A 72,089-nucleotide genomic window follows, 5' to 3' on the forward strand; every position below is an offset into this window, starting at 1 on the left:
TGTATTACTATTTACTCCTAAAAAACATACATATCCAACTTATTTCTCATCAGAACTAATAGCCTCACTAGAACAAAAAAAAAAATACTTCATAAAAAATTCAAAAAAACTCTGAAGAAAATCGACTATACAAATTTCAGTGAAAGTAGGAAAAAATGCAAAGATCTCCAAAATCTGTTATAAAACATACAATAAATTCTATCGAGAACGCAGCCTTAAACTCGAACAATCTCTGGAAATTTATTGAAAAAATAAACAACGACAGCACAGACTTTTTTTTTTTTTTTTACAGTATTACCGCACAAGAGTCCCAACTGCTCCCGTCTGGAGCCAGTGAGACTATGGCATCCCCAATTGGGGTATGTTGTGAGGCTGAGGGTATTGGGGAGGGGAGGGAGATGGGGAAGAGGAAGGTGGGGAAGTACCTGGCTATTCAGATCTGGTCACCAAACACGGCTAAAGCCATTTCAAGCAACGTTTCAATTCTGAATGGTGGTCTTACACCAGGGCGATACTGAGAGTATCTTCTATATAGACTATCCTCCAGAAATGCACATGGACGACAAATACGCCAACAATACGCAAGACATTGTAAATCTTTTTTCTGATTTCTTTAAAAATGTTTATGATGATGAAACACTAGCAGAAAATATTCATTCATACACATTCAAAAAAAAACACACATTTAACGGACTGCTACATCACCGAAGAATCTTGCAAAAAAAATTAAGTTCCTTAGACATAAACAAGTCTGCAGGCCCGGACACCATCCCGCCAATTTTCCTAAAACAGTGCTCCTCCGTATTGTCTAAACCACTAACCATTTTATTTAACCACCTACTATCCTCTGGATATTTTCCCGTCTACTGGAAATCCAGCTATATAACTAACTAACTAACTAACCATCACGCCGTTTCCCCGCAGGGGTAGGCAGAGAGGACGGACCGCCAAACAACTCGGTCTTGGCACACACTCCTTGCCTCATTCACATTCATACATCGTCTCATACATACTCTTCTATTATTCTGACTCTTGACATGGCCCGACTCGAGTATCTGATTCACTTGATCGTGCCATGTCTTCCTCGGGCGTCCCCGACTTCTGCTACCATTCACATTTGCATCATATATCCTCCTTACACTCCTATCTTCGCTCATTCGCTCTACATGCCCAAACCATCTAAGCGTCCCTTTCTTAATCTTACTCATTACGCTTACATCAGCCTTGTACTCTTTGCGGATTTCCACATTCCTCACACGATCAAACATGGTTTTACCACACATACGCCTCAGGGATCTCATTTCAACAGCATTTAATCTACTTTCATCCTTTCTTTGCCAGTTCCATGCCTCACTTCTATACATCAAGGTAGGTACCAGCACTCCGTTGTGGACTGCTAACTTCGCTTCTTTGGACAATTTTTTGTTAGCGCCTACGGCGTTTGGTCCTCCACTAACGGAATTACCTGCATTTACCCTTCTTTCAATATCTCTGTCAGCCTTCCCATCTCTCGTAAACATACTTCCTAAATACACAAACTCATCCACCTGCTCCAAGTATTCCCCATTCACAATTATACTGCACACTGTTTTCGTACTCTCTCTTTCAAACACCATTACTTTAGACTTACTTACATTCATCATTAACTCATTCTTCATGCATACTTCGTTCATCCTAGACACGAGAGACTGTAGATCATCTATACTATTAGCAATCAGCACCGCATCATCAGCATACAACAGGCAACATACTTTCAAATTATTCAAATTCGCGCCCAATCCCACCTCTTTCAATTCTTGCATAAAATTATCCATGTATAGATTGAATAACCACGGTGACATTACTCAGCCTTGTTTAACACCTTTTGTGATATCAAACCACCCCGTAAAACCACCGTTTACCCTAAAACATGCAACGCTTCCCTCATACAGAGACGCAATTGCCTGAGTCAGATTCGTATTCACTCCATACTTGGACAACACCTTCCATAGCTTTTTCCTGTCGACTCGGTCGTATGCTTTTTGTAAATCTACAAAGGCACAGAAAAGTTTCTGTTTTTTTGCCAGAAACTTCTCAGTGAGCATACGCAATGAGAAGATCTGGTCCATGCACCCCCTTCCACTCATAAAAGCACCTTGCACATCCCATATTTTATCCTTTGTTTCCTTTGTTACTCTTTCAATCAAAATTCTACCATACAGCTTGCCAACTGAACTAAGCAGGCTAATAGCCCTATGATTCCCACATTCTATACGTGACCCTTTACCTTTGTACAATGGCATGATCACAGCCCTTCTCCAATCTAAAGGCGTGTAACCTTCCTTTAAACATTGGTTAAAAAGATTGCACAACCATGTGAGAATTACACCGCTACCTCCCTTAAAATATTCAGCAGCAATATTGTCAAACCCAGCAGCCTTACCATTCTTCATACATTTAATCGAGCTTTCTATCTCATCCATGCTAATTTCGGTAACATTCAATCCATCGTCATTCATATCTGATTCGCCGCTGGAATCACTGTCACTCACTTCGCTTTCGAAGACTTCCTCGAAATAATTCATCCATCTCTCTTTTATTTTTTCCTCATTCGTCAACATTTTTCCATCTTTTGATTTTATCACTTTCATGCTTCCGTTTTCTGGGCCACTCCGGGACCTTTTGACTTCTTTCCAAAACAACTTAATGTTTTCTTGAAAATGGTTTGTCATTTTCATTCCTTCTTCCTCTTCCAGGCGTTTCTTTCGTTCTTTCACTCCAACTCTTACTTTTTTCTTACATTCCTTATATACTTCTTTCGCTCGATACTTCTCTTCGCTGGAAGCACTGCCAGCCGCAATCAGACACAACCATGCTTTCTTCTTCTCTGAGACCAGTGCTTTAATCTCATCATCCCACCATGCATCACCTTTCTTCCTACCTTGCGTACTTATTCCACAAACCTCCCTAGTAGATTCACAAAGAGACACTTTTATGTGGTTCCATGTTTCGTCTATGCTTAGACCATCCATTTCCTTCGCATTCAATCTTATCTCTGCACAATTCACATACTTACTTCTCACATTATCGTTTTGCAGTTTTTCTATTTTGACTCTTGTCGGAGTTGGTACCGTTTTCACTTTAGAGCGCCAACCGCGAAAGAGTTTTACTCTCGACACTACAAGAAAGTGGTCAGTTTCGACCTCAGCCCCTCTGACAACTCTTGTGTCCTCGGTAACAGCTCTCAACCTAGAGTCAATTACTACAAAATCAATAATTGACCTCTCATTTCCTCTTTCCCACGTATATTGGTATCCACCAATATTTATGATCGAAGAAAGTATTCGACACAAACAGGTTCCACTCTTAACATACTTCAAGCATTCTGTTCCCGTTGTCATTCATTCTTTTATCCCAAACATACCTAAGACCGAATCAAATCCGTCACGTCTAATTCCCACCCACCCATTCAAATCGCCTGCCATTATAATCCTTTCGTTCATATTTTTTAGTCTCATTACAACATTCACACCAGTCCAAAAATCATCTTTCACTTCATCGCTTTCAGAATTAACAGGGGCGTAGCAAATAACAAGAAACACCCTTGTCAAACCGATTTTAAATCTGATCCACATTATTCTCGGACTTACACATTCATACTGCAACATACATTCAATCATTCTGGGAGACAGTAGCGCTGCAACACCTTGACAAGCCCTCTCCGTATCTGGTCAATTCATAAATCGGGAACTAAATGTGAAGCAGATAATTATAGACCCATTTTGGAAAAGCTTGGAGCTTTGCATTTTTTCAAAGGTGTTCGAAAACATAGTCCATGACCAGTTGTTCCCTGTGGTAAAGAATTCGATCAACGAATTTCAGCATTGATTCTTTGCAGGTCGCTCTGTTGCTACTAATCTTATAACTTTTACAAACTTCTCGTCTGCCGCCATGGATAAACGTGTGCAAGTTGATACAATCTATACCGACCATAGCAAGGATTTTGACAAGATCAACCACAACATTCTGCTTAGAAAACTTGCTCATCATGGTATTCATGGAGATCTCCTTCGTTGGTTATCCTCATACATAACAAACAGGTCCCAGGCTGTGACAGTGGGTGGTTTTTCCTCCGTCTGGAAAATCATTACTTCCGGTGTGCCTCAGGGATCCATTTTGGGTCCTTTGCTTTTCTCTATCTATATTAATGATATTACGACATGTTTTCACAACGCTCAAATTTTACTATTTGCTGACGATATGAAGATATACCTTCCTATAAGCTCCCCGGACTGTACTGCGCGTTTACAAGCAGATCTTGATCGACTGACGGATAACTGTCTCAGAAATAAGCTTTTTATCAATATTTATAAATGTTGCAAAGTCACATTCACACGTAACCGTGTGAAAATACTGCATGATTACACCATTTCTGGATCGATTTTAACAAATAAAGACTATGTGCGTGATCTCGGGGTTTTCTTGAACTCTAAACTTACCTTTGATAAACACGTTGATAACATTGTCGCCAAAGCATCAAAAAGTCTAGGTTTTGTACTGAGAACATGCAAATTTTTCAAAAATACTAAGACATATCTGACTCTCTACAAATCACATGTTCGTCCTCACCTGGAGTACTGTTCACCGGTTTGGAACCCGCGCTATATTGTTTATGTTAACAGGTTAGAAAGAGTTCAGGAACAATTTCTCAAATTCCTCAATTTTAAATCAACGTATACAACTCTTACGACGAAATCGAGAAACATTTTCGAATAACGAAACTACTCAACAGGAGGATTGTCGCTGATCAGATGCTCTTGTATACAATTATTAACTCTAAAGTTGACTGCCCGGAGTTGCTGAACAAAATAAATTTCCATGCGCCAATTCGATACAGCAGACAAAATACCCTTTTCTACATTGATAGATGCAATACCAATTCCAATCAAAATGAATTTATGCAAAGGACATGTAACTACTATAATAATAAATTTGCAAATATAGACACTCGTGCTGACATATTCACTGCTAGTTACTATCACTACAGAATTTCATTGTATCACATTCTAACTCATATTCACGACTGTTAAATTGATTGTACCTAATATTTTAATATTACTTGCGTGGCAACTTTTCCTTATCCCTCTCCTCCCTTTTCCCGTTCCAACCTAAGTCTATTTAAGTATAGTTATAATCACATTTATTTTATTGCTGTTTATTGTAGGCATATTATAGGTTTATCGTTGAATTAACATTAGTATTATTATTTTTCTTATTTGCTGCTTTATTCTGTTTTTTTTTCTATTTTTATTAAATATTCTAGTTTACAGGTTAGTTATATGTTTCTGAATATCTATCTTTGACCATTAATAATTGGTCTGTTTTTTTGTTATCCTCTTATGTATATTGTATTACTAAGACTGTTTATGTTCCTCAAATAAATAAATAAATAAATATTGACGGCAACATCAGCTGGGTATAGACTCAAGACAAAAGGAGGTGAGCAGCGAGTAAGCAAGTCGCAGCACACTATTATTATATATCAAATCTCTTCAAGGAACACCACAATTTGCAAGAGTGCATGTAGATGAAAGTGAGTTTCTCCCGAGAGGGATTTGTTTGGCAGTCTATCCTCTCTTCCCACCCCTGCGGGAAAATGGCGTGTTGGATGTTTCGGTAGTTTTCCAAGACAATACGTAAACCAAAATAATTGCAACCTTTTTATTGGCAAACATTTACAGCACCCATGAAACAAGTTACATCTTTACAAGTAATTATAACATGAAATGAAATTGCAAGAAATTGTTTATTTATTTATTAATTTACGCCTGTCGGGCTTTTTATATGAACAAGTATAAATTAATTGCATTACACAGTGCATTCAAATTAACATAATAATAATAATAATGTTCAGCTTTCAATGAATGGAAGGTTCATTTACAATGGATGTTGGGATCATTCTATCTTGGTATTCTAGTTTAATTTCCCTTTAGTTCTGAAAAGCATTTCTGTAGTAATAATGGTTTACTGTATGTCTACACTAAAGTATCTTTAGCTCATTATTTTACATCCGTGGTTCACACGTAACTAAATCTAATTATTATAGCTTTATACATTACCACATCACGTAATGTATTGTAAATAGTTTTGTTGTTGTTACAGCTGTTTCAGCTTTCAAGGCCATTTTCAAACTGTGATTTTAGCCACGTTATGCCCTTTTGCGCTAACTCCTTCTTTAGCAAACGTTTAGGACAGCATTGCAGTGTCCATCATCAGGGCAGATGTGTTATTTGAGGTTGTGTTAAAATGTGCGCAACATGGCATAACACCCCAAAAACAAATCACAAAAATACTTTAGGCCGTGAAAATCTTAAATCATATTTGAATTATTTATATGATTCTATTTTAACACATTTAAATAAATTAATAACTGCTACATCATTATTAAGCAATTAAGATAACATTAATGTGGGGAAAACAGACTTCAATATAGCCCCACAGAATATGAAATCTATTGTCACAATTATTTTATCAGTAATAAGGTTTAACCGGTAATAAATCATTTTAATTTGGGAGTGGGTAAAATAGAAAAATATAAATAAGTCGTCTAAAGGTGGTTAAAACCACAGTTTGAAAATGGCCTTGAAAGCCGAAACAGCTGTAACAATAACAAAAACCAAAAGATACTTGCAGAACTTAATAATTATATTATAAAATTTTATTTTAGTAAAAAAAATGTAAAAAATAAAATGGAGTTCTACGAAATAAACACAAAAACAATAGATATATTGTAAATAGATTACTACAGAGAAATAAATAACATAGGTAAATACAATAACGAAGACTTGTTTTGCTCTTCTTGTAGTAGACGTGGAACAACGAAAGTGTTCGGCAACTTTTACATTGATATATTGACTTACATTTAGAACATAATATGTAAAATGTATAATTAAGAACCTACTTATAGATTTTTGTCGTTATGTTCCTGTTAAAGAAATGATTTTACTTTGCTTTATCATTGACATAGAAATGAGGATATAGGTACTTGACACAGAAATGTCAACTATATCCTCAAAAAAATTGATATTTATAAATGATGGAGAAATAAATCAACATAATATGATATAATTATTGAATTTTTTTCGTGGTTTGAGAGCTTATGCGTAAAATTGTATAACATTTTTAATTCAAGTATTTTGTTTTCGTGTAACTTATTTCATATATCTTGTATCTTATTTTGACGGCCGGCATAGTCCAGTGGTAACGCATTGGACTGCCATTCCGAAGGTCGCGGGTTCGAACCCGGCGTGCGCAAATAAATTTTATTTGATTAATTTGTGTTATTTCACAATTAATTAATTAAAATAATATATAGTATATTTGCGGCACGTTCCAGAGTGGAAGATACTACCAGTATCGCCCTGGTGTAAGACCACCATTCAGAATTGAAACGTTGCTCCAAATGGCTTTAGCCGTGTTTAGTGACTAGATCTGAATAGCCAGGTACTTCCCCACCTTCCTCTTTCCCTTCCCCACTTACCTTCAGCCTCACAACATCCCCCAATTGGGGATGCCATAGTCTCACTGGCTCCAGACGGGAGCAGTTGGGACTCTTGTGAGGTATTCACTATAAAAAAAATAAAAAAAAATTCGTACAAAACTAGTGTTATAATCATTCAATTTGCTCTAACAGTAGGGCAGCAATTAAAAAAGCTTGACATGTGGCCAAGTTGGCGCGAGGTGGCGGCATGCAAGCATCAAATTGGGCGTTCCGAATAATATTTTAAAATCCAATGACTGAATATTTTTATATTTCGGGCTTAATGCGCAAATTCAAAGTTTATTTCTTAAAATAAATTAATTAAAGCCTAAAAATTCTATTTCAACACCATATGCACATGGGTAAAAACATAACTCTGTTCTAGAGTAAATAACGTTTGGAACTGTTAACTTAAATATTTAAAAATATTTTTTTCTTGAACTATTTTATAAGAAGCTTAGGCTACATTTGAACGCCGTCGGTAAAATACACATTACAATCTCTACTGTGAGTCAGCATGTGATTCTTCAACTGTCCCTTCCGAGAACATGAATATGTTCAGTCGGAATAAGCAAAAGCTATTCTCTACAATGAGTCAGTATGTGTTTCGTCAAATGTTCCTTTCGAAAAAATATTTTTTTGTAGTTAGAACATGAAAACAGTTTTTCTCTACTTTAAATCAACTTGTGGTTCGTTAAATGTTCATTTCGAGAAAATGATTTCTTGCAGTCGGAACATGAAAAAGGCCTCTCTCCACGATGAATCAGCATGTGTTTCATCAAATATCCCTTTTGAAAAAATGATATTTTGCATTCGCAACGTAGAAAAGGCTTTTCTCCACTGTGGTTCAGCATGTGTCTATACAACTGTCCCTTCCCAGAACATGAATATTTACAGTCGTAACAAGAAAAAGGTTTTTCTTAAATATGAGTCAGCATGTGCTTCGATAAAATGTTCTTTCGAGAAAATAATTTTTCGCAGTAGGGACATAAAAACGGTTTCTCTCCACTATGAGTCAGCATGTGGATCGTCAATCGGGCCTTTTGTGAAAATAATTTTTTGCAGTCGGTACATGAAAACGGTTTTACTCCACTATGAGTCAGCATGTGGTTCGTCAAATATCTCTTTAGAGAAAATGATTTTTTGCAGTCGGAACATGAAAAAGGCTTTTCTCCACTGTGAGTCACCATGTGCCTCTTCAAGTGTGCTTTTCTAGAACATGAATATGTACAGTCAACACAAGAAAAAGCTTTTCCTCCACTGTGAGTCAGCATGTGACTCTTCAAGCCAGCCTTTTGAGAACATGTATATGTACACTAGACACAAGCAAAAGCTTTTTCACCACTGTGAGTCAGCATGTGGCTCGTCAAATGGGCCTTTTGTGAAAATTATTTTTTGCAGTAGGAACATGAAAAAGGCTTTTCTCCACTGTGAGTTAGAATGTGCCTCTTCAAACCTCCCTTTCGGTAACATGAATATGTACAGTCAACACAAGAAAAAGCTCTTTCTCCACTGTGAGTCAGAATGTGCATCTTCAAAACTTGCTTTCTATAGCATGAATATGTACAGTCAACACAAGAAAAAGCTTTTTCTCCACTGTGAGTCAGCATGTGACTCTTCAAGTATGCCTTTCGAGAACATGTATATGTACAGTCGACACAAGCAAAAGCTTTTTCTCCACTATGAGTCAGCAAGTGGTACGTCAAATTTCCCTTCGAAGAAAATGATTTTTTGCAGTTTGAACATGAAAAAGGCTTTTCTCCACTGTGAGTCACCATGTGACTCCTTAAGTCTGCCTTTCGAGAACATGAATATGTACAGTGAACACAAGCAAAAGCTTTTTCTCCACTGTGAGTCAGCATGTGACTCCTTAAGTCTCCCTTTCGAGAACATGAATATGTACAGTGAACACAAGCAAAAGCTTTTTCTCCACTGTGAGTCAGCATGTGACTCTTCAAACTTGCCTTTCGAGAACATGAATATGTACAGTCGACACAAGCAAAAGCTTTTTCTCCACTGTGGGTCACCATGTGTCTCTTCAAGTAAGCCTTTCGAGAACATGTATATGTACAATCGACACAAGAAAAAGCTTTTTCTCCACTGTGAGTCAGCATGTGCATCTTCAGATTTGCTGTACTCGAATAGTTACAGTAAGTACATTTAAAAGTTTTAACTCCAGCGTGGTCGCGGAAGTGAAGTTCTAACTTTGACTCAGAAGTGCAGGAATTTCCCAGACTCGTCTTCAGATTTGTTGTTAAGTCTGCAGAAGAAAATTTTATAGAAGTTAAGTAAATCAATTCATAACAGACGAAATTATTTATAAAATTAAACTTGTGAATTTACAAAGAATACTTGATTTTACCTGGTATCGGGGTAATTCTTTCAGACTGCGCTAAGCATTGTTTTTTAACATCTAGCAGGTCTATGTCTATTTCTGTAAAGGTAATTCCCCCTCCATCTTGTTCTCGGGGCCCTGGTTCTGCCTTGATGGGAACAGTTTCCACATTAATTCCACCTGTTATATAATATATGATAATTAACATAAGGTAACTTGAAGTAATAAGAAGGACCCTAGATGCCCGCTTCTGGGATCGATGCTTTCACCGGAGACACCTTTAAACGGGAGCGTTTGATTTTCAATTATTGTTTCATGCACCATTAACACATTTTCATTAGTTATTTGTGATTCACAAATCACATAGAAAGAGAGCACATTGACAGTAAAGTAAATGAAGTTTTTTAGCCTTAAAAACCTTTAGGAATCATGAAGTTTTAGCGGGGAATTATTTGGGGCATAAAAGTTTGTTACATTTAGCAATTTACTATAAGGTTAATTTAACGTGTTCTATTACACGGAAATGAACTGTAAATCAAATCCACAAGAAATACGAAAATGTAAAGCTCATTCAATTGGGTTTGAAAAATCACGGGAAATGTGGAATGATAGAAACAGTCTACCTTGAATTCCCATGAATCCCGGCAGTAGGGCTGTCGACTAACTTGCACTGTTCACATGGTGAAATTTCCTCCAAAACGAGATAAACTGATTTTGATATTTGCAAACAGAGCACAAAGCGTGTGATTATATGACGAGGACACAACGATTACACCTTCTTGCCACACGACACGAATACGATTGTCGACTTGCGACAATTTACAATGCAAGAAATAATCTACTTTCAATGTAAGTAAGGCTGTTTTTAAGGAAGGAAATGGATAGTAGGTGTTCGGGCATAATGCGAAGAAATTATGATTATTTATTACCTACATCCTATTTGTTCCCACCTTGCCATCGGGATATAGGGATTTGGTCCCCGGCGCTCGCTAGTACAATTTCTACCACCTACCGATACGCGTCTCGGGTCACATTTCAATGGACATTTCTTTCGTGGTCGATACCTAGTGACGGAAATAGATTAATACTGTGTGAGATTGGTGCCATCACGGAAGCTGTAAGGAGATACCAGTACAAGGTAGGACTTTCCTTTAATTCTGGTGGCATCCTCAAATTCCCATTCCCGTTATTTTTCCCATATCGATCAATTTGCACCCGACACAGACGCTTAAGTTTTTTCAAGAGCTATCGAAACATTGGTCCTTCGAGCCGGATAAGATTAGTTTAATGCGTAGTAATTGTATTCAAATAGTAAATGGTTCAATAATCGTACGATTAAAAGATTATTTCAAGTAGTTATTATTTCTTACCGCGCGCCGCGGTTGCATTTCATAGGTGGGTAGTAATTTCAGTACATATTTCAAAATGGACAAGAATGAATCCAAGATTGGTTCTTTAAAGTTAAAAAGGCAAAGATTATTTGGGCGTATACAAGCCGCATATGATCTTATTAAAGATTTAAGTATAAGTTCAAAGTTATGTCAATTTAAGGCTAGAATGGAAAAAATAGAGTCGACATATGAGGAATTTCAAAACATACAATGCGAACTGTCGGACCTGGTTTCACTTCCCGAATTTGAGTCAAAAAATGATATTTTGGAAGTTTCCCGTGTGTTTGATGAACTGTACTTCGAGGTCACGTCGGCGCGTGACACTCTCGAGGCGAATAAGAATGGTCATAATGACTCATCAGGCGAGGAATTACAGCGCCCGGGACGAAGTTTTCTGGCCCCAGAAATAAAAATACCATCTTTCAGTGGCCACATTAGAGATTGGCCTCCGTTTTTTAATTTATTTAGGAGTCTCGTTCACGAAAATACAGTTCTCACTAATATTGAAAAATTTCACTACCTACTAAGTTCTTTGAAGGGCACAGCATTATCCCTGGTTAAAACAATTCCAATAATACGAGAAAACTATGAATTAGCCTGGGAAACATTATTAAATCAATTTTCGGAGTCGAGAGCATTATTTATACACTATGCAAACTCTATTTTAAATTGCGATTTCACTAGCAATGTGGAGATATTAAATGGTTTACGTGAAAATCTTTCCGGTCTATACGAACTAAAACGACACAAATTATTCGAGGAATTTATTTGCCATTTTGTTTTACAAAAAATAGATTTGAATACGCGGCGATCCTTTGAATCTAGGATTGATAAGGATGAAATTCCGAATGTCGAAAAATTAATTGATTTCTTGGCAACGCAAAACCGCGTAAATATGCTTTCAGATTTAAAAGAAAATCGTAAGTCTAAACGGGTTTTATTTGTTAAAAACGATTACACGAAGAAAATTATTTGCAATCATTGCAAAGCCGATCACCACATTACAAAATGTAAAATATTTCTTGGATTACAAGTAGACAGTAGGAGGGACTTCGTCAAAAGAGAAAGATTATGTTTCAATTGTTTAAATCCACATCTAATTAAAAATTGCCGATCTAAATTTCGATGTAGAAGTTGTAACAAGTCACACAATACCCTTTTACATAGTGACGAAAGGTCACCTTCACCGAACCGCGATTCTGAAAACGAAAACTCAGCAAACTGTAATGCTGCGTACACAGTGACAAAACGCTCTATTTTACCTACCGCGCTGGCAGAATTCCTTGACATTTCAGGACGCAGAAAACGCGCCAGGATATTAATTGACTCGGGCAGTGAGATTTCGTTCATGTCTGAAAAATTATATAATGCTTTGGGATTAAAATCGAAGAAATGGTTAGGTACTGTCACTGGGGTCAATAATGCAATAGTCAACAATGTGCAAGGTTTAGTTACTTGTAAAATATATCCCATTCAGAATCACTCTTTTGTGTCAGGACAAGCGATAGTTATTTCAAATATTACGTCCAAGCTTCCGCCCGTTAATATGCATGAACCGTTTGAAGAATTCAAACAGTTGAAGCTGGCGGATCCAGATTTTCAATTTCCAGGCGATATCGACTTCTTAGTGGGAACTGACTTGATATCAAAAATATGGAGACCAGGATGTATTTCAAGCCGTAAATGTAATTTGCTGGCCGTGAATACAATATTCGGATACGTAGTCATGGGTTCATGTGTAGCACAAATGAAAGATGACACACAGGCTTTTGTGACGTCAGCTTTAACTGCAGTCGAAAACAACGACTTAAATTACGCGGTAAGACGTTTCTGGGAAGTCGAAGAGATTTCTAACGAAATTATTCATAATAAAGATGATAGTGAATGCGAAAAGATATTTAAGGCAACGGTTAAACGGGATATTTGTGGCAGATATGTTGTAGCGTGTTCTATAACACTTTGAGTGAACTGTAAAAAAACGATAACTAAAGCTCATTCAATTGGTTTGTAAATAGCACGGGAATAATTGGAAGAAGGAAAACAGCTTACCTGAACTCCCATGAATCCGGGCAAAAATACGGGTTTTCGATGCACTTTGCACTGGTGAATTTTCCTCCACAAACGAGACGAACAACAAACGAATTTATTTCGGTATTTACACATATGATACGACGACGAAGTTTTAGGTGGCACCTTCTTGATGTACGACACGAGCTCGACTGGTATTTGCGACAATTAGTGCAACATAAATGTTCATAATGTCCAATGTGGGTAGGACTGTTTATAGGGAAGGAAATGGATAGTAGGAAAAATGGTAGGTAATTCAAAAAGCTGTTTCAATACTAAACATTCCGCCCGCCTTGAGGAAATGTACAAATTTTCTCAACAATCGACATAAAAAAAAGAAGATGAACAAAATATATATATATATAAACTTAAGTTAATGTAACGAAAACTAAAATTAGAAACTAAATAGAACAAAATTTATTCGATAGGTAATCGATATAGTTTCACTACGGGGCGTTTAAAAACACCCTGTGGCGTACGAACTGAAACGACACGAACAATTTTATCAGCGCCAGGAAATAATTCAATAACTCGCCCAACAGGCCAACGCATGGGCGCAGAATGTGAGTCGTCAATCATTACTAGGTCGTCGACTTTCAGATTGGGTGATGATGATGACCACTTGTTCCGTTGTTGAAGAGTGTGTAAATATTCTTTTCGCCAACGATTCCAAAAATGTTGAGACATTTGTTTCAATAATTGCCAGCGCGATAGACGGTTCATTGGTACGTCCACAAAATCTTCTTCAACAACAGAAACTAGAGGAGCTCCAATCAAAAAATGCGCTGGAGTCAGGGCGTCCATTTCAGACGGATCCGTTGACATCGCGCCAATAGGACGAGAATTTAAGATTGCTTCGATACGAGTCAAAACAGTAGCTAGCTCTTCAAAAGTGAGTACTTGATTTCCCACCACCCTTTTCAAATGATGTTTAGTTGATTTAATTCCAGCCTCCGATACTCCGTTAAAGTGTGGTGCGGAGGGAGGATTAAAGTGCCAGATAATTGAACGAATGGCAGTAGCGTCTATAAGTGTGTTATTGTTTTCAGGTAATCTTAAAAATTTAGAAAGACCTATATGATATCTATTGGCACCGACAAAGTTGGTACCACAATCGCTATAAATGTTTTGGCAAAGTCCACGACGAGAAATGAATCGATCTAATGCTGCTATAAATGCTTCAGTGGATAGATCTGACACTAATTCCAAATGAACGGCTTTAGTCGATAAACAAACGAATAGACATAAATAGGCTTTATAGGTTTTAGCGCCGCGACGCCTACTTTCGCGGACTACAAACGGACCTCCATAATCAGTTCCTACATTTAAAAATGGACGACCTTCTCGAAAACGGGAAGCGGGCAAGTTACCCATCAAGGGTAAACTACCACGCGGGTTGTTTTTAAAACAAGAGATACATTTGCTCAAACGATGTCGAATTACGTTACGAGCCGAAATTATCCAATATTTTAATGATAGTATAGATTGCAATGCACGCGGACCAGGATGAAGGTACAAACGATGGTAATAATCTATTATTAGAGTTGTTAAATGACATTGCTTTGGTAAAATAATAGGATGTCTAGAGGTTTCCGACACTACTTGTGCAAAGCGAAGACGTCCGCCCACCCTTAATATTCCAAATTCATCGATAAAGGGAGCAAGTCTTTGCAGTTGCGGTGAACACACATTATGCGAGATTATATTATCTATATCTTGTTTAAAATAAATATTTTGAACGAATTTAATGCAACAGGTCAAAGATAAATTAATTTCTTTCAACGAGAGTGTGTTGCAACTTATCTTTGATTTCAAACTTAATCTATTAATAAATCGACGACACCAAGCTATAACTCGTAATAATTTCGATAGTGATGAAAATTTCAATACAAACTCTTGGTCACGAGTCGACACATTAGTTGATAATGAAATTAGATTCTTCGATTTATACTCTGGTATTTGTTCTACCGGAATATCTTGAGGTTTAACAAAGGACCACTCCTCTACGGGTGACGATATAAAACGTGGACCATACCACCATAAGGAAGATTCGGCAATTTCACTTGGAAAAACTCCTCGTGACCCCAAATCTGCAGGATTTTCTTGCGACGAAATGTGAAACCAATGTTCATAAGGTAGACTTTGAATGATGGTTTCAATACGATTTGCAACGAAAGTTTGCAAACGAAACGTAGGTGTTTTTAACCACGCCAAAACAATAGTGGAATCGGTGAAAGCTATAATGTTTTCTATTTGAAGTCGATCTTTATATACTTCTTTACAATAGGTTAACAGCTTTGCCAACAAAACTGCTCCAAGCAGTTCAAGCCGTGGAATAGATATCACCTTAATGGGTGCAACTTTTGATTTAGATAGTAAAATGTGGCTTGAAATTTCTCGATTATTGATTGCAATCAAATAAACAACTCCACAATATCCTCGTTCAGAGGCGTCAGAAAAACCAACCAGTATACAACGACTTTTTTGAGACGTAGTAACAAAGCGATCAATTCTTAACTTTGATAGGGAAGGAAGTTCCGTTATATATTTCTTCCACTTCAAACTCATTTCCATGGGGATTACCTCATCCCAACCAAGTTGCAACTTCCACAATTCTTGCATGAAATATTTAGCGACAAAAACGACAGGGTTAATGAATCCCAATGGATCATATAATCGTGCTATGGTAGATAGCATTGTACGTTTTGTGCAGTGGTCACTAAAAGCATTATTAATTTTATATGTAAATTTATCGAGCGACGGGATCCATTGAATACCTAATATATTAATATTTTTCTTATCACCGTCAAATTCAAAACTTAATGGTACTTCCCGATAATTGAGAGGAATGTCTTCTAAAACTTCAGGATAATTGCTAGTCCATTTTCGTAATTCAAAACCACCCTTTTGAAGTAATGCATTCAACTCCATGATGTAAAATCGAGCGCTTTCCAAAGTTTGCGCACCACTGACAATGTCATCTACATATGTGTCATTAATTAATATGCTTGCAGCCTTTGAATAGTTAGTACTTTCATCAGCTGCTAATTGATGCAATGTTCGAATAGCTAAGAAAGGGGCACTTGCTGTCCCATATGTGACCGTTTGTAATTCAAATTCTTTTACGGGATGATTGCGCGACTCCCGCCATAATATATGTTGATAATTACATGAGTTTGAATCCATGAGGATTTGTCGATACATTTGACGTATGTCAGCTGTAAAAACGACTTTGTGTATACGAAAGTTACACATCAATTCGACTATGTCCTTTTGTAATTTTGAGCCCACGAAAAGTATATCATTCAATGCAATACCCGATGATGTTTTGGTACTTGCATCAAAAACGACTCTCAAACGAGTTGTAGAACTTGTCTCCTTGATTACGCCGTGATGTGGTATGAAATAGTTTCCAACTGGTGACCGAGATGGTATTTCAAACATATGTTCCAAAGTTAAATACTCTCTCATAAAAGAAATATATTGCGATTTGAGATCAGGATTTGAATCCAGCCTCTTTTCTAAATGCATAAAGCGCGACAATGCGGTGTCATATGACTTTCCCAATTTTTCTGGGCTTTCCTTAAATGGTAAAGTTACGACATACCTCCCGTCTTTGTTACGGTAGGTATTTTCAATATACAACTTTTCACACCGAATTTCATCAGGGGATCGAATTTCTTTCAAAGAGGGGACATTTTCGATTTCCCAAAAACATTTAAGTTTATCCTCAATTGAGTCATCCATTGAAGTAAAAAATGAATTTATCGAATCATTTGACGATCCGACATTTCCCATTAAAACCCATCCTAATGTTGTTTCGATGGCAATAGGTTCATTTGCTTTGCCGACCAATTTACCTGGGCCTAATAATGAGGCAAAAATATTACTTCCGAGTAGAATGTCAATTGCTGATGGCAAGTAGAAGGTTGGGTCTCCTAATTTGAGTCCTCTAATATGTTGCCAGTCATGTTCAACGATATGAGACGACGGCAAGTACGATGAAATGTTATTGATAATAAGGAAATCTGTTGTAATACCAGACTCCTTCGAGGCGACAGGACGAAAATTTGTTTTTACTAATCCGTTTGATCCAATTGTGCGAGTGCCACCAATACCGACGATAGAAAATGAATGTTTACTTGAACGAGAAAAGCCGAGGCGTTTTGCACACTCCTCCGAAATGAAATTAGCCTGACTCGCCGAGTCCAAAAGAATTCTTGCTTTTTGAAAAACGCCATTTTTTCCTAATATTTCCACGTAGGCTGTGGACAACAGTACCGATTTACTATTTTTATTGTAGAACGTTGTTAACGCAAGTGGTTCAGAATTTTCTTGATTTTCAGAATTTTCCTGATTTTCAGTATTTTCAAACATTTTCTTTGGAAAATGCAACAGACTGTGATGTCTAGCTTGACACTCATTACAAGAGAAACGAGACTGACAATTTTTTGCATTATGTTTATTTTGTAAACAGTTGAGACAGAGCTTGTGCTCCTTGGCGAATGAAAATCTGTCCTTTGGTGACAGACGTAAGAATTTTTCACATTTATTCAGATAATGTGACGATTTACACACAAGACATTTATTTACGACATTCGACACAAAAGAACTAACATTATTATTATTATTATTCGAACGATTTTTAATGTTATATGCTTTCGAGGGGCTTTTATTAAAGATTTCCCTTTGTGACAGACTTTCCGGAAAAACGCCCAACGCGGTCTCTTTAGCTAGACATTGTTGCTCCAAAAAATGTAATAATTGGTCAAATGTAGGCACTTTTTCCAATTTATTTTGAATTTCAAATTCAATACGTAATTCTTTTGGTAATTTACGTAAAACAATATGTAATAATAGGAAACTCCATTCATGTACTGGAAAATGTAATGCCATTAAAGCCGCTACGTTTTCCTTCAATATTGAAATAAATTTCCTCAAGTTATCATTGGCTTTGACAATTTGACATGACAATATTAACTCTATATGGGTATCTGCTATTAACCGAATGTTTTCGAATCTTGCCTTTAACAAATTGTAGGCAACAATATAATTTTCTTCCGAAATAGGAAGATGTTTAACACAAATAAATGCTTCTCCAGATAAACTACTAATTAAATAATGCATTTTTTGTACAGGATTTAACGTATTATTTGAATGTATTAACGAATCAAAAGTATTTATGTAATTTACCCATTCTGTTGAAATTCCAGAAAAATTTATCAATTTAATTTTCGGAAGTGAAATATTTGAATTCTTAGTAACATTTTTACTTTCAAAATCATTTTCGAAGTTTTCCGGAAACAATTCACTGTGATGTGACTGTATTTCGTAATAAATATCTTGAAATTCCGAATATTTAGTTTCCAAAGTTGCAATTTCAGATTCCTCCTTTTTCGAAGTTTCCAAAAACATATGACACTGTACGAAATTATCTCTAACTGTTGTTATATCCGAAAAACGTGCTTTAAAAATCATCTTATCTGATAAATCCGATGTTTTTAAAGCCTTAACCGCCGACGCGCGAATACTTTCTAGATCTAAAATCGCCAATTTATATTTAATCGCGTTCGATGCCATATTTGCAGATTTAAGAAAAGTATTTTAGTAAACAAAATTCCGAAAAACAACAACAAACTATTTTGACAGCTAGATAATTTGTAAACAATGTATTCCAATATGGCCGTCCAATTGACAGCTGACTACTCAGTAGTACCAACTTAAAAACCAGCCACTTTCTGATTATTGAAACAATCTGTTTTACCGACACGAGAATATTCAAAAATAATTGCACCTACCTACTTCAAATTTGAAGGTAACAAATTTAAGATTACCCACCGAATTTGCAAACAATATTGACAATATTCTAGGTACTAAATTTATGCTTCTATTATTGAATAATGATTCTAAATTGTTGAAACAGCTTTTAGACAGGGGAATGGATGACAAGGTTGTGATATTCAAAAAAACAATTGAATGGCTAATTGAACCGATGTTCAATATCCAACCAGATCGATATCCGGCTCGAAGGACCAAACAATGTAGCGTGTTCTATAACACTTTGAGTGAACTGTAAAAAAACGATAACTAAAGCTCATTCAATTGGTTTGTAAATAGCACGGGAATAATTGGAAGAAGGAAAACAGCTTACCTGAACTCCCATGAATCCGGGCAAAAATACGGGTTTTCGATGCACTTTGCACTGGTGAATTTTCCTCCACAAACGAGACGAACAACAAACGAATTTATTTCGGTATTTACACATATGATACGACGACGAAGTTTTAGGTGGCACCTTCTTGATGTACGACACGAGCTCGACTGGTATTTGCGACAATTAGTGCAACATAAATGTTCATAATGTCCAATGTGGGTAGGACTGTTTATAGGGAAGGAAATGGATAGTAGGAAAAATGGTAGGTAATTCAAAAAGCTGTTTCAATACTAAACATATGTAGTAGCGCTACCTTTTAAAAATAAATCGGAAGTAAATTTAGGAAGTACATATGATATCGCTCTTAAGAGATTATATAATTTGGAAAAACGTTTGTCGTTAAATCCAACCTTAGCGGAACATTATCGTAAATATATGAAGGATTTTATAGATCAAGGCTTCATGTCAAGAGTTACCCAATCGACTGAGATACGGAATACCAATTACATTCCCCATCATCCGGTCGTGCAAAAAATTAGTAATGATATTAAAATTCGAGTGGTTTTCGACGCTTCCTGTAAATCAGACCGACAAATTTCTTTAAACGATTGTTTATATTCAGGTCCCAAATTACAAAATGAGATAGGACAAATTTTATTAAAGTTTCGGATATACCCGGTAGTATTTACTACGGATATTCAAAAAATGTTTTTGCAAATTCGAATAAGAGAAGAAGACACTAGCTATCAAAGGATTCTTTGGCGTTTTTCTCCTTTGCAGCCGGTAGGGCAATACACACTTAGCACAGTCACGTTTGGTGTGACTTCTTCGCCCTATTTGGCAATCAGAACTTTACATCAGCTAGTGCAGGATGAGGGTGCACAATTCCCAAAAGCTTCCAAGGCACTGTTGTCGGATACATACGTAGACGATATTGTTACTGGTGATTGGGAGCCAGACAGCGCCTTTCAGCTTCAGAGGGAGCTGAAAGAACTACTTGAGAAAGGAGGCTTTCAATTAAGAAAATGGATGAGTAATTCGCTGCCGGTATTAAAGGACATCCCGAGTGAACATCGGATCCACTCAAGTGGTCAGGTCGTATTTAATGATGAAACATCTGGTTCGTTAAAAATTTTAGGCTTAATTTGGGATCCAGAAAAGGATACCTTTTCATACTCCGTGGAAGAAAAGTTAACGGTATTTTCAAAGCGTGCAATACTAAGCTGTGTTGCTCGCATATTCGATCCTATTGGATTAATAACCCCTGTGGTTTTCAAAGTAAAATGCCTTTTGCAAGAAATATGGAAAATCAAGATAGGTTGGGATGACTCGCTCCCTGAAAATATTGTCATTTTGTGGCAAAATTTCTTAAATGGATTACCATCGTTACGTTTTTTACAAATACCTAGACATTGCAATACAATTAAACAGTCAAACTGTATTTTAGTAGGATTTTCAGATGCTAGTGAGTTGGGTTATGCTGCTTGTGTATATTTGGTTACGAAGGAAGCACACCCTAAAGTGACATTACTTACTAGTAAATCTAAAGTTGCGCCACTGAAGACATTGTCAATACCGCGCCTTGAGCTCCTGGGAGCTCATCTGCTTTCGAAACTGATAAAAATGACGAAATCGTCGATTGAAACTCTTATACCAATTACAGATATAATATTATTTTCGGATTCTACAATTGTTTTATCATGGATTAAGGCACCGCCTCATACCTTAAAAACATTTGTCGCGAACCGCGTAATTAAAATACTCGATCAAGTCGAGGACGCAAGGTGGTATCACGTTGTTTCAAAGGAGAATCCAGCAGATTTAGCTTCTCGCGGTTTATATCCGCCTCAAATAATAGATAATGAATTATGGTTTCAAGGCCCTCCGTGGCTAGTTCAGTCGTTACAGAAGTGGCCGTTAGCTTTACCGGAAACATTAAGGGTTGAACAATTGCCAGAGGTAAAGTCTCACGTCTCAACGGTTTATGAGCCGCATGACTATTTTAAGGGCCTAGGATTTTCCGTTTTTCATCGTGGACACGTCTCGTGAACGTGGTTGCGTGGTCCCTCAGATTCATAAACAATGCTAGGCAACAGAGCAAGAGCGGTTGTAAGCGTGGAATTCTAACCTGCTCAGAAATAAACCACGCGACTATGGTCTTGTTAAAATGCGATCAACAGTTTCATTTTCCTGCTGAATTCCGAAAGCTCAAAGGAGATGGGGTGACCACAGTGTCTTTTCAAAAATTAAATGTTTTCATTGACAACGAGAATTTACTTCGCGTTGGCGGGCGGCTCTGCAATTCTCGTTTAAATTACAATACTAAGTTTCCAATAATCCTTGCGAAGAATAGTAAAATAGCTGAGCTTCTTATATTATATTACCATAATATATATTTGCATGCCGGATCACGAACCTTGCAGTTCCTGATTCAGCAAAATTACTGGATTATATTTGCCCGCAATAAAATAAAGAATTTAGTCTCAAAATGTGTGAGATGCGCACGATTGCGAGCCTTACCAACAACTCCTCTCATGGCCAGTCTGCCAGAAGCTCGTGTCACACCGAGTCGCGTATTCAGTTGTGTAGGGGTGGATTTAGCGGGCCCATATACCATAAAGGAAGGAAAACGCAGAGGGGCTAAAACATACAAGGCTTACTTTGCGATTTTTGTTTGCATGTCAACGAAGGCGATACATCTCGAGGTACTCTCGGATCTTTCGTCTGAGGCCTTTATCGCTACACTTAATAGATTCGTTTCAAGACGGGGTATCTGTCAAGCCATTTATTCTGATTGTGGTACAAATTTCGTTGGGGCTAAACGCCATTTGATTGGAGCACAAAAATTCTTAAATAAATGTCGTGATGATGAACTTATAATGCGCACATGTTCGGAAAGGGGAATAGTATGGAATTTTAATCCTCCTTCCAGTCCCCACTTCGGGGGACTATGGGAAGGTAACATAAGAGTGGTAAAGAATCATCTAAAGAGGGTATTAGGAGATAGTTCGTTAACGTACGAGGAGTTTACTACTATTTTAACCAAGATTGAGGCCATACTAAACTCGCGACCGCTGTGTTCCTTATCATCAGACCCTGAAGACATTCAAGCTCTCACTCCAGGTCATTTCTTAATAGGTGAACCGCTAATTTCAATTCCCGAATATAATTATTCCGAGGTTAAGACCAACCGACTCAATCGCTGGGAACACCTGCAGAAAATCACGCAACATTTTTGGCAGCGCTGGAATACCGAGTACTTACAAGAGTTACAAAATCGCGTTAAATGGTACAAGGCTACACGTAACCTCCAAGTAAATGACCTGGTAGTCATTAAGGATACCAGGAGTCCTCCTTTAAAATGGCCGCTCGGCAGGATAAGAGAGGTGAAACCGGGTTCGGACGGGGTCGTTAGAGTAGCCTCAGTTCAAACCAACGACGGGGTATATCTACGGCCTGTGACAAAGCTTTGCCTATTACCCATAGACTAAATAGTAACGTTCGTATATATATATTTTTTTGTATTTTTGCACGTGTAATTTTAGTTTCGCGTGCATCTAGTTTGTAAGTAATAGACTAACTGTTAGGATTAAGTTTCTTTTCACATACCTACTGTTTTTTTGTAGCTTATTTGTTTTTATTTTTATTTTTTTCGGGTTCGACCAGTTTCGATGGGTATTGAAAAATTGTTAATTTTGGCGGGCGGTATATGTTCGGGCATAATGCGAAGAAATTATGATTATTTATTACCTACATCCTATTTGTTCCCACCTTGCCATCGGGATATAGGGATTTGGTCCCCGGCGCTCGCTAGTACAATTTCTACCACCTACCGATACGCGTCTCGGGTCACATTTCAATGGACATTTCTTTCGTGGTCGATACCTAGTGACGGAAATAGATTAATACTGTGTGAGATTGGTGCCATCACGGAAGCTGTAAGGAGATACCAGTACAAGGTAGGACTTTCCTTTAATTCTGGTGGCATCCTCAAATTCCCATTCCCGTTATTTTTCCCATATCGATCAATTTGCACCCGACACAGACGCTTAAGTTTTTTCAAGAGCTATCGAAACAGTAGGTATGATAGTATATGATGGGAAAATGGTAAATATTATCCAAAACTGTTTCAATACTAAACATTTAACGGAAATATAAAAGCAACTTATGTTTGGGTGTGCAGGTAGAGATCATTTCGTTTATATGCATTAGTCTTTGTAACGTTCTATTCCACAATAAACAGGAATTTAGATATCTACAGTTTTACATAATATGTTCCATAAACTTACTAGCCGTCGGAGTACTTTCGACATACTGCAAACATTTCTACTTTACCTGCGTCTTCTTTCTGGGACCCTGTCTCCGTCTTGATGCAAACACTCTCTGGGTTGGGAAGATCCATGGCACTGTTATGTGAGGGTTACTTGTCGAAGCTCACAAAATGGACCTGAAACAGAACTGACTTGTGTGAATTATTTGTTAGTACATCTTTATCCTCGCCTAAAGTTGAAAACATTATAAATTTGGGTTTTATTATTGAAACAAATCTAAATTGGATATCGCAAATAAACAAACTATATCTAAATAAAGATATTTTACGAACATGTTTTACGGAATACTAATTGCAATCAAGTATCGTGATCATTGTTCAACAAACTCCCGGAGTTGCTCAGGGACTAATAAATGGTTATATTATAGGATATCGCCAGCGTTAGCAATGCAAGTTCATTTGACTTATGCTGCTATTTGATATATCGTCTATGCGTACCGAACATTAAAACCGATAAAATATATATGTAGCACGTCAGATCTATGAAGTTCTGAGTAAATGATTGTAGTTTAGACGACACATTAAGTACCTACAGCGCCGCTACCTACGTGCTCTGGTAAGCACGTACAGAAATTTAAGACAATATTTTAAGTGCAGTACCAACAAAATTTTCTAAAGTAAAAGGATAAAGAGGTATATCCTTCCCATAAAATTTACAATTTAAAAATAAGTGAGACATTCGATTTTTTTTCCTATGTTTTCTTAACTTGGCCGCACGGAGAATCGATAAACGTTAGATTTAATTGCAACCACTGGTTTGGTGCCAACTTTATTTCAACTTTAAGGGCGGCTCTATAGTGCGACAGCGGAATAGCACCCTGATTATCGAGGGTTGAGTTTTCCGCAAACATTTTTTCTAATAAGTTGAAGGATTCCTTATTCTTATTAAAGTAACGCTTTTTTACTCTAACCACCCGTATTATCGTACATGTGATCCGTCAATCTACGGTTTAAAATTTTATTTAGCATTATTTCAATGAATATCTACTAAGGCTGAAGTGAGCAAATGGACTCCCTAACTTAGTGTACTTATTGGGTTAGTTGAGCTAGAACCACGAAAGGGTGTAAAAAGTTTGCGGAAGTCCAAATTATAGCTCATCGGTCACTTAGTTTGCTTTGGATCAACATGAAGTGATTAAACTATACGAACTGCGTGATTTACTAGCGTGGTGAAGCAGTTAGAGCTATATTATGAAGATTAAAAAAAAACGGGACGACATGTGTGAAAGAGACAAAAGCATGCTTCATTTAAAGTTAGATGATAAAAAGACAATATGGAGATGTGACTAATAAAGAGTGAAAAATTTTGATTTATAGAAAGTACTTACTGACCGCAATGTTATACGGCATGTTTTTATTTCAGGAACACGTGTGAACGTACATATAAGATATAACCTTGATTAAATTTCCAACAAGTTCTTTATCCAAATTTCTGACAGCTAGGCCATAGATTTTCGTAAAAACAGATGGTTAGTTTATGACTTTCTTCTTACGGTAGGTACTGGATCTACAAATAACATTATATTTTCAACGATGCTAAGGACCTTTACCGATTAAAACGTCAGTCTATCTGACTACAACTTCACTTTGATATTAGGGCTATTAAAAGAGGTATTAGTAAAAGTTCTTATATTCTATTACATTGCTCCCGAACATATACATAGAATTCAATTACTGTGAACATACTGAATTATAACTCATGTATTCTTGCAACCTACATAATATACTTATCTCTTAATACTTCACCCGGTAAACATCAATAATTAATAACAACTAATTTTAAACTATAATTTATATGAAATTCATTTTTATTTAAACTTTATTCATTTATTCTATTATCTAATACATTTTAACTTATTTGCTGTTTATTCTATTATCTTATTTACTTTTACTCATTTGCTGTTTGCCATCTACATACTCAAAATATACAAAACAATGTTAAAACATAATATTTCACACAATAAAGTATAACTCACTCCATGGATTAGTAACGGCATTGTTAAATCTATACATAAAAGGAACCATCTTCATAAAATATCGAAAAGTGACCCATTGAACGAAACTAAAAAGCAAAACTATCACTGATACCGAAATATTTGCAAAAACGTTATTCGTAAATGTAAAGAGCGTTTTTATAAATACTTACTTGATAAGGATAATTCCAGCAAAAATATGTGGAATGTTATCAGAGACATAACAAAAACTTAACGTAATACATCTATGAATGAATTAAATATTGGAAATTTGACTATAACGGACCCTTAAACTATTGCGTGTCATACAAATCAATATTTTGCATCCGTTGGCTCTAAACTAGCAAAAAATATTTTAAAAGAGAAACAGAAAACTGAAGAATCTTTGGCGTCGGAAATAAAAACAAACAATCCAACCTTTTCATTTGAGATTAAACCAACCACTGTAGAAGAGATCATAAAAATAATCAACAGTCTTAAAACTACACATGCAAATGGCCCAGATAGTCTAAAGACACAAATAATAAAAAATATATTTTCTAATTGCCGCTCCGCTGTCATATATTTATAATTTGAGCTTTGCTGCGGGAATTTTTCCCAATCACTTCAAAAAATCAATAATTTGATTTAAGATTTTCACGGCCAAAAGTATTTTTGTTATCAATTTTTGGGGTGTTATGCCGTGTTGCGCTAACTCCTTCTTTAGCCTAAAGCAGGAGGTTTCATTAGAAAATAATATTGGTGTGCCACAAGGAAGTACGCTAGGTCCTCTTCTCTTCATTAAATATCTTAACGAACTGTGTAATCAACATATACGTGGGAAAATTATAACGTTCGCAGATGATACCGTTATATTGTTTGAAGGAGACGATTGGAAGAAAACACACAATGGTTGGACAGTAATTTGTTACATTAAACGTATCAAAAACCAAATACCTAACATTCAGAACTACTATTTCAGGGCAACCCCAAACACCTCACCACCTTACAATACATAAAATTAACTGTAACTTTGGAAATAATAACCCTCCACGTAAGTGTGAAGCCCTCGAGTGTGTTAAATTTATTCAATATTTAGGCGTTATAATTGACAATAACCTCAAATGAATAACCTGATTCACAAATTTATTCCATTTTGGGAAATTTATAAAAAAACAAGACTTAAAAAACATATACTACGGGCTGTGTAACTCAATCATAACCTACGGTTGCATTGGGTGGGGAGGTACAGGAAGAACAACATTAAACCCGTTATTGAAGGCACAGAAAACTATTTTACGTGTTATTATGAAGAAACCTTTCAGATATTCGAGTGACGCTCTCTTCAAGGAATTTAAAGTTCTAGATGTCCGACAGTACTTACTAAAAACATACAAAAACAAATGTAATCCGTGTTCATAAAAATAAAAACAAAATGAAAACATCCGAACACAAACATCAAACCAGAAGTAAGGGAAGAAATGACCTTTCCGTTCCAACAAGCAACAGAGCGGCTTATCAAAAAATATTCTCATATCTCGGTCCTAAAATATATAATAAAATAACCTCTCATCTGAAACTGTGTGAATTGTCATCCTTCGGTCCAAGATTGACAAAATGGTTGTTGGATCTAGGCAGGACTGATTCCGAAATGTTACTAAAAATGTGATTTGATAATTATTTATCACGCCTCTATGTATCTTTTTTTATGTATCTTCGTTTAAACATACTTATTTTATCTAGTCTTAAATCCTGTAATCGTCTAGGATAACTTGAAACCTGTAAATTTGACCGTTCTAAAACGGGAATCCTTCCTAGTTGGACAGTCAAAAGCATAAAATGTTATCAATATTATTTATTTATTTATTTTTATTTATTGATTTATTAACGCCGATTATAGCGGCTTTTACAAAAGAATAACAATTGTTTTACTTATTATAAATACAGAATATACATAGATAAATAAATAAAAATTCAAAATACATAAAAGAGAACAATAGAAATGGTTATTATAAATACAATGCAACAATGTGTATATATAAATATATAAACAATTAATTTACAATAAATCCCGGATAAACTAATACTTGTATTTGTATTATATTGTACTGTATTTGGTTATATTCAATCAGAGAAGCGCTGACATACAGTTTTAATTAAGTGGTGTTTGTATGAGGATAAACTAGCAATGTTTATAGATTCATCCAAAACATATTTATTACCAAGTACATGTAGGCGATTAATTATGGAATTGAGTTCAGCGTTAGATCCTGTATTGTTGCAATGATAAGGTAATTTTAAACGAACTGATCGACTAGGTACACGGAAACATATTAGCGAAAGAAGTTCAGGGGAGTTCAACAGGTTGGTAACGATTTTAAATAAATAAAATAGGTCAAAACAAATTCTTCTTTCTTTTAATGTATCGAGTCTCAATAAATGTAACAGAGAGGGGTAATTAATGTTTTCGATGAGTTATTCCCAATTTAAAATGAATATAACGTAAAAATTTATATTATAATAATAAATAAAATAAAAATAAATATATATATACATTGCTCTTTCTCTTATTCATCAATGACATTGGCAACACTATAAACCACTCAAAATATCTCCTTTTTGCTGACGATATAAAACTTTTCAAAGCAATCAAAAGTTACATCGATTCCATTCTTCTGCAGAACGATCTTGATTCTCTTGTCAAATGGTCGGAACTGAACAACTTACCCTTCAGTATTCAGAAATGCAGTGTCGTTACATTTACAAGGTCCAAAGATACATTCCTGTTCCCCTACCACATTAATAAACATGAATTAACACGTAAAAATGAGATTCGAGACCTTGGCGTAATTTTTGAAGCAAATCTCTCTTTCAAATCCCATATATCTGATATTGTCTCCCGTGCCAACAAAATGCTTGGATTTGTTCTTCGTAATTCAAGATCATTTACCAACGGAATCGCAATCCGAAGAACGTATGAAGCACTTGTTCGCAGTATCTTGGAATATAGCTCCATTATTTGGGCCCCTTCTGAGCAAAACCATATTCTCGAAATAGAAAAAGTACAAAAGAGATTCATGCGTTACCTATATATGAGGGAATATATGTACTACCCTTTCCTGTATCCATCCTTATTCTTAGCAGGAATGCTCGATCTTAATACATTAGAAGCCCGCCGAAAAATATTTTTAGGAAAACATTTTTTTAAGATAATCTCTGGAACTATACATAATCCATCTATTTTGAAAGAGATTAACTTATATGTCCCAGACAAGTATACTCGTGGAAGGTCCCATACCCTTTTTTATGCTCCAAAAGCGAGGACTTCTGCCTATCAGAACGCCCCAGTCAACAGAGCGACTGAACTGCTCAACGAGTCTGCATTGACCATCGACATTTTTAACGTAACCTACAGGCAGTTTAACAATTATCTTTTGACGTATGTCACAAAGTAGTGAAACTGACCTTTTTATGTGTTTTGCTATACTTTTTGTCTAATTTGTAATCTTCTCCATAATGTATTGGTGAATAACCGTTTTACGGAGAACATGAAAAATAAATAAATAAATAAATAAATTGCTTATCTAGTCACAGGGGATTGTTTATGCATTGTATAAACTTGAAATAATTATAATTTTCCACCAAATTATGGAAACCTTTCTAAGGAAGTTTGTAATTTTTTTATATTTGTCGTTTTTTTATTTGGTGTTTCTTTATTCATAAAAATTTAAATGATAACAGTTTTTTGTTTTCTACAGCCGCCATACTAGCCACATGCCCGTATTATGGTAGCCATATTTCTTTAGATTACAATGTTAAGATATTAGGATTTACAGAAGTAAGAGAGAGAAAAAAAGGTAAGAAGAAAACATATGAATAGAATGGAATAAAAGAGCAGTTAATTAAATGTAATGACACGAGACATTCTTTGTAATAGTTCCTTCCCTTTACCAATAGGTGGCCAATTCTGAATATTTTTTTAAATAAAGTTGATCAGTTTCCGATTTTATGGTACCTATATTTACTGAATTGAATATATTGGGAGCAATATAGGAAAATTGTCGCTGGGCAAATGCTGTTTTTGTTGGACACATTTTAGGTGTGACGAGTAACGCGTTTGAATATTTTGTTGTGTTTCTTTGACGATATTTTTTTCCATATGTATATAAGTATAGTCTTAATGTATAATTGAAGAATATCTAGGATTTTAAATTTTTGAAAATGGGCTTTGATGGGTGTGACGAGTGACATTCGAATATTATCCTGAGTGCAAAGTAGACACATTTTAATGTTTTTAGGTTATGGATAGATCTGTTACGCTGTTATCTGCTACGTTATCCCCATGTTACGCTGTGATTTTGTTATATTTGCCGATGATCTCAAGATTTACCGCAAAATTTCCACTGATTGTGATCATGTTAAGCTTCAAGAAGACCTTTACACACTAAATAGCTGGTGCATTCAAAACGATATGTTTTTAAATATTGAAAAATGTTACATTATTACTTTTACTCGTAACAGAAAACGAAAGGATTTTGCATATTCCATTAATAATGTACAATTAAATGCAGTCACCACTATAAGAGATCTAGGAATCACTCTTGATTCAAACTTTATGTTTGATGTACACATAAATGATATTATAAGTAAATCAATGAAAATGATTGGATTCATTCATAGAATATCGAAACCATTTAAATACCCCCAATCCATTATAACATTATACAACTCGTTGGTCAGAAGCAAATTGGAATTTGGGAGTGTTATCTGGAACCCACATTATATAAAATATTCTAAAAGTATTGAATCTGTGCAAAAAAAAAATCCTAAGACTGTTATCATATAAACTTGGATTAAATGCCTCACTCAAATCTTATGAAGAACGTCTACTAAACTTCAAATTTACGACATTAGAAAAATGAAGACAATTTGCGGACTTAATATGTTTATATAAAATTATTCATGATAAACTTCTTACCACTAATTGTCTGAGCAATATTCATATTAAGGTCCCTAATACACATAATTTAAGGAACCAAAATATATTCCATATTGATATATTTAATAATAATATTGAATATTTCAATCCACTATCTAGAATGTGTCGTCTGTACAATACAGTTGAATGCGACCTTACAGATATATTCGCAAACAGTCTCGCATATTTTAAAAAACAAATCAACCATCTTCTACCATGATATGTTATGGAGAACAGTGAGATATAATTGCTTTATTATATTCTTTACTTTTCTTCCTTACCCTTTCTCTGTACATTTACTATATTTCATATTTCATACTTAATATTCATGTTTAAATTTCTTTTTAATTATTATTATATTTGCATTTTTTTCTTTCACTACTAGCATCTCCGCCTAATATCGATTAAACCTTGTTTACGCATGCTGTGAACATTTTTAATTGGGGTGTTAATATCTGTGCACATTCCCACCGAAATAATATAAATGTAATAATTGTTAACACTCTGTAAATGTTTCAAACAATAAATAAATCTGAAAATGTAGCGTAATTTGCGGAGTCTTTTTGTAGTATAATTGATGTGTGTCTCCCAGCGCAGTTGATTATCTATAATAACACCTAAGTACTTGATTTCGTTAGCTATTTTTAGGTTCTCGCATGAGAAATTTTTGTGGGGTGATGTAGGCATGGTGAGATCTTGTGAGCATGAATGGGTGGTAAATTTGTGACATTTTTTTGGCTTACGTATGGAAAAAAGTAGGTATATTGTTTTATCAATATTGAGAGTGAGGAGATTGGCATCTAGCCATTGTTTTACTTTATTTATGCAATAGTTTGCTTTTTCAATGGTTGAATACCAATTTTCATCTTCAAACACGATAAAGGTGTAAAAATTAACATAAAATAATCCAAGGAGAGATACCTACATAAGATATAATTTATATATATAATAATATTCATGTAATTCAAAAGTGGAAACCACATAGTCAACGCAAACTCTAAATGGCTTCAAGTATGTGCAAAGTATAGTTGCTTGACATAACAATGTATGTGAGGTTTTTTGTAATTCTCGTTATTGATACAGGCTGCTTTGTTTATTATATGTATAGTGTGACATTTATATTGTCCCTTGCTGTAGTTTTCATTTAATAATTGATTAACAATCTTTTTTTGACATTTCTAAACCCATAAAAAATGATTGGTAATTTTTACAATAAGTTGCACTACTTAATTCACCTGTAATTTGTTTATCACTCTCGTTATTTATGGTATGCACAGATTGGCATTGTTGGAAAATAATTCATTCAATTCATTAAGAAAAAAAACCCACCTTTTTTAGCTAAATTTTTTAAGTTATTAGATTTTTTTTTTTTAATAATTTTTATTTTAGTAATTTGTACATCAAAGTTTACAAATGACTAATTAATTTTTACATTTTAATATTCTATGTTTTTTCTTGTTTTATGTGGCTTTTACACAACATCTTGAATTTTTCAATTGGGGCAGTCTTTAGATTTTCCGGCAGCGCGTTATAGTATTTTATCCCTTTATAGAATATAATGTTCTGTGTATTCGCCTTGTCCTTTTTTGTTAGCCTGATTTCATTGCACGTCCTAGTTTTATGTTTGTGTATGTCCTTGTTGTATACAATTTTATTTGAAAAATATTTCGGTAGCAGGTTGTTTACTATTTTGTGTACAAATATCATCGTGTTCAAGGTCAACATCTGTTTCACCGTTAGCCAATTTAGTTCGTTTAACATTTTATTTACTTTTGAATATCTATTTCATCTGAGTATTATTCTCATTGCCCTATTTTGGAGAATTTGAAATTTATTTTGTTCTCGGTCGTTACACAGAAAAAGGATAGTTGGGCAGTAATTAAAATGTGGAGCAATAATGGAGTTATAAATGGTGATTGCAGTTTTTTCGGACAGTTTTTGGCGAATTCTTCCCAAAAAAGATATCTTTTTTCCAATTTTCTTTTGGGTATATTCAGCATGTTTGTTTGAGTTGAGTTTGGAATCTATTGCAACTCCTAAGTATTTTATATCGGTAACATTTTCAATAATTTCACCATCAATTTTGATTTTGCTTTCACTGGATGTCTTCTTATAACCAATTACCATACATTTTGTTTTTTTTTTTGTATTTAATTTAAGCTTATTTATTTTTAGCCATCTTGATACATTATCTAGTTCATTATTTAAAATATTTATTAGTTCTTCATAGTTTTCTCCAATTATATATATTAGTGTATCATCGGCAAATAGTCGTACTTTGCATTTTGAAAATATTTTCACCATGTCATTAATATAGAGTATGAATAGTAGAGGTCCAAGGACTGATCCCTGTGGTACTCCTAATTTATTTTCCATTGGTTTTGAAAATTGATTATTAATTTTTGTTACCTGTATTCGGTCTTTCAAATACTCTTTTATTAATTTTATGGCTACAGTTGAGAAACCAATTTCTTTAAGCTTTCTTATCAATATTTCTCGATCTATAGTTTCGAATGCCCTTTGAAAATCCAAGAATATTGCTAAGATAAATTTATTATTATTCATTCCTTCTTTCCACTATTCAACAATTACATTTAACGCCGTTTCACAAGAATTATTACATCTGAATCCCGATTGTTCTTGGTATAAAATATTGTGTTCATCTAAGTATTGCAATATTTGTTCTTTTATTATCACTTCAAGTATCTGTTCATATTTCGGTAAGGTGTTTATTGGTCGAAATTCTTCACATTTTCTGGTATTTTTAACCTTTGGGACCGGTATAATAGTAGATAGTTTCCATGACTGTGGAAATTTTCCCTCTTCAAATGTCTGATTAATAATATTTAATAGAGTAGATCCAATTACTGGAAAAGCATCTTTTATTAAACTAATAGTTATTCCATCTGAACTATTTTTTGATTTAATTTTGTTTAAAATGTTAAATAAATATTCTGCAGTTATTTTTCTGAAGACCAATAATTCTTTGTTTGAGTTGTTATTATCATTTGTGGGGTTGAAAACAATGTTAGGTATTAATTTGTTAATTTGAGTGATGCTTTCTATGAAATATTTATTAAAGCTATTAGCTATGTTTTCTTCGTTTATATCTTCTGGGAAGTTTACTATTTTTATGTCGTTTTTGTTATCTCCATGTACTAATTCTTTAATGATTTTCCAATTTTTTTTGGGATCCTCTTCTTCCGAGTTTATTTTATTTTTTATGTACTCATTTTGCGTTCTTTTTATGTCTTTAGAGTATTTATTTCTCTTTTTTTGTAGTTATTCCAATCCATAGTACTATTAGTAAGGCGTGCTCTCTTGTAAAATGTATCTCTATCGTGCTGCATTGTGCGTAGTTCTTTTGTGAACCATTTATTATTGTTTCCTTTGCGTATCTTCTTTTCTGGAACTACTTCATCAATGGATTTTTTAATGTTTAATATCACCTGGTCAGCTTTTTTGTTATATTCCATTTGATTTATTTCATTCCAATCAATAGTCTCTAAGGTCTGAATGAAGAGTTCCTTATTGTATCTTCTGTAATTTTTAAATGTTATTACTTGTGTTTCTTTACTGGAGTTGTAGTTTTCTCTGTCATTTATTAGAATTTGAATCATATTATGGTCAGTAATTTTAGGCTTATCTAATACATTACCACATAGGTTAAATTTATTTGAGATTACCAGATCAATCAATGTTTTAGAGGTATTAGTAATTCGTGTGAAATCTTTAACTAATTGTTTCATACCTGCAGTTTGAATAATAGATTTCAGTTTTTTTGTGTATATGTCTGCATTTGCTTTAAAATTTATATTGAAATCTCCAACTATAATGTTAATATTTTCATCTTGCGAATTTTCCATGCTCCATCTTTGAAAATATGTTAAGAAGTCGCATTTACTTGTGTTTGGTGATCTATAAATAACAGTGTATACACCATTCTTGATTCCTGATTTAATGCTGATTGCTAAAATCCAACAATGTTTTTCATGTTGGTGATTTGATATCACTTCATATGGAACTTTATTACTTAGTTGAATCATCACTCCTCCTGTATGTCTGCTATGCGAGTCACAACGGATGGTATTATAATGATCAAATATAATTTCACTATCTTGGATATATTCAGTCACGTGTGTTTCACTCATCACAAGCATAAAAGGTTTCTTCTCTTCTAAAAATATTTTGACCTCTTCGTAATGTGCTATGATGCTTTGTATGTTCAAGTATATAATTTAATCTTTCCGTAACTTTTGTTTATAAAAAAGAAATTCTGCTCATTTTTGCTTCTAGTTTTTTTTCATAAATTGGGCATTCCTTACTCATGGCTGAGTGACTACAATTTAGTTTCAGTCCTAATCTTTTACTTGTCATTATACAATTGATGCACTGAATATCCTCATCTGTGCAATCTTTTACGTCATGATTTTTTGCGCATTTTGGACAAGATTTTAGGTTTCTGCAATCTATAGCCTTGTGGTTGAACCCATTACATTTAAAACATCTCATGATATTTAAATTTTCAAAGACCCTGCATCTGTCCCATCCAATATTTATTTTTTTTGCATTTAACATTCTGTCGTAAGTCTTTCCGTCGACGTCGGCATATATAGTGAAAGTTGTTTGATTTCTTCGTTTTTTTAGTTCTTTCATATATGTCACCTTTATTTTTGAGCTTTGTTCACAGATGGACTCATTTCGAGTTTTTATTTTTCTCTCTATTTCTTCAAAACTGTATTTTTTAGATAAACCAATAACTTTGACGGATGGATTTTTTGTTTGAGGAATCTTTACCTCATATTTATCTCCCAGTTTGGCTATCACCTCATCATGAACCTTGTTAATATCTGTGGCATTTTTAAATTCTACTATAACCCCTCCATCCTTAAAATTTCTCATGCCGGTAACTCCAAAATTTGCTGGGTCAATACAGCCGTTTATTTCACTCTTTGTTTCATTATTTTCCTGATCCTTCTTTATTGGTTTTATGATAACAACTGGTTCGTGTTTTTTTACCTTTTCTGCATAGGTTTCAGGTAAGATTATTTTTCTAATTTCATGTTTAATGTTTTCTAAATTACTGGTATAATTTCTGTCACTGTTGATTATATTTTCTTGTAATCTGATGATTTTGTCTTGTAATGAAAGATTTTCTGATTTAATTGCATCTTCTAACTTCTTTATTATGAGTTCTATAGTATTTTTTGTTTTTTGATCCTTGACTGTTTGAATTTTGGAAACTTCATTTTTAAGTTCATCTAGATAGTTCGCTACCGTCATCGTAGTATTTTTGTTTGCACGGTTTTGTAGAATTAAATCGGACGTATTGTGCACATTTCTCACTAGATGGCGTTATACGTTGAAAGTTAGCGAGTTGGTCGTCTTATTATAATTTAATAAAAAATAATAATAATTGCTTTCACCGAGAAGCGAACTCCGCTCCTTGAGAACTCTGACCGCTACCGGAACGGGCGACGCTATCGACGTTATTCTCCAGGCTACGGCCCACTTATCAGCGATCGTGATGATGTTCGTATATTAAGTGCTACCAGCTTTTAGACTGAAGGTATGGTATTCTGTTAGTTATTTTGCGACAATAACTAGCATTGATCACTGCACAGATTTTAAAATCACTTAAAAAGAGTATTTCGAAGGCGTTTTAGATTGATTAAAGTAGTAGAAAGTACACTACTCTTTTACATTTTTATATTAATAGATATCTTTGTGATTATTTCGATTTAAAAACTATGAATAAAAAAGATTTTAGTGAAGCAATTTTTTTGCGTGCACACACTTTGTAGACAATTACGATTCTATCTAAATATAAAGTGTAAAGTATAAGTATAATTTACGGTGTAAAGTGTAAAGTTTGATATAAAGTTAAGTTAATTATAAAGAATAAATTATAAAAAAAACAAGTACCAAAGGTAAAACATGTCAGTATCACCCATGTATTAGTTTCCCTTGTCTTGTGAAACCGCTGTACCGGAAATTGGACAATGTAGTTGCGCTTATACATTAGGGTGTATCGATTTTCAACGTTTTTTTTTGTTTTCAAATTCCAAGTTGAAAAAAAGTTGCTACTAGATACCACAACTTACCACAAAAAGTTTTGGATTTTTAAAAAAATGTTTAGGTCTCCCGTACAAGGCCTAAAGTTTTAATTTTTTTTTTTAAATATCAAATTTTTTTTAAATTTAAAAAAATAAAATCGTAACTTTTGTGTTTATTCCAAGTTAAAAAAACAATAATATTAGGGCATAAAAATAAATAGGTGGTTCAAACTTTAAAAAAAATATGTTTTTTATATGTACACAAAATTACAAAATTTCATCAAAATTAACAAAGTTTAGGGCTTGTGCGGGAGACCTTAAATCCATTTTTTATATAAAAAAATCGTTTCTTACTTATTTTTATGCCCTAATATTACTGTTTTTTAACTTGGAATAAACACAAAAGTTACGATTTTATTTTTTTAAATTTAAAAAAAATTGATATTTTTTGAAAAAAATTAAAACTTTAGGCCTTTTGCGGGAGACATAAACATTTTTTTAAAAATCCAAAACTTTTTGTGGTAAGTTGTGGTACCTAGTAGGAACTTTTTTTCAACTTGGAATTTGAAAACAAAAAAAAAGTTAAAAATCGATAAACCCTATTATACATACTGTGTCAGTATTTTTTTTTTAATTGCCGGAAACCCGGGCGTTAATTGCAATAACATGTTTAAAATAACAAATGTGAAAGTAACCCGCCTCACTTGAAGGTTTCTGTTCTGAGGCGGGTACATATATTTGTTTACACATACACATACATTTATACAAATATATAAATATATCAAAATATACATGAAGCATTCCATATATAGTTACATTCATATATAGTTAAAAAAAAAAATAGGAGTTTCGTAGGAACTTTAAATTTACAAAATCTAAATCTAAATCTCATAATAATAACATATCAAAGAATAGTTTTAAACAACAGTATTAGGTATTGATAAACTAGGCATGCGTAAAACATATTTGTACACGGTTGACATTTGTCACATGAGAACGGGTCGCTTCTACGATTCGTTCTTAAGTTCAACAGCTCGGCTGTGGAACGAACTGCCGGCCTCTGTGTTTCCTCCCTCCTACAACATGGGACTCTTCAAGACCCATGTTCACTCCTTCCTCTCCACAAAAAGACCCTCCACACAGCATCCCCAAAGATGACATAGGCCCCGAGGGAAATTATTTTCTTCAGGTCCTCCGGTGTGGAGTTAATATAAAAAAATAAAAATAAATAAGCAGTTTTAAGAAGAAAGAGTAAATCACTATAAATGTAAATAACACATGTTTGTAAATAAGGAATGAGAATTAGACTAAGAAGGGATTGCTAGAAATTTGCTGATGCATGCTCTTTTTTTATGTAGAAACCATGTGTTTGCATGTTTAAGTAAACTGTTTGGGTGTTTATGTAGTAACCATGTGTTTGCATGTTTAAGTAAACTGTTTGGGTGTTTATGTAGTAACCATGTGTTTGCATGTTTAAGTAAACTGTTTGGGTGTTTATGTAGTAACCATGTGTTTGCATGTTTAAGTAAACTGTTTGGGTGTTTATATAGAAACCATGTGTTTGCATGTTTAAGTAAACTGTTTGGGTGTTTATGTAGTAACCATGTGTTTGCATGTTTAAGTAAACTGTTTGGGTGTTTATATAGTAACCATGTGTTTGCATGTTTAAGTAAACTGTTTGGGTGTTTATATAGTAACCATATGTTTGCATGTTTAAGTAAACTGTTTGGGTGTTTATATAGTAACCATGTGTTTGCATGTTTAAGTAAACTGTTTGGGTGTTTATATAGTAACCATGTGTTTGCATGTTTAAGTAAACTGTTTGGGTGTTTATGTAGTAACCATGTGTTTGCATGTTTAAGTAAACTGTTTGGGTGTTTATATAGTAACCATGTGTTTGCATGTTTAAGTAAACTGTTTGGGTGTTTATATAGTAACCATGTGTTTGCATGTTTAAGTAAACTGTTTGGGTGTTTATGTAGTAACCATGTGTTTGCATGTTTAAGTAAACTGTTTGGGTGTTTATATAGTAACCATGTGTTTGCATGTTTAAGTAAACTGTTTGGGTGTTTATGTAGTAACCATGTGTTTGCATGTTTAAGTAAAATGTTTGGGTGTTTATGTAGTAACCATGTGTTTGCATGTTTAAGTAAACTGTTTGGGTGTTTATGAGTGTTGCAGTAAGTGGTTTCTTTTAGGAAGGTGTTGAAGATGTAAGGTGCTAGGAAGGATTCGTGCTTTTTGGCAAAGGTTGAATTAATTTTTGGCACTTGGAGTTGATTCTGTGATTTTTCCCTTGTGTTATGTGGGTGAGTTACGTGGCATGGTGAGGATTTTGTGAAGTTTATTTGAATAATCTTTTAAATGAATAGTTTCCTAATATCTAGTATATTATTTGTAATTAGGAGATTTTCCGTTGGATGCATATAAGGTTTTTTGAACATAATCCTAATTAGTGTTTTATGCGTTGTGTTGAGGGGCTTATAAAACTTGTCAGCGGCTCCCCCCCAGGCTGATAAACCGTACGTTAAAAGGCTTTGACATAGACATATTGTGTTGTGATGTCACTAGCGAAAAGCAATACCTCGACATCGTCGAAGCAATTTGTCATATCGTTGATGAAAATGAGGAATAAAACCGGACTAATGTAAGTTTATATCCCTATCTAGAAAAATGCGATGTCAAAGCGCATGAATAGTCTCATGCTTATACATACTGTGTCGAGTATTGTGTCGTGATGTCAATAGCGAAAAGTAATACCTCGACATCGTCGAAGCAATTTGTCATATCGTTGATGAAAATGAGGAATAAAATTGGACTAATCTAAGTTTATAATGCGATGTCAAAGAAGAGTCTCATGCGCATTGACATCGCATTATTCTAGACAGGGATATAGACTTACATTGATGTAAGATAGGAACAAAAAATTCCTCCGCTGCTCATCTTACAAGGGAATTCCTGCGTCGAGATGAGCAGCTTTACAATTATATTCAATCAAATAAGTTAAATACATAACATATACATAGATGGATTACATGGAATATTTCTTATTTTGATAGTTCCATTTTAGATGGCTAATTATCAAGCCGAGATATTTGATAAATTTCTACACTTTCCAAAGGTTGACAATTACACTCCTGCATAAAACCATGTTTTTTTCAGGAACGGTCCAAAGATGGCTGATTTACAGAGGAAAAGCTAAAAGTTATATATTTTGATTTGGTCATGTTTAAGGTTAACAGGTGTTGATCAAGCTAAATTTTGACTGCACTCAATCCCGCCTCGCACTTAGCATAAGTTTTATCCCACGCATCACCAGCAAATACCAAAACAGTGTCATCTGCAAAGACAACTGAAGTACCCGAAAAGGGCAGCTTTCAAATAATAATAATATGTATAATTATTTAAGAATGTTTGCACATTACAACTATAAATGCATATAATGATGTATATTGTACATTTATTTGTAACTTTTTTCAAAGTTTATAAAATTTACAGAAAAATACAAAAATAATATGATGAAGGTAAAAAGTACAGTTAGTTGAGGTTTCTCAAATACCGCGACACTAGGCTAGCCTGTGTTGAGGATACCCATACTTGTATTAGGATGTATACGCTCCATAGAGTGGTGACTTCAATAACTGCGAATTTGGGTGAATGCACCGGTAAAGGCCCTATTCTTATTTTTGATCCAAGTTTATACATTATCTTTTTTTTGTGTGAATCACATTGTTTTGTAATGTCTGGAAGAGTGTTGCAGAGTCTTGTCGCAAAGTATTTAAAGTTTCATTGACCAAACCTCGAATGCGCTATCGGTGTTTGTAGTAAATTTTGTTGTTGTTTCGAGTACATCGTGTATTTGAACTTTTTTTGTTGTAATTATTTATATTTGACAACATATAAATAAGGATAGTTTTTGCGTATAGCTGCCGAACATCAAACACATTAATAATATTAAAAATCTGAAATTATTGCTAGACTAAACATTATTTTTAAATTTGTTTTCTGGGCCTTTATGATTGGGTCTAGTGCAGATGAAGTGCCGCCTCCCCATTCTATGATACCATACTCAATAATAGATTGGGTCTAGTACAGATGAAGTGCCGCCTCCCCATGCTATGATACCATACTCAATAATAGATTGGCAGACTGCAAAATAAATCATTTTCAGGTGTTGTAAGCCGAGAAAGTTTCGTATGATTCTGAAGAAGTGGTTTTTCTTATATTGTTTGCAATTATTTGAGTATGGAGATTCTATTAGAGATATGGGTCAATGGTGAGGCCGAGGTACTCCATCTGAGTAGAGCACTCAATGTAGGGACACTGACAACATTCGTCGGAATTCAAACATGAGTGTATTCTAATGGAGGCATCGTCAGGAAGTTGACCAGTAATATTAATGCTTGATGTGACATATTTAGTTTTTTCGGTGTTCTGTGTAAGCGTATTTATAGCCAACAACTTTTTGACCCTGCTTATTAGAGCGGAAAGATTTTTTTTTCTTATTTTTATTTGGAATAGTTTTATTAAGTTGCCAATTGGCATCAATTACCTCATTTAATAACATATAACAATATTTAGTAACATATTCAAATATAGTTAACTAGCTGTTGCAATCGAATATTTATTTTTTAATATACTTTGGCGCTGTGACAGTGGAGCAAAGTGCGGGACGAAGCGGGGGTCGGCACGCGACAATCTACGATATGCAGTGTTTTGTCTAAACTAGTGTCGATAATTGTCTCAAGGTGAAAGGTCGCGCGTAAATTATATTCACGAGTACTTATTGATAAACCTTATTTAAGTGAATTAACATGACTTCTAGAAGACAAAATTTAAAATGTCCGATATTTGGTGTAAGTGCAGAGTTGAAAGAGAATATCCTACCTACGTATGAAAATGTGATGAAATTCTACGAATGGGTTCGACAAGACTTAAAAATAAGGAATAACACAACTGAAGAACCTACGTTTTTGGAAATTTCCGAAATAGTTTGAAAGAAAATTGAAGAATTGTGAATAAAAACTTCTATTCCAATTGTCACACACAAACGAATCTTACAGTTACTAAAAGTAATCACTCGAAGTGTTATAATTTGAAAAAGTCTTTGAAGAAACTTAAGGAAGAAAAGTTAAAAGAGTTCAGAGTACAAAGTTGAAAATTTTTTGAAATAGTATGTGGCGTTTGTTTACCTATTTGGATCGCCCTACTGCAGGACCTAAATCATTTGCAGGTCAAATTGGTAAAGCATTAGAGATATGCGAGACGCTGCCATTGGCAAACTTTGAGAAGACAGAAGGTGAACTACCTCCACAAATATCCACAGATCTCAGTATAGACTAGAATATTTACAAGAAATGACTACTGCTGTCATAAATGGAACCTGCTCTCCTGATTTATTACAGAGAAGCCAAGGTAAACTACCATTACTAATTACTACTACCTTACCCATGCCCGCTGGTTGACAAGAGCTAATCGCATACTGCATTTGTATATTTCTACAGAAAATCCATAACAATATCTTGTGACTTTAGCACCGTTTGTCGTATAATTATACGCTCCTGTCTGGTTTGCTATCGAAACACATTTATCCTGCAAAGATGGTTCAAATCATTTATGGAAGCTCATTAACAGCACTATATATTTATATTAAATCAAATAAAACACTTTGTTTATTAACCACGACTTTATTATTATTACATCAATTGATGTAATAATAATAAAGTCGTGGTTAATAAACAAAGTGTTTTATTTGATTTAATATAAAATGTCTAACCACAAAGTGATTGCTTCCTACGAAAAAAAAAAAAAAAAAAAAAAAAAAAACTATATATTTATCCGACGAGTTGTTAGTTTGTAGCAGAAGTCGGGGACGCAAGACATGGCACGACCAAGTGAATCAGATGTTATAGAAGAGTATGTATGAGACGATGTATGAATGTGAATGAGGAAAGGAGTGTATGCCAAGACCGAGTTGTTTGGCGGTCCGTCCTCTCTGCCTACCCCTGCGAGGAAACGGCGTGATGGTTAGTTAGTTAGTTAGTTAGTTGTTAGCAATAGTGGATAGGATAGCATGTTTTAATTCGTTACTTTGCTCATCCAGAAAAATTGTTGTTGAGTATGATAACAGATTCACGTGAGCACATTAGAGAACTCCCTGCAAGACGCATTTTAAAGGCTCGTCAAATAAATAAAAATTCTGTTTCGCACATGTTTGAGGTGCCAAAAGTGGACTTAAATGCATGTTCGTACACAGACATGATTGAATGGCAACAAAATATATACGAACCCCCAATACTGATGAATATTTCCGATGAGCAGTTACAAGATCTTATTGAAAATGGAGAAGATACAGTGTTGGAGTTTATGAGACTGCCTTGCCACACCCAGGATGTGGAAAGATCTGTAAAAGTTGTGACAGAAGCAGCTCTAAGTGTATTCGACAAGATAAGACGGAGGGATTCATAAAATCTAAATAAGCATCTCGAAAACTCACGCCAAAGTTTGAGCCGAAAAGGGATTATGCTATTAAAAATGATGTTATTCATACCAACATAACTTTCTGAACCTGTGTTTACTTTTGAAATAAATGATTTTTTTAATTAAAATCTACTTTTATTTTATCATTTAATGCATAATATATTATATTTATTTATTATTTTGTTTATAGAGTGTTTAATACAAAACGTCTATAAAACCTTTAAAAAAATGTCTATGGCGGGAACTCAAGCTGGCGAGCTAGAACTTCCAAAGTGAGAAATTGTTACTAACAATTACATAAAGCAACTTTTACCTAGTATTCCAATTCGAATTTCGAAAAACAAAATTCATATAAAAGTGTTTTACCCTAATGCTTATGTCCGTTTCACCTTTTTTATAAGCAGCTAGCCAGTTGTCAGCTTCAAACAGTGAGACGGTGTCATCGGCAAAATTAACGATTTTCCCTGAATATTAATGTTGCATGAGTCGTTTATAAAACAGGAACAGAGACGTACCTAATATGCTACCTTGTGGTATACCGTAGTTAGATGAAAAAGTGTTGCTAAGTGTGTTATTTATTTTAACTTGTTGCTGGCGTCCATTAAGGTCGCTTTTAAAAAAGTTTAGTTCGTTTCCCGTAATACCGATTTGTTCAAGTTTGTTCATTAATTTATCGTGTGATATTGTATCAAAGGCTTTAGAAAGGTCTAAGAAGATTGAAATACATTTTTTTCTTTTATCTAGGCTTTTAACAATAAAATCTGTGACAGCGGCAATAGCGTCCGAGGTACTCTTATTTTCTTGAAACCCGTATTTATTTTCTGAGATCAGTTTATGGCTCACGAGGAATCTTACCAGCTGTGAGTTGATGACTTTTTCAAATACTTTCCATAGGCTTGTTAGTAGGGTTATCGGTCGGTAATTATTTATGTCTGTCTTGTTTCCTGTTTTATATAAAGGAATAACGATACCTAGTTCAAGGTTTGAGGGGAAGTACCTTTAATAATGGTGAAATGTCTTTAATATCTTACAAAAATCAAATTGGAACTAGAACACTACCCTGAGGAACACAATATACAATTGATTTTTTGAACTAATGTGACCATTTATCGTTACTCTCTGTGATCTACTTCCAATCTAAGTTCTGACCCAATACACTATAGCTTTATTAACAATACCCATTTAGCTCAGTTATTATAGGAGTAAACCATGGGATTCAGTGTCAAATGCCTTGGACAAGTCTAAAAAGACAGCCATTGCTTTTTTGTCAACATCTAGAGCTTTTACGACTGAGGTGATCATTTGTAATGCTTCATCACCGGTTCCCATATTCTCCCGTCAGTCAAACTGGTTATCTTTATATATATATAAGTCATTAACCTGATTTCACTATTATTTTTAGTAGGATAGGATTTATTTTTGAGTATTTTCTCCAATATGTTTGAAAACGTATAACCATAGGTCTATAGTTATTAATTATCGTAGTTTATAATTAAAGTAGGATGGGATTTGTTTTTTAGTATTTTCTCCAATATTTTTGAAAACGTATTGATAAGGTTTATTAGTAAATAGTTGTAAATGACATTTTTACATCCTTTTAATATTGGTATAACAGTAGCTTGTTTGCGAGCTGTGGGGAAAACGCTTCCAGTTATAGACAGATTGACAAGGTATGTTAGAGGAATGATAAGTACTTTAAAGAGATATTTCATTGCATTGGTTGTGATTAAGTCCTCCAAAGATACATTTCATTTTATTTATTTATTTATTTATTTTCACATATACGGCACAACATGTGCCATTCACATACTAAATTACAGAGAATAGTACAGCAACATAAGGAGTGCAACAATATAAATGTATGTATAATGGTATAGTCAGTAAATAGTAGTAAGGTTAAAAGTATGAAAAAAAGAGATATAAATAAAATATAAGTAGCAATCTATAGTATAGTATTAAGTCAAAGTAAGAAATTATATGTAATAATATAGAATAAATTAGAATAAGCGAGAATGAAGTGCTTAAAAAATGTCTGAAAGGCAATAAGGCTTTGTAAAAAATAAAATAAATTTTTTTAGAAAGGTATATACTATTAGAAAATGAAAAGAATAAAATATATACTATTATAATATGAAAAGGAAACAAAAGTAATAAATGGGAGAATCGCGTGTATAATAATAATGTGCGACACTGCTTGACAGTCCGATAAAGTTTTACATAGTAGCTATGATGACTGTGATATATAATGCACTGATATCAGCTTCTACCTATCGAGTACTAGTAGTTTTTAATCTGAAGTACATAAACATTATGATGGTATGGTATTATTCGACAATTTTTGTTTTATGCATCTTCTATATGATAAAAGACAATCAGCGTGATCGATGTTGGAATATTCATTGCCTAATCTTTGCAAGCGATGGATTGTTGAATTTTGTTCTGCGTTAGTTCCAGTATTGTTGCAATAATAAGGTGACTTGAGTCTAGTTGGTCTACAGGGAACATGGTAGTTTATCAATGAAGTTAATTCAGGGGACTCAAACCGGTGATTGATTATTTTAAATAAAAAAATTAGATCATTAAGTATTCTTCTATGTTTTAACGATAAGAGTTGCATTAATTTTAATGTATGGATATTTTTGAAATCTTTAGATATTGTAGTAATGAAGCCCAACATTTTCATTGCTTTACTAGTAATGACATTAATGTGATTAGTAAATGATAATTTACTATCAAAGATTATACCGAGGTCCCTAATTTCAGGTTCAGATAATAAAATGTGGTTGTTCAGTGTATAACTATATATGATGGGGTTTTTTATTCTGAAAAAACTCATAATTTGACATTTTTTAATATTGAGTGTAAGTTTGTTAATGGAACACCACTCTGCAATTTTTTTGAAATTGGATTATAGGGACAAACAGTCATTGATATTTTTAATGATTTTAAATATTTTCATATCATCAGCAAATAAAAATATGTGAACATTAGAGAAAATAGAAGTGACATCGTTTATAAACAGCATAAATAATATTGGACCTAAGTGTGAACCCTGAGGCACACCTCTAGTGGCTTCGAATTCGTAAGACAAGTGTTCTTTGATACATACAGTCAGTAATACTTAATCCAGTGTAATAGTTTACCACTTATTACAAGTTTTGACAATTTATTTATAAGGATTTTATGACAAACCTTGTCGAACGCTTTACTAAAATCCGTATAAATTGAGTCGACTTGTTGCCTGTTAGCGAGAGCACATGAGATAAAGTTTTCGTATAGTGTAAGATTAGTTAGAGTAGATCGGCCAGAGACGAAACCGTGTTGAAATGAAGAAATATTAAACTTTACACAAGAACATATTTTATGAAGAATTCACTTTTCAAAAACTTTCGGTATCGACGATTGTATGCATATAGGTCTGTAATTTCCAACAAAAGACTTGTCTGCGCTTTTAAATATTGGAGTAAGAAAGCTGTTTTTCCATATTTGCGGGAACTTACCCGATGAAAGTGATTGTTTAAAGAGTGGATAAGAGACGGTACCTGCACAGTTTTTAAGGAACATGGGGGGAATTTTATCTGGTCCTGAGCAACATTTAGGTTCCAGTAGTTTAATACAAGCCGCTATGTCTTTAATTTCAATATGAATCTGGGATGATTCTAAATTTATATCTGACTCGAGGTTTGGAATTGGTTCGTTAGGTATATCTGCTTCATACACATCTTTAAAAAAATCTGCAAACAAATTGACAATTTCATTAATTTTACAGGAAGTTTTCTGTTTGTGGTGCATAGTTTCAGGTATTCCAAGATTATTGTTATTTAGTGATTTATAATACTTAAAAAAATGTTTTACATTATTTCCAATTGAACGTTCAACATTATTAATATAATTCTTGTAACAATTGGTCGATAGTTTATTGCAATTTTTTCGTAGCATGCTGAAATTTGAATAATCAGAAATGTTTTTAGTATCTTTGTAAATTTTATGTGCTATCTTCTTTTCAATTACTAGGTTAATGAGGTCCTTGTTGAACCAGCTAGGGAAATTAGAGGATGATTTAAAGCTGATTGGGACAAAAGTTTCAATGGCTTTATACAAGTGGTCATAAAAGGCTTTAATATTTCCATCGAGGTCACCTCCCTCTAGTATAGACCAGTCAACGTTATATAGATAATCACGTATTGTGGCATAATTGGCTTTATTAAAGTTTGGATACTGGGTCTTAGTTTCAAGTTGGTATTTCATAGGGCTACATAATATAACAATGTCTAAAGGTGGGTGATGGGAGTCGGGTGCAAGAATCGAATCCAGTGACTCATCAACCTTAGTGGCCGTGTCGGTACAAAAAACAAGATCTAGTAATCTGTTATTGACATTTTTTACATTTTTTAATTGATTTAGGTTAAGGAAATCACATAAATTGACAATTTCTTTTTCTGTTTCGGATAAGGTTGAGTTTTGAGAATAAGTAGAATTATCGCAGGTGCCCCAGTGGATTTTGAGTAAATTGTAATCGCCGATGATAGTGATTTTACTATTTGGAAATTTGTACGACAATTGCTCTATATCCTCAAAATGACTTTTGTATACACTTATATCCGACGATGGCGGAATTTAAACACTGCCAATGATATTTTTTTGGTTTTTACCGTTAAATAAGATGTAAACTTGTTCCACATTACAGTTTTTGGTTTTCAGAAGTTTTGAGCAATGCACCTTGTTGACGGCTATCATGACGCCGCCGCCTCTAGACTTAGAGCTGGTATGTTGACTCCTGTCAGCCCGTGATGGTGGGGAAGTCCAAGCTTAGCTGTGTTGATAGATGGTTCTAGCCAGGTTTCTGTTAGTATGATTATGTCGCGGTGCAGAGTCGGGGCATGTATTTTGAAGTCCTTTAGTTTTGTTTTTATTCCTCTGACGTTTTGTTAGTAGCATTTCAGTTGGTAATTATTGTGTCGTTTTTTGGAAGAGTTGCAACAATGGTAGGTTTAGAGTTAATGTATTTAATGGTGAGGTTTGGTTCGCCATTTTCTTGCCGGGACAGCAACTCTCTTCTTAGTTCAATTAAGTGATTCCGCTGGAGAACAGTTAGATCGTTACCAGCTTTGATGCCGTTTTTTTAATTTTATGCTGTTACGTAACACAGTTTTTGGTGTGATGTTATCATTAAATTCCAGTTTGATTGGTCTGCTTTTGTTAGGAGTTTTTTTGGCACCCAGTCGGTTTTTACATGAAGTAGATCGAGAGATGGGTCAATATTTTTAATGGCAGAAAAAACTTTATCTGTGTCTTCCGCAATGCTTATGACTTTTTCTTCTGACGTGCTCTCCGGCACGTTATACAAGATAATGTTTTTAGATCGATTAGCTCTCTCTTCCATTTCGGTTACTATTTCACACATATTTGTTTCGATCGGCTGACGGTTCGTAGTTGGCGCCATGAGATGCATATTATTTTTAAGTGAATTTAATTCACCTTGCATCACTCCAAAATCGACAGCCAATTCACCAATAGTACCCATAAGTTCAGTAGTTTTTGGAATAATTTTAAGAATGTTTTCTTTTGTAAATTCGTTGTTAGGATCATTAACGATCGAAATTAATCCACTAATTATTGAGTTAACTTTGGTGATGTAGTTAGAAGCTTTATCACATAGAGCCATTTTTTTTTTTTTTATTGATTATTTGTACGAATAAATATATATTTTTAATTGCGAGTAAACAGTTATAAACCCTTGACTTATTGGCAAGGCTCGTGCGAGCTACCGCGGCGGGGAATGACGGGCGGGTGACGGGTGCGGGGGGGTTTTAACAGCAGTCACTAGAAACTAATTTGTTAAACACAATTTCCAGACTTTGCGGGCACTATATACGTTTTTGATAACTCGGCTACTTTACACCAGTTTTAATTAGATATTACACCGTGAATTATCTTGATTTTGTAACTTTTTGTTTGTTTATAGGTGATTTTGTTGGGACGAATTTAAATGCGTGTACACTCTCTATATGTTGTTGTTGTTTTACGGAAGAAATAGAGTTTTTCTATTTCATCGGTGGTGATTTTTATGACTAGAGCTTCTTTCCCTGCTCAGAAGGTTCGTTTATTTGTATTGCTTCATCACATTGCATAGCTTACTTTGCTAAATAAGATCTTATATTTATTATAAAATTAATGAGAAATTCAAGAAATTGGTCCGAATTATCAGGGTATGTCCTGGGGACATTGTTTATATTGAAGTAGTCAATTGTTGTAACTTTGGTAGATTGAGAACTGGTTATTACATTACAAAGAGAGATTAAATAACTGCTTAAATGGGCACATGATGTAGGACTACTTGTGAATGTCAAAAAAAACAATTATGGTTATGAATAAATAACTTTTAAAATAAAAATAACTTTATCAACTTTTCGTGCTTTGTGAAAAAGTTTTTTGCTTTGTGATGGCATCATTTATTTTATTAAAATTTCCACAAACTTTGCTTACATCACATAATTTTTATAAAAACAATCTACATGTTTCGTGGGTTTCCTCTTCTACAGGATCACACTACTAATACTGTAATAATAAAAATTAATTTAAGAAATATGAAGAACCCCAGATGTCAACTTCAAGAGTGATCCTTCAAGAAGGATAAAACGTTTACTCTTGAGCACCTTTACTACGGCTTTTTGTTGTTTGCAGCCATTGGAATAATGCTTTATTGCATCAATATTGTGTTTTCAGTGCATTTTAATTAATTGAGCTTTATTATATCCCGAATAAGGTAAGGTTGCAACATGAGATTTGTGAGTATAAGTTAAAATATCGCTGTAGTACATAGGTACAGCAAGAGAGAACGTTATGGACAAGTATATTATGTCCTGTCTGTGCAATATTTCAAAACGAACAAGAATTCCGAACATCAGTATTTAACAACCTACATTTCAAAAAGTAATGTGCAACGCAACTTACTGGCTGTCCGAGCACTCTCCGCATTCTGCAAACATTCCTTCTTTACATCTGGGAGGTCGAAATCCATATCCGTATAAGGCATTTCACCTCCATTGTCTTCCCGGGGCACTGGTTCCGTCTTGATGGATACATTCTCTGGATTAAGTTGATCCATGGCTCTGTTGTGCCTAAAACATATGTCTGAAACTTCCAAAAACTGAACGAAACTCCAATTTGTATGAGATATGAATATTATCTTTAGGTTTTAATATTTTCCCAAGCAATTGAATCTACTATAAAAATATTTTCAAATAAGGATATACTAGTGACATTGAAGATAAGACGATTGAAATCGGTTGAGAGAATCGTCGGAATACAATAATCTAACGCTATCTGCAGGATGCAACGACAAGATTTAAAGCATGCGTCAGCGGTCATTTTTAGGTTATACTGATAATACATAGACAAAATTAAAGTCATAGACTATAAACTATCATTTATATTTTCATTCGAGTTTTATTTTATTTTGTAGCGCTTATGCATACAGTATGCAAGGTTTGGTAACACGAGGTTATTTTGACGATGCTACTTTGGACACGTGTTTAACATGTTCTATTGTTAAACTGTTCCCGAACTAACTCTCTGGGAGAGCGATCCTCTCTCTAAATATGGTAAATGAGAAATGAGCTATTCATCGAAACCTACAAAGAGTTTACATGGTTTTTAGCTCAACACTGTACAATAATATATACCGAATGTTTATTTAACCTTTTCGTCCCGGAGAGAAAAAAATCACATAAGATCCGAAGGGGGGTCACTAGAGACCCCAATTTGTTTTGCTTATTAAAGGATGTTAATGGCATAATATTGTGTAATTTGTTTTCGTAATAATTAGGGGGGAGTATATTCGAAGTGTTTCAGAAGTCATTATCAAAATATTTTCATAAATAAAGTCGTAGTTAATATTCTAATGAATTTAGATAATAATGCGCCTTTTTCCATACAAAACAGGGAAGGCGGGCCGATAACGAGCATAACTCCTCGATTCTGAATGTCGACTGGCGATTGGCGATTACAGCGTAGCTAGTTTGTTGCACAGGGTGGTCCGTAAATGATGGATCTATTTATAAATACATATTTTTAAGTTTTAAAAACCTACCACTACTAAACTAGGTACGGATGTTATTTCGAATATTATGGAATATTTAGATGTTAGTGAAGGTTATAATTCCTAATTTATGATATTATGTAGTATATTTACATTTAGGGTCAAATCGTAGTGTTTGCCTTACCATAAATAATGGGTTCGTTTGTATGTCGAGGGGTTCGAAATACAACGAATTTTTCGAATATAGTGAAAAAAAAGGTATTTTTAGAACTTAAACGTGGAGTAAATTATATTTTACTGTAACCTCAGATATTCCTGCTTTTGATTTTTCTATATAAAACACCACAACAGTCCCAACTGCTCCTATCCAATCCTCTGGAACCAGTGAGACTATGGCATTCCCAAATGGGGTATGTTGGAGTGGCGGCTCGGAACTTTTAGGTGTACTAGAGTTTTTTTTATTTTTTTTATAGTGAATACCTCACAAGAGTCCCAACTGCTCCCGTCTGGAGCCAGTGAGACTATGGCATCCCCAATTGGGGGATGTTGTGAGGTTGAAGGTAAGTGGGGAAGGGAAAGAGGAAGGTGAGGAAGTACCTGGCTATTCAGATCTAGTCACTAAACACGGCTAAAGCCATTTGGATCAACGTTTCAATTCTGAATGGTGGTCTTACACCAGGGCGATACTTTTTTTTATTTATTTTTTATAGTGAATACCTCACAAGAGTCCCAACTGCTCCCGTCTGGAGCCAGTGAGACTATGGCATCCCCAATTGGGGGATGTTGTGAGGCTGAAGGTAAGTGGGGAAGGGAAAGAGGAAGGTGAGGAAGTACCTGGCTATTCAGATCTAGTCACTAAACACGGCTAAAGCCATTTGGAGCAACGTTTCAATTCTGAATGGTGGTCTTACACCAGGGCTATACTGATAGTATCTTCCACTCTGGAACGTGCCGCAAATAGACTATATATTATTTTAATTAATTAATTGTGAAATAACACAAATCAATCAAATAAAATTTGAAAGAGTGATAATATTACAATTAATAGTAGACCCAAAAGTCACGAGCCGGTACTGGTATTTTGTAAGGCTAAAGGTAGTGGGGAGGGGAAGAAGATGGAGAAGAGGAAGTTGGGGAAATAGCTGGGTATTCAGTACTGGTCACCAAACAAGGTCAAAGTTATTTCAAGCAACAACCTAAATGAATTCTAGTCAGTAAATTGTGAAATATCACAAAGATTAAAATTTACTTGCGCACACCGGGATTTGAACCCGCGACCTCCGGTTTACTAGTCTAGAGCCTTACCCTTCGACAACGGATGCTGTAATATTTATGAAAGAAAAAATATATAATATCAAGTTGCAGGGCGGTAGATGCTTTCAGTATCGCCCTAGTGAAAGACCACCATGTAGAATCCAAACGTTGCTTGAAATGACTTAAGCCTATATGGTAACTAGATTTGAATATGCATGTACTTCCACCTTTGTCTTACCCATATCCTCCCCCTCGCCATCCCCACTATCTTCAGCCTCACAAAATACCCCAATTGGGGATGCCATAGTTCCACTGGATAGGACTGTTGGGGCTCTTGTGCAGCTTTCACACAAATTAATTAAAACCATAGAATTTTATGATCTAATTTAAAACATTGGTAAATATGCCGTAAGAAACTGCAATAAATACATGCCGACTGATTACATAAATTCTAATATTAAAAGTACAGAATAAATATTTTACAATCCTGAAATAGATATTAATTTATTAACACCATTTCACAAGTAGGTGTGAATGAACTACTTACCAGTCTGAAGATGCCCATAGCAGGGCGAAACTAGTCCGGTTTTGCAGAGAATTATTTACCACGAAAATTAAGAGAATTAGCAACTATAACCCAATATAAAATTTAACAGACGTTTGCGATAGACTTTTTAACCATATAGTACTCTGTTTTTATTCAAGTTCCTTCAAATTACTTAAAAATGTATACAAAATATGTGTCTCTTTCTGACCGATTTCTTTTCCATGTGAGAAACAGAGACAGATATAATTTTAATGTTGTCTCTAAACATGAAACATTTACCGGATGCAAGCTAGACAGGCCGATCTTTGTCCGGCAAGTGAACATTTTAGCATCGCAAAAGGAAATACCAGTAGTGCAGTGTACGCGACCGGGAGTTAGCCCTTTCCATAAAATGCAACTTTTACGGTCCAGTTCGTAGCTCGCTGGATCGTTCTCGGTGGTGAGCGGATAGTGGGGATGGGGACGGGGGAATTTTAGCCGATGCTACGAAGCTGAGGTGCGGGGCAGGGGACAGGAATTTTGCCGGAATTTTGTACAAATTATTTAATATCTAAGAAACTAGAAATAAAATATATATTTTTTAAATGCAGATCGATAACCAAATAGTTTTTTTAGGATTAACTAAATTACAGAGTATGTGGTGTAAAAAACAACTTAGATATAGCATAAAACTCTCGTTAGTGTAAGTGTGTTACCCCCGTCCGGTACGGGAGTGTTAATTATTGATCTACCCAACACAACCAAGTTAGCGAGGATACACGAGAGTACATGGGCTTATTTAAAATTATTTACGGTTCTGGTTATACATACAAAGCAAGCAATTAGTTAGTTTATTAAATTTGAAGCTTTTGCGGTAGAAGCGTACTACAATTGTTTAATTTTAAAAATCCTATTTATCTTATTGTTATGGATAAATTAAAATTTTTCAACATATTTAACAATGAGTTTTTTCTGTTCAAAATAAGCAAGATCTATCGGAATTCATCTGTCGTACTGTCGCACAATCATGTTTTACAAATTTTCTTTAATGTTCTTTGTTTTCAATTTCTTCAAATTAATTAATTCAAATTTCTTGTTCTTTCTAAAAAAAATATTTTTTTCCTTTTAAAATTCATTTTGTGTTTTTTCTGTCATATCGGTTTCACTGGTCATATACACAATAAAGATTCATCTTGAGAAAATAAGGCGTAAAAGTTAATTTTCTTAGTCAGACTAACCTTGCCGTCAGGAAACATTCTGATATTTTTCTGCTTCAAGGACATTTTCATTTTTAAAATAGTTTTTGGGGCAATATAATGATTTGCTGAGTTCAATTATATTGTCTATGGTCGAACCTTTTTTAAATGGACTTGAGTTTTGCTACCTTGTCTATCATCACCGCTCCGTTAGCTATATCTGTGGTTAAGAAGTGTACAAACTTTTTCCATACAAAAAGCCCGAAGATATCGATCTAGTGAGTGATTTATTTATGATATAACCTAAAAATTACCGCAGACCCATGCTTTTTTCATTGCTAATCGTTTCATCTTGTTTTTAAACTCTAATTCAGTCTTCCTAACGCAGTTAAATTTATCATCTCGTGTGTTAGTTATTGGTAAGTTCTAATGTTGATATTTTCTACAAATGCACAACTGCGATATGTCTATACGAATACCCGAACCCCAGTTTTCAGTCGGTTTGTTCCTTTCCAATAACTTTCTTCTTCTTTCGTTCTTACAATAACACAGGTAGTGTATGCGCGCAATGTCAGGCGCGCGACACAATCCGACTTACTGATCAGGATGGTTTGTAGCATAAATAAACCACTCGTGTGGAGGCAAAACCGCCGACCGACGCCAAATGACGTTTTGTTTGAGGAACGTTTGAACTGCCAATTCGACGTCTACCTTTGAAGAATTGTATTTCGTAGGCATTGATTGAATTGTCATTAATTCTAAAAAAATTCACTACATTTAACAAGAAGATTCATGATCCAATCAACAGTTATACCGTTTTATATAAAGATATATTGAAATTCAGCGTTATATTACTGTATACCGACGATTGAAAACGATTCTCTCAACTGATTTATTTATTTTATTAAATATATATAAATTACAAACAAAATGAACCTTTGTCTGTCCAACTGGGAAGGATTTCCGTTTCAGGACAGTCAAATTGTGTATTTTGTACCTACATAATATTCTGACGATGCTGTCAAAACAAATTTGGATAACATTAGTAATTGCATTCAGAACAGATGAATGGTCTAATTTCAATCGTCTTATCTTCTTTATATGTCAAATGGTGAAGGTTATATTATTACTTTACTATTCTCTATTTATAATCTTCACAATATTTTTTTACATAAAATATGTTTGTAAAATGGCAGTCCACACGCCCTCCATTTAACAGGCCACGACAACCTTTTAAACGCTCTATATGTTGTTAACAATACCGCCAATTTTTTTATTTTTTTAACTTTCTAATTCAAAGGCCTCATACACTATTTATTTCTATACATACATTACAGTGTGTATGATATCCTATGTGTCGTATGATATCATGTTACTGCTGCAACTACCTAACGCCCTCTCTTGCCGTGCCTTCATAAGTACTACAGCAATCTTTTAACTTATACTCAAAAATCTCAAGTATTGATGCAATAAAGCATTATTTCATCGACTACAAACAACAAAATGCTGTATTGAAGGTGCTCAAGAGTAAACGGTTTATCCTCGGATCGGTCTCGAACTGGATATCTGGGTCCTTCATATTGAAGTGAAACTTCTTTACGCGCGTCATGCAATTTCGAGGACCGGAGTAAAACCGACTCATGACCGAAACGAAAATGCGGGTACCCCCACCACCGATTAAAGTTCATTTGATCTAGTCAAAGTTTTGAAGTAACATATTAATGCTTCTTAGCTCATCCCGACAACTGGCGTTGGTGGTGTAATGGTCAGCATAGTTGCCTTCCAAGCAGTTGATCCGAGTTCGATTCTCGGCCATCGCACATTATTTTTTTGTTTTTAACGCCTTTTTCATTCAATATCTTATTTTTTAGTAGGTCAGAACATTTTTTAAAAGAAAATAATATTGCAAAATAATAAAAACACTTATCTCACTGTGATAAAACATTACTCCGCTAGAGCGCGCTTTGCGTTATTGTGTTGGATTAAAATTATTATCTAATCCGTATATTATGATAATTGTATTACATTTATTTAATTAATTTATCTATTTTGATAATATGTAATAATTTACAGAAAAAAAAATTAAAACTATCTCCCTCTGATAAAATATCCGTTCGCTAGAGCGCACTACGCGATCTTGTGTGGGATTCTATTTCTGTACATTGTACATTATTTTTAAAAATATATTATATTTTGGGTGTGATGTAGGTAACATTATAAAACATAACAAGCTCTCATATTTTCAGAACCTACATAATATAATCAATTTATGCGGCTTTGCTTACAGTTGGTGCTCAGCGTGGTTGGCTTTCAATCAGTTAAGCGAGGTTCGATTCTCGGCTGTGGCATTTTTGAAGTGAAACCTTGTTGAGGTGGGGGAGCCGCTCACGAACGTTCTCTCTCTTCTCTTCTTTCCTCTCTCTCAGACACCAGCGAACTGCGCCACGCCAAGCATCAGCTGAAACTAGAAGTTTCACTTCTGTCTTGCGTAGGCTTTTTATATTATGTCTCAACTTTAAATTCTCGATTTGACAAGTTTATCAATAACAACCCTAACCATCTAAATTAAATGCTTTTTTAATTATAGTTTACTCCTGTAGAAGAGGGAATCGCCCACGAACATGTAGATTGTTTATGTCAATATTAAGTTATGTGAAAAACTCTTTAACACAACAAGAAAAGTTGTTTTATTTTAAAAGTTGTTTAACTATGATGATATTTTTCTTACACTAGATATTAGTCCTATCATGCATTTAAGCAGTTGTTTTTACTCTCTTTGTAATGAAAGAACGTTAAAACAATTGGCGAGCTAAATATAAGCAATGTCCCCATGATATACAATTTCTCCCCTGACCAATTTCTTGAATCTGTCATTATTTTTTTAAAATAAATATAGATACAAATTTAGCAAAGCAAGCAAAGCAGTGTGATGAAGCAATACAAATTTACGAACCTCCTTAGCAGGGAAAGAAGCTGGAGTTGAACAAATCACAAATAATGAAGTCGAAAAAACTATTTCTTTTATAAAATGAAATGTTTGTTTTGAATATTGAACTTAATCACAATCAATGCAATGAAATATCTCTTTAAAATACTTATCCTACCTCTTAAATACCTAGTAAATCTGTCTATAACTGAAAGCGTTTTTCCCAATACTAATTTTCGTTTATTCCAATATTTAAACGAGGATGTAAAAATGGCATTAACAACTTCTTACAAATAAACCTACTCAATACGTTTTCCAACAAAATATTTTTAGAAAATACTAAAAAAACAGCTCCTATCATTTTCAGTTGAAATTCGGCTTGATTAAAACCTTAGACATGACCGAAAGAAAATATATTATCTATGGTATTTCTTCTGTAAATCATCATTTTTGGACCGTTCCTTAAAATTCAACTTAAAACTCAAAAAGCAACTTAAAATTCAACAGCATTCAATCTACTTTCATCCTTTCTCTGCCAGTTCCATGCCTCACTTCCATACATCAGGTTAGGTACCAGCACTCCATTGTGGACTGCTAACTTCGCTTCTTTGGACAATTTTTTGTTAGCGCCAACTGCGTTCAGTACTCCATTAATGGAGTTACCTGCATTTACTCTTCTTTCAATATCTCTGTCAGCCTTCCCATCTCTCGTAAACATGCTTCCTAAATACACAAATTCATCCACCTGCTCCAAGTATTCCTCAGCAACAACTATATTGCACACTGTTTTCGTACTTTCTCTTTCAAACACCATTACTTTAGACTTACTTTTTGAAATGAAGTATCTCGCTGGAAAAAATAAATTATCATTTCCTATTAAATACTCTACGACATTAATACATTAGAAGACAGAGTAAAAATATCTGATTTAACTTTATTTCTTTCTCTCGACACAGTATTTAAAAGCACATTACATTGTCCATTATCGAGTACAGTGGTTTCACACATGGGAAACCAGTACTTTGGTGATATCGACATGTTTTATGTTAGCTTGGTAGAATTTCGTGGGTCATATTAAAGACCTATCCCAACCTCACTCTTGAAAATTTGGTTGGCTCTCTAAATCTGATTTATCATAAAATTTTGTTTCTTGTATTTAATTCTCGTGTTAAAATTGAACTACCTTTATTTCGTAAAAGCCCCGCGGGTGTTAAATTATTTCACATACATGTTTCTGTTTTGTTTTTACAGGTAGCATTTATGTGAAAACTGTTTCAAAGAAGGATATTTTAGGGGAATTTCTTATATGGAAATAGACATTGACCTGTTAGATATTAAAAAAGGAATGCTTCGATCACTTTGATAGAATTACCCATACAGCAAGCAAAACCGATTTTCTCTGTTAGAATGAAGAAGTCATGTTTATTTTAATCTTTCTATGATCTGTGTTTACACTCTACACCTTATATTCTTAATCTTTTTCTGACTTTTTGACAGATCTGAAGATGCAACCCGTAAAAAAACGATTCTCCTGTTCCCATTGTAGCTACTCCTGCTTTTACAAGTCAAACTTAGAACTTCACTTGCGCAACCATACTGCAGAAAAACCCTTTTCATGTGCGCATTGCAGTTATTCATGTTCTCAAAAAGGATCGTTGACGGTACACATGATGACTCACAGTGGAGAAAAACCTTTTTCATGCTACGACTGCAGTTATTCCTTTTGTCGTAGGGGAGATTTGAAAAGACACGTGCTTACGCACAGTGGAAATAAATCATGTTCATGTTCCGATTGTAATTATCCATGTTCTCTCAAGGGTAATTTGAAGATACACATGCTGAATCACAGTGGAGAAAAACCTTTTTCTTGTTTTGACTGCAATTATTCATATTCTCTCACGAGTAATTTGAAGACACACATGCTGACTAACAGTGGAGAAAAACCTTTTTCGTGTTTGGACTGCAACTATACATGTTCTCAAAAGGGATCTCTTACGTTACACAGGAGGACTCACAGTGGATAAAACCGTTGTCATGTTCCAAGTGCAATTATTTACGTTCTGTAAAGAGTAATTTAAAGAAACACTTGCTGACCCACTGTGTAGAAAAAACCTTTTTCTTGTTCCGTGTGTAATTTTTCATCTGCACAAAGGTGTAGGTAAATTTAAAAAAGCATGTACGTTCTCATATACAAAATAGCCTCGCTTGAAACTAGCCATTATTAATCCTATATCCGATGTAACTCCAATGAGTCTCCAGTATTCAAAATAAAATAAATATCTTTAATAAATGGTTCAAATTGTGGAAGCTTTTGTTTCTCAATAAATTATCCTAAATCGCATGGTGAAATACCTTTTTCCTTTAATTTGGTTCTTTTTAAAACGAAATATGAATTTCGAAAACTTATTTTAATATTTATAAAAATATATTTTTTTATCGTAATATTGCAATTTAAAATTGCACTTCTGAATTAAGTCAGCAACTGTTACTTGTTTTAATGATGAGAACTAGTTAAGATAGTTTGCAAATTATTTCGTCGAATGAAATGCTCGCGGAAAGGGTACATTTGAAAAAAAAAAGATTTTACAAATTAAAAATTAAAAACTAATGTTTATGATAATAATTTCTATTAAAATGTTTAATTCACTATTCTATTAGTATAATTAAATATATTTACTATTATTTGTGTTATTTTTGTCAGTTTTAATCCATGAATAATTTCATATTGTGAATAATATAGTGTCATCTTATGGCGGTGTTAGGCAATCTTATTATAATTGACTTTTAGCGCGTGAATATAATAAAGCTTCTATGAACGCCTTATGCAAGCAAAAGTGAAATACAAAGTTTTAAATAATCAACGTTTATATTGATGACAAAATTCATCCAAAGTGTCTGGTGTTTTGTCTATCCTCTGGGAATTGTTAACTTTTTCTTATTATAGCGACTATTTAAACATTGTACGTACAAAAAATGATGTTAAATATATGTGTAGCGGTTATGTCACCGCTCCGTCATCAAAATCATAAACCAGACGGCATGTGCTAAACAACCGAGTCAGCGGTCCTGCGGATTCGAAGTCCAGACGCTACTCCAACCCGTGCCAGACGAGAACAAAGGAATCGGCAGCTATATAAGCGGTAGAGGACCTAAGTACATCAGTCAGTCATCATCGGCCTTCATACCACATCACTCCAGTCAACACGAGTGACAACTGGGGGGCCTTGTGCCCCTCCGCAAGGACACATACCCGGCTTCGCCCGTACCATCATGGACTCTACCGGGACATCAACCTAGCGCCTTGTCCGGATCGTCGTCCCTGGCAAGCGCTCCTCGGATTACAAGCGCCCTGGTCCCAGCGTCTCTGACCAGCGCTTCTTCCACGCATCATGACCACCACGAGGACACGCAGCATCCTCACTGGTCACACCGCGCCCGTTCAACCGCCTACAAGGTCCACCGTACCTTTGGCCATCTCGTCAGCACTGGAGTGCCTGAAGACCTACGTTCTTCGCCAGTACCTGACCTTCATCGAGTCCCGGTCACTAGCGCCCGGCGTCGACTCACTGACCCGCGCTTGACCACCACATCATCGCAGCAACCGGAGTATTCAACATCTGTTCTACATCATCTCCTCGTCTCGGCAACTGACTCAATAAACACAATGACCTTCACCAATGTATTATGCTGACTCTTAATAAACACTGCAACAACAACATCCATATCTTACATTGTCTCACTACCAATTCCCATAGTGGTGACCCCGACGTGATCTGTTCTGCAGCCCGACGTGATCCTGCAGCCCGACATGATCCTGCAGCCCGACATGATCCTACAGCCCGACATGATTCTGCAGCCCGACGAAATTTGCAGCCCGACGTGACGTGTTACCTCGACTCACCGGTAACCCCGCCTCGATCTGCATCTCGCCCGTTATCTGCAGCCGACGTGATCTGTTCTGCAGCCCGACGTGATCTGATCTGCAGCCCGCCGTGATCTGCAGCCCGACATGATCCTGCAGCCCGACGTGATCTGATCTGCAGCTCGACGTGATCTGCAACTGGACGTGACGTGTTACCTCGACTCACCGGTAACCACGTCTCGAAAATGGGTGATTGGTAGAGACACCACGGAGCAGCAAGCACCATCTTCTTCTTCTTCCTAGCACTATCCCAACTCATTGCCTAGGTGGGCTGTTGGGGTCGGCTCTTCTCGTTCTCAGGTTATAGCTTCTTCGGTTCTGAGTGTCGCTTTCATCTAGGCCGTTTCTTTGTAGGATTTTGGAGCATTGGGTCATCCAGGAGTTCTTTGGTCTACCTCTGGATGACTGTCTTTGAAGCTCTATAGACATTGCCTGCTTCACTGTGTGGTCTGGTGGTCTCCGTCTTATGTGCCCATACCATCTTAACTGTCGTTCCTCTAGCTTACTGTTTATGTCAGTGACACCCAGGCTACCACGAATGCGTGAGCTTTTAATTTTATCTTTTAATGATACTCCTGCCGTCCATCTAAGCATTCGCATTTCTGCTGATTCGAGTTGCCTAGAGTAGGAGTTGTACATAGTCCAACATTCGGAGCCATACATTATCGCGGGTCTAACAATAGACTGGTATGTCTTTCCTTTAAGTTTTATTGGCATTTTCGTGTCGCACAAAATTCCTGTTACGGATCTAAATTTCATCCATCCCACTCCTATCCTATGGTTGACATCCGCTGCACATCCTCCGTCTCTGTGGATGAGTGAGCCCAGATACTTAAATGAGTCACAGTTGGCTAATGTTACTCCATCCAATTGCATCGAAGGAGTTACAGCATTTGGGTCTTCAAATGGTAAATACAGATATTCCGTCTTTTTCCTGCTAATTTTTAGTCCATTATCCTCCAGGATCTTTCTCCACCTTTCCAGGCTATTTTGTAGATCACAATGATTTTCTTCTATCAGTACTACATCATCTGCAAAAAGCATAGTCTTGAGAATACTGTTCATTTCTTGACTTGTTAGGTAATTCATGACCATTATGAATAGCAATGGGCTGAGGACAGATCCTTGGTGTACCCCCACTTTAATTGGAAATGTTGGTGACATCCCTGATGTGCATCTTACTTGTGTTTCTACGTCTGTATACATATCTTGTATGGAGAGCACATATCCTTCTGGTACGTTATGAGATCTCAATGCCGCCAATATCAGGCTTCGGGGTACCCTGTCAAATGCTTTTTCCAAGTCTATAAATACCATGTGTAAATCTTTTTTTGCATCTCGATATTTTTCAACTATGATTCTGACTGTTTGAATAGCATCTATTGTTGATTTCCCCGATACAAAGCCGCATTGATCGTCGTGTATTTTTACAATATTCCTAATTCGTGTGTTTATAATCCTCTCATATATTTTCATGGTGTGAGACATAAGCTTTATCCCTCTATAATTGTCGCACTTCCTAGAGTCTCCCTTATTTTTGTAAAATGGAAGAAGATAGCTTTTCCTAAAGCTTTCTGGCATTGGTTCTCCGGTCAGTACTTTATTATACAGGTTGCACAGCCATTTATGTCCCACTTCCCCACACTCTTTCCATAATTCGGCTGGAATATTGTCTGGCCCCACTGCTTTCCCCTTTTTCATTTGTGATATGGCTACTTTAACTTCTGTCGGAGTGATTTCTTCAACTGGCCCCAGCACTGGTTTCTCTGACACATGAATTGTTCTTGGAAATTCTTCGTTCAGTAATGTAGAATAATAATCTTTCCATCTTTCATATATTTTGATTTCGTCTGTGATCAACTCACCGTCAGTGTTTTCTATGTATTTGGGTGTTCTAATAGATTTGGCCCTTTCTCTCCTGTGTGCTGCGATTTTGTATATTCTTTGCACTCCGTTGGGTGTTTCTAGGTCATCATACAGCTCTCTCAATGCCTCATGTTGTGCACAGGCAACTATTTTCTTTACTGTCTTTTTGATTTGCTTATACACTATCCGGAGTTGCTCTTTCTCGTTATCGCACTTACATTGTGACCAGTTTCTGAAAGCAGTTTTCTTCTCTTTTACACATTTTTGCACCTCGTTTGTCCACCACCATGATTCCTTCTTTATTTTCAGTTTACCTTTGGAGACTCCCAGATGTTGTTTGGCTTCCTGTAAACATACCTGTTCAAATGCTTTCCACATTTCAGTTGGGTTTTGTGTCTCTTCATTTTGGAGATTTTCAAGCATCCAGTTTTGGAGTTTTGACGTTAATTGTTTTCCGTTTTCTTTTGAGATATTGAACCACTTAATTTTGGTTGTTGGTTTTATCTTGTCCTTGTACAATTTATGTCTAGTTAAATGTAATTCCAGCAATAGTAGGCGATGTTGTGTTGCAAGGGGTTCACCAGGGATAACTTTACAGTCTCTGAGCATTTTTCTCATTTCGTTTCTAAATAACCAATAATCTATTTGTGTTGCAGCATTTCCACTTTTGTAGGTTATGAGATGTTCTGGTTTCTTTTGGTAGAATGTGTCTGTGGTGCAGCAAGCACCATACCAACTCGTAAAAGGAAAAAAACGGTTACCATAGACCGTATGAAACCGCATACATTATCAAGGAAGAGAAATCAGCTATGATACCTTCAACTACACCATCAGCTGTTTCAGACCCAGATAAAAACACAACGATAATAACGAATCAAGAATCAAGTTCAAGGATGACGAGAAGCGGAAGGAGACTCAGATTTCCAGAAAAATTTCAAACATAATAATAACATACCTTGACAATCATCTATTAAAACACAATACAGAAATATTGTTATGAATAACAATATGATTGCATAAGTGAAACCCGAAACAAACGAGAGTGATAAATTATAAAACAAATCGCTGACCAACACAATGACAGTTCATTCAACCAGCAATACGACACACTCAACATAAACAAACAGTGGAATAACTAAATAACCCACGCAGCTATTTCAAACAAAGCGCAAAAGTAGAGCACACACAAGATGATTCCGTCAGCAAAATTTTAAATTGAAGAATAAAATTATTTCAAACAATCGTACTATAGAAGAAACTACAAGTCGACAAATTCTACAGTTGACAACCAGTGCACCTTCACTATGGGCGACTCTCAGCAGAAAGGAAGCATTACAGAAGTCAAGCACTGGAGGAATTGAGTTTCAGCGGCGGACCAGCTCAAGGGTGTTCCAGAACCTTCCCTACCGAATCGTGAGGTTCCACCTCACTGGGGGCGGACCCTGTAGCGGTTATGTCACCGCTCCGTCATCAAAATCATAAACCAGACGGCATGTGCTAAACAACCGAGTCAGCGGTCCTGCGGATTAGAAGTCCAGACGCTACTCCAACCCGTGCCAGACGAGAACAAAGGAATCGGCAGCTATATAAGCGGTAGAGGACCTAAGTACATCAGTCTCGGCCTTCATACCACATCACTCCAGTCAACACGAGTGACAACTGGGGGGCCTTGCGCCCCTCCGCAAGGACACATACCCGGCTTCGCCCGTACCATCATGGACTCTACCGGGACATCAACCTAGCGCCTTGTCCGGATCGTCGTCCCTGGCAAGCGCTCCTCGGATTACAAGCGCCCTGGTCCCAGCGTCTCTGACCAGCGCTTCTTCCACGCATCATGACCACCACGAGGACACGCAGCATCCTCACTGGTCACACCGCGCCCGTTCAACCGCCTACAAGGTCCACCGTACCTTTGGCCATCTCGTCAGCACTGGAGTGCCTGAAGACCTACGTTCTTCGCCAGTACCTGACCTTCATCGAGTCCCGGTCACTAGCGCCCGGCGTCGACTCACTGACCCGCGCTTGACCACCACATCATCGCAGCAACCGGAGTATTCAACATCTGTCCTACATCATCTCCTCGTCTCGGCAACTGACTCAATAAACACAATGACCTTCACCAATGTATTATGCTGACTCTCAATAAATACAACAACAACAACATCCTTATCTTTCATTGTCTCACTACCAATTCCCATATATGTATAGCAAATTGTATTTCTTTTTCTTAGTCCTCCTCACTTCTCTCTTAGGTGATCTGTGCTGAGGCGGACTAAAGTTATTCATTTCTGTTTTATTAGTTTTTTATGTCGTTGTTTTGTTCAGACTTTTTTCATTAATCTCTTTAAGCCAAATTTTTATTCTTGATTTGTAATCATTTAAATTTTCTATTCATTTTTTGTCAGGGGAGGATGTTGTGGAGTTTCTTCGCAAAATAAATATCATTTTTTTGCCGAATGTGGTTTTATGACATGAAATATTTTTTATGTCATTGTTATTTTACCTTGTTTGATGAACACGCGGTACTGTAGAGGATTCAGTATTTTTGAAAAGTTTCAAAAAAATTTTTTCGTCGCTCTAGTTCGTTTTTATCTAACAGACCGAAACCTAAATCGGGAGAAATAGCCCCTCAAAGTTTTTTTTACGAAAAACGCATATAAAATGAAATTAGCTAAATTGTAAGCTTACTAAAATGATAAAAAAATATTATTTTTAAATAAAATTCATTCCAAATGTTTAAAATTACGCAGAAAACTACGTTTTTAATATGGATGTAGGACAAAGTGACGAAATCTTGTGTGTTAAAGTTGTATATTGGATAAAGGAGACTGGATGTTGGACAAAAGCGCGCACTCTTGCGTGACTTTTGCTTAATCAAACGTCTTTGGTATTAAAGAAAGATCGGAAAGCATTTCAAAATAATATTATAAATACACTCAATATAGGTCGGTCATTGAACGATGATACTTACATGATTTACGTTCAATAGTATTAACTTATTAGTTATATTTTGGAGGCGAGACCGAAAAAATTCAGATGTGATTCTGAAATAATTTTATGTGATATTTTTTCAAATGATTAATTTCTTGATTGGGAATCAAATGTTAAGACTGAGCTTTATTCAATAATAAAGTCGTTAAATCATAATAGAAAACTTACCTTTTCAGACAATTACGTCAATTTATTGGGCGATTTATTGCATTTGTTATTGTTGATTGACGAGCAGCAGCCAGTGAATGCAATTAGTGTATCAAGTAGGTCATCAATCGTTAACTAGATCTAACTTAAGGCTGTGTATTCATTAATATTGTAAAACGCCTTAAAGGTTATTTTACACTTAAACGACGCCATAGAAATTTTGAAATTTTATTATTTTTATCATATTATAATAAATCAGAGCTTTAAAAATAGTAAGATAATTCAAAGGATCTGGAAACACAATAGATACCTACAAGTTCTTAAGAAATGTGTAAAACAATAGACGACGAGTCCTTTTTAAAAATGATTTGACATTGGAACACATGGGGTAGGATGTATATCTATTACAACAAAAAGACTTCGTAAACTCTCCCACATATTCTGCTCTCTTAGATCCATCTTAGACCTAACGAGTCTAAAAAGCGTATATTTTTCCCTTTTTCAATCGATAGCAGCATATGGTATTCTGGGATGGGGTGGCTGTGCAGAATCCGTCATTAATCCAATAATTACAGTACAAAAACTAGTCCTCAGAATTATATTTAAATGTCATCCTACCTATCCCTCCAAAATACTATTTACTAAAATTAGGGTCTTAGATATTCGCCAGCTATTCATTAAGACAAGCTTATGCTACATAAGAAAAAATGACTTGTTAGTGGCTCCTCAACACCAAGTAAACACCCGCTTTTCATCAAATCTGGGATGCGTGGTCCCAAAAACTAGAACCACATTCGCTCAACGACAATTCTGGTACATCGCCCCTAAAATATACAACGCGTTGGACAGGGACATAAAATCTACTAATACTATATCCCTTTTTATTATACGTGTCCAAAACTGGATATTTGAAAGGGGACGAACCTTTTTTAAAGAATACATGAGTTCCTAACTTCTAAACCATTATAATAAAATTAACCATGTATCTGTATATGTATGTATATATGTGAATACACATTACGTTTGTGTGTGTTCATATATAGATGCATATGAATGTATTTATATATGCATTTATGTATGTCTGTGTATGTACATATATATATGTAGGTGTATATATATATATATATTTATATATATTAAAAAAAAAAAAACATATTTGAGTACATATCCTTAGCCGTAGCTCAAACGTGGATTTACACAAAAATTGCCGATAATATCTATACACCTATGTTACCATAACACGCACATGCAAATCGCTCATCAAGATATAACTTATCCCTACTTTCTTACCAAATAGTACTTTCTTTGATTTTATATTGTATTTGTATTCTTTTTTTAGAAATACACTTGTACTTAATGTACTTGTATTTTTACTACATTTTTAATTCTATTTTAATTACACAAATGTACTTGTATTTTTTCTTTTTATTTATTCTTTATTTTTTTTTTGATACATGCTCCTTGTATTATTTTTAATTCAATAATATGTATTCTCTTTGATATACTTTTTATATTATTTTAAATTTTTCTGTTTTCCACACCTATTTTTTATATTCATATATCTTAAACTTATGTAGATATTTTGCATTATTTTTAATTCCTTTATACTTCATACTTGTTTTAGATGTATAAATTATTTTATTTTATTTTTATATTTTTCTGTTTTCATTCAACTTATTTTTAATTTGTATTATTATACTTAACATAAAATTGACCACTACAACACGGGCATGTGCCTAGCGTGGTGGCCAAAAATTTACCCGTTTACTGTAATGTATAAACTTTACTGAATAAAGAACATAAAAAAAAAAATTACACAATAAAGACTAACTTGTAAAAAGAGGTCATAAAACCTTCTAACCACATTAAGCTCCGTTACAAGTGTTCCAGTGTTTGGGATACCGGCGAACCATTGTGTATTACCATTCAGTTGGGCATGGGTTACAAAAGTGGCTGAATGAAGGGATTGGAAACAGAGGTAGGTAAATAAACAAAATGTAAAGAATAAATGTTAAAAAAAATACGTTTTTATTGACATTCTATTAGTTCTGCGATAAATACTTATTTTTCCAAATCATAATTCTTGAACAAAAAAAAGGAACAGGTAAGAAACAAACGAACCGATGACAAATATTAGGTACTAAATGTACAAAATAATAAAAACCTTTCATTGTCATTCTATTACGTTTTTGATAATAACTGTCTTCTTTTAAACATCACAAGTACAATCTGTCATAAATAATTATATAGGTATTGTATCATTTAAACAAACAATCCTTTTTACTTTTTCAATTCTGTAACAAACAAAAACACAACTTTTCACTTCTTAAATAATTGAAAACTTATTCTGATGGGCTTAAATTTAAATTAAATTTAACACATTTTTATATTTAAAAAAATCATTGCTTATAATATACCTTTACTGTTATTTTATGTACATGATTATGAAACATTAAATAGCTTATAATACGATAAGTGAGATTCCCTAACTATAATGAGAATTATAACTAACCATCACGCCGTTGCTCCTCAGGAGTGGGCAGAGTGGATGGATCGCCAAGCAACTGTGTTTTGGCCCCCAATCCTTGCTCCATCCATATTCGAACATCATCTCAGATACTCTTTCATTATTACAACTTTTAACATGATCCACTATAAGTGTTTATTTTTGCGTCATACATTCCCCTGACACTGCACTGATACTGTTCCCAACTATTCAAGCACCCCTTTCCTTATATTTATCCTTTCGTCGGCAATGCATTCCTTTTGGAAGTCTTCGTAATATATTTTACTGTACATACGCCTCAGGGATCTCATTTTCAATGTGTTCAGTTTAATTTCTTCCTACTCTCAGTAACATGCTTCACTGTTTGTGATTTATTTCAATTAATTGATTGACTGCGCGATTAAAACAGCAACGACATTTTGTTATTTCAATTTTTGATACGAAAGTGCAGTACAAAGAGTGCAGGGGACGATGTAAGGGTAGTGAATTAGATTAAGAAAAGGACCCTTAGATGGTTTGGGCATGTAGAGCGAATGAGCGAAGAAAGGAGTATAAAGAGGACATATGATGCAAATACGAATGGTAGCAGAAGTCGGGGACGCCCGAGGAAGATACGATCAAGGGAATCAGATACTCGAGTCGAGGCCATGTCAAGAGTCAGAATACTAGAAGAGTATGTATGAGACGATGTATGAATGTGAATAAAGCAAGGAGTGTGTGCCAAGACCGAGTAGTTTGGCTGTCTGTCCTCTCTGCCTACCCTTGCGGGGAAACGGCGTGATTTTTAGTCGGTTAGTTTTTTTTTTTTTTTTTTACAGAAATACCGCACAAGAGTCCCAACTGCTCCCGTCTGGAGCCAGTGAGACTATGGCATCCCCAATTGGGGTATGTTGTGAGGCTAAAGGTATTGGAGAGGGGAAGGAGATGGGAAAGAGGAAGATGGGGAAGTACCTGGCTATTCAGATCTGGTCACCAAACACGGCTAAAGCCATTTCAAGCAACGTTTCAATTCTGAATGGTGGTCTTACACCAGGGCGATACTGAGAGTATCTTCCACTCTGGAACGTGCCGCAAATATACTATATATTATTTTAAATTAATTAATTGTGAAATAACACAAATTAATTAAATAAAATTTATTTGCGCACGCCGGGTTCGAACCCGCGACCTTCGGATCTGTAGTCAAAAGCGTATACCACTAGACCACGCCGGCCGTCAATACGATAGTTAGTACGATATTTAACCATAATGTAGAACTTGGCAAGTATTATAAAATGTTATGCACAAAACATTCGAAATACACAATGTTATTATGACCACCCTGTATGGAGCTGTAACGGGCGATAAGTTGAAACAATTTGCTGATAAAATAATGAAATACTATTTACCTGTTGCATTTTCAATGTAATTTTTTATCGTTTTCTACAGCGAACCTATTTAGGCACTGTGTGTTGAAATCTTCCGGAAAACCAATAAAAATAACTTAGTAAATAGCAAAATGACATGTGAAGACATTGGGCGCTAACGAACGAATGTATGGTATAACATCGTGGTCTTACCGCTGTGCTGCCATTGGCTGTTTGGTCTATTAGAGTAATACGCCCGTAACGGAGAGTTTGAATTACAGGCTAAGATATGGCTTGGATGTTGGATACATTTATATGAAATGTAACATAACGGCCGGTTTAAATATCAGAGGTCCTTTTGGCCAACGTGTGGATGTTGGATAAACACGCTCGGAACGTTGTTTAATTTTGGTGGACAAGACAAACTGCGTTTGGAAAACAAATTTAATTTTTTTTTCTGTTTTATCTTATAAATAAATACTTTCTGAGAACATCTGCATACTATATTCGCCAAAAATGGTCTGTTGGACAATAACGAACTAGAGCGTAATCGGTAATATGTGTTATCATGGTAATATGTATTATCTAAATAGTATAAAACAAAGCCGTTATCCACGTCTGTCTGTGCGTGTAGTTCTCCTAAACTATGCAACCGAGTTAGAAAGGGTGTTCACTATCGTTTAGAGAATTTCTTCTGGTAGGTTTATATATAATAAATGGATATTAAATTAATTGAAACAAGAGAAATGTCGAGTAACGCCGAATATACGTTTAAAAGTAAATGTACCAATTCCGGGAGCATTTCACTCTTCCGAATTGTCAATTGAGAAGTGCAATTTCATAGTTATTAAAACATTTATTATTAAAAAAACACAAGGCACAACATGAGCCATTTACATAGGTTTAAAGTAGAAAATGTGAGAAAATATCAAAATACAAAAACAAGAGAAAAAAATGTTAAAAACACTTATTAATGAAATATAATAAATTATTTTCCATTGATGTACAAACCCAAAAATAAAAGTTGCTATCAAATTACTGTTGTCTTAAGTAGCTTAGCTATCTTTTTAATAACTGTGAACAATAATTAATATGAAAGAAAAAATAATATTCATGTTAGAACTATTAGGTTTTTTTTAATAAGTTTTAAAAGGAAAGTTTGTACATGAAGTAAGTATTTACAAGTATAAATTCAAAGTTAGTTCCTGAAAAGCGCTTTCTATTCTGCGGCGGTGTGTAGTTATTTTCTTCATATTTTTGTTTAAATATAACATTGTTTTTATAAAGTTTTTGTAAATTGTAGACTTGAAAGACTTTTTAATATTTCTTCAGTCTCTTTTTGGGCTATGCTGAGCCGTTCTGTGCGAATGCTCAAGACAGACCCCCAACCAGCTATCCCGTACTCTATAAGTGATTGACACAAAGCGTAGAATACATTTGAAATACCGTTTCTGTTGAGGATATTACAGATGTTTCCAAAGAAGTATATGTACCAGGATAGTTTTTTGTAATAACTTCAACGTGCGTGTTCAATCGGAGATTATCATCAATTACATTCCAAAATATTTGATGCTTTTGGAGTGTGCTATAGTGGGAAAGAGGCATGAGAAACCTTGATTATGATAATAGATTCCTTTGCACAAATGTAATTTGAGATTGATGTCATCCGACCGCTGTTCTCTGTCTGTTACTGAAAATGTCTGATGTTGTTTTACAGACATTAAGTAGGAGGGAATGTATTTTGATCCACAATCGCAGGCGACCTAATAATTATCAATTATCTTTTGTTTAATAAAATTATTGTTTAGTCAGCAAAACAAAAGATTTTTCCTCTCGTTCTTAGCTAACAGATATCACTGATTACTTTCTGTACTCCGTAGTTGAAGAGGTGAGTTGAGCTTTCTCGGTTGTACGCTTGTAATGTAGCATTTTCGAAAGTTACGACTTGTATTTGACATACCAATTCTCACAAATACTATTCTTTTTCCGATATTTTCTTATTATCTTCCAAGAAGAAGTGTTTTTTTTCAGTAATTTCTCAAATATTTTAAAAATCGTATAGAGTATGTTTATAAGTCGATAGTAATTTGTCATTTTTACATCCTT

The sequence above is a fragment of the Hesperophylax consimilis genome, chromosome 20, assembly GCF_061612785.1.
Source record: "Hesperophylax consimilis isolate HC1 chromosome 20, BYU_Hcon_1.0, whole genome shotgun sequence".
Lineage (NCBI taxonomy): Eukaryota > Metazoa > Arthropoda > Insecta > Trichoptera > Limnephilidae > Hesperophylax > Hesperophylax consimilis.